This window comes from Mesocricetus auratus, unplaced genomic scaffold (assembly GCF_017639785.1).
Source record: "Mesocricetus auratus isolate SY011 unplaced genomic scaffold, BCM_Maur_2.0 Super-Scaffold_100021, whole genome shotgun sequence".
Classification (NCBI taxonomy): domain Eukaryota; kingdom Metazoa; phylum Chordata; class Mammalia; order Rodentia; family Cricetidae; genus Mesocricetus; species Mesocricetus auratus.
In genome coordinates, this window is record NW_024429202.1 from 13,796,821 (window position 1) to 13,868,909 (window position 72,089).

Here is a 72,089-nt window from a genome sequence, read left to right on the forward strand (position 1 = left end):
TCTTGAGGCTAGATCTTTTAAACTCCTCTCCACACTTGCCTCAAAGAGCTGAGATTTTTATTACCATGCGCCTAGAAATGAACACTCACATTTACAATTTTTTGGTTGTTGGCCTAGCCTTTAATGGCTGAGCTGTCTCTCCAGCCCTACAATTTTTTTTGTTAATAACTATTTGAAACTTTCCTAAGTGTCTCTTATAAAACACTCTTGGAAGTTTATTTTCTAAGGAAGAAGCTTGGAAACTACCCAGTAATTCTCATGATATAGGCAAGAAAACTGATACCCAGAAAGGTCAAAGGGCTTGCCCAAGGGAACATAACTTAAAAATGAGGAAGAGTCAGAAAGACAAAAAGAAAAGAAAAAAGAAATACTTTATGATGCTGAAAAATAAAACTCACCCCATTTATGACTAAGTGTTCCAAGGCATCTCACTCTGTGCACATTGTCCAGAAGTGGTTCTCTGTATTCCCATCTACAGCAGGAGGATGCTTCTCTGACAGCGGCTGAGGTAGCCATTGATTTGCCAGTATGGCAGAATGTCCTTAGGAGACATGTTGATTGCTATGTTCCGTTAGAGAAACAATAGTATTTGGTTTTCCCCTAGGTTCATGGCCTATTTAGTCTAGGGCTTGGACACCTGAGTAGTGTCAGGCATGGACTCGATCCATGGGATGTCTTTATCAAACCCCTTCCCTCAGGGGTCAGGGAACTATGCAGAAGAGGAGGCCGAAAGATTGGGGGAGCCAGCATGGTGGAAGACACCAAGGAGACTGTCCTTCAGACACAACAGGACTGACGCATGCATGAACTCACAGAAACTGGCTGCCAGCACAGATCCAAGACAGCTGGGTTCCCAGTGCTGAGAGGGGAGATGACCAGAAGCCCCAGTCCCTAACAAAGGGCCTGTCTCCTATTAACAACTGCAAAGGAAAACTTAGTCTTCTCCAACATAGTTTTGCTGGGTATATAAACTGCACTTGAAAGAAGACCCCCATGCCAGAAATAGATGACCAACATAAAATGAATTCAAAGATATTTCTGAAGAATTTTTTTGTTTTATGTTGCTTGATTTGGATATTTTTTTTTACCTCACTGGTCTTTTGCATCTATCTCATAGTTGTGTTTTTCTAGGCTTTGGGTGTATGTGGTTGGTTTTATTTGTTTGTTTTGTTTTATCCTGCTTTACTCTTCATAACTTGCCTATCTGTTTTCTAAGGAGAGAGGGAATGAGAAGACATGGAGTTGAAAGGACGAGGAGGTGGGAAGGGAAAACCTTGATCAGAGTATGTTGTATAAGAAGTATTTTCAATAAAAAAGGAAGTCACAATATAAACCCCCTTCTCTGTTTTTATCAAAATTCGTAAATGTGAATTTTAGAACATGCGTCCCATGTAACATTAATTTCTCCCAAATGTCTCTTGTACTTATGAAGCTTCAGCCTTGATGTTATTCATCGTATGTGTTTATTCATGCTTTAAAGGTTATGTTTCTGCTCTACATCTTTCCTAGTCTTTATTTGCAAATATTTTTCCTCGCAGATATGTATTGGTCTATTGGTTGCACTTCGAAACAAAATTGTTTAGTGTTCTTACCCTTAAAGACAGCTCCTTTTTAAAGCAATAATATGGAAAATATTCATGATGGTGGCAGCACCTGTCCCTCTGCATTAGTGATGTCAGAGGGGACACCTGCTCACATTTTACGTGAAATATCATTGGCACCATCCACCATAGCTCTGTGTCTGTTTGCATCACTTATCACAGCCTCCCATTTATATTCCTTAGGCCCCATATCTATAGTGACAGGCGCTTGAAAACTATTCTGCTGACCAGTTTGCAAACCCCACAGTCAAGCAGGATTTCCAAGCATCTAAAACGCGTAATAAAGTCACCATTGCTCCTCGAAGGTCCAAAGAAAGTGTGAGTCTTTAGTTGCACTTATTTTTAATCCTACAAATGATTTCTAGCAAATGTTTACTTAAGATTTCACACATGTGCTGGGCCTGGTGGCATATGCCCGGTAATTCCAGCTCTCAGAACGTTGGGGTAGTAAAATTTCAACTTCAAGGCAAGTATGTATTTTGTAACTAAAACCTGTCTTTTAAAAAAAAAGGTCACCAAAGAAGTACTGATTAAGTATTATGGTTAAAGTAAGAAATATTTTCTTTACAATGTTTGCCTCTATCTGTATGACTATAAAATATCAATTTGATAATTCCACCTAATTTGTATTTTATGTTTTATTTTATTGAGAAAGTGTCTCACTTTATAACCCTGGTTGGCCTGGTCTAACTGTGAGTAAAATTTAATTATTAGAAAAAAATTTGTAGAAATATTTCCTTCCCATTTTGCTTCCTCATATCCAAATCACAGAACTCAATGTTATATTAATGCCCTGTGGAACTCAGGGCAGGTGCTTGGATGGTGTTTTCTCTCACTTAACAGTAATTTTCAAAAAAATATGCAATAAAGACCATCCTGGCTTCACAATAGAATCATGATACAACAATAAGGAGTCATGTTATCACAGTAAAACAGCGCATCAGCCTGTCTTATTTAAGCTTCCATAAGCAATAAAGTTTGCGATGAGTAAAATGGCCTGTTGGGATTGGACAATGTTAACCCATGAAAAAAAAGCTTCTCTGTCTGTCTGTCTCTCTGTCTGTCTCTGTCTGTCTGTCTGTCTCTCTTTCTCCCTGTCTCTCTCTCTCTCCCACCCTAACTGTCCTGTATATAGACCAGGCTGGACTCAAACTCACAGATATCTGCCTGCCTCTGCCTCCTGAATGATGGGACTGATGCTGTGTTTTACCACCTGGATTTTTCTTTTTCCTTTCTTTTGTCTTCTTTCCCTTTCTTTCTTTCTTCCTTTCTTCCTTTCTTTCTTTCTTTCTTTCTGTCTTCCTGCCTACCTGCCTTCCTCTCCTCCTTTTTTGTTTTGTATTTTGTTACTTCTCCCATTTGTAAATAAAGGGAAAAATAACCCTTGAAAACTTAAATATTCAAAAGCACTCTCTTTCTGACTTCAGGAGAAGTTAAGCGCCATGAGGCAGTGAGGAGTGTGTTAAGGACGTGGTGGGAAGCCCAAAGTCAAAGCACCCATCTCCACTGTAAGAAACTGATAGGAACCTGTGCCTTGCTGAGACTAAGGTCCCTATTTTGAGACTAACAAGGAATTAAATTGTGTGCAAAGTTGTTTAGAGGTAAATTAAGTCATTGCTCATGAATAAGCATTAAGCATCCCCAAGTTCATAGCTTAATACATGGGCTTCCGGATGTTAAACATGTTTCATTCTGGAATGAGAGATGTCAGTGCTTAATCTTAGCACAATTGCCCTAGTGCTAAAGTGTTACATTTTCCTCTTTTATTGTTTTTGTATTTGGGGAAGATGAGAAAGAGAAGCCCAATAAGAAAAGAAATTTTAAAAAGTTCAGGAGGCATCCTGCAAATGAGTCAATGTAAGGAATGTGGGAGTTAAGGGAACTCAGATAAATAGCAATTAGATTTGTAGAAGAAAAAGAAGGAAGGAGGGTGCTAGAAATTGGTAGTGATTTAACATACAGTTTAAAGTCACAGGCCTATTCCCAAAACTGCCAGCAGAGGTCGCCATGCTAGGTGAGTTTGCTTTGCAGTCCTGTTTCTTAACGTTTATTGGACAACATTTCCTTTATCTATGACTGAAAGGGGGTGGGGTTAATAACACACATCTTGGCAGTAATAAACTGAACTAAATATTCGTAAAGGGGAAGGTGTGTCTATGCAAGCTGTCTCCAGAGCGCTCCTACCCAGCTGAGTATGTGTGCCCAGAAAAATAAATATATTGATGAAAATACCTATTTTACTCAGTTCCCCTTAGAAATTCAAATCCCTGCCTCACCTTTGCATCTGCGTTTGACTGAATTTGTGAAAGAGTCTTTCTTTGAGAAGACAAATAGGCGATGTCACGAAATTAATGGAATGTGGAAAAGAGAAAAGTCTCCATTTATGAATCTTTTTTCTCAGATTTAGTTTGAAATTTGTACATTTTGTAAATACTTACACTTCATAGAGTATTTCTAAAGTTAATGGATGTGCTAGCAGTTGAATTTTTCAAAGTGCTCTTAGAGATAACATGTTTTCAAGAACCAAGAAAGGGGAAGTTACAAAATAAATAAATAAATAAAATGAAGGACTATTCGGCGTTTGAGTCTCCAAAATTCCTACAGAGGGTGCTGTTGCCCGTTCAATGAAGGAGGGAATTCTCCCTAGGAGAGATTTGCCTGAAATAGCTGGATTTTTGTTGTTTTTTTTTACAAAAATGCTACATCGCAGAATTAACAAGGGTTTCTATTAACAGTATACATTTCTTCGGGTAGTTATCATGTCTGTATGTACGTGTGCAAATGTTTTAAGTTTGTTTTATTCTTAATAAAACCGGACTTATTTTAGTGTTCTGTTAAAAAAAAACCTTAAAAAGATATTTTTAACAAATATCAAGTACATTCCTACTTTCAAAAATACCTAATATTAGGATAAAATAAAACACAAATGAAAATTTGAAATCTACATAATGAAACTACAAAATATTCAGACTAGCACAGTATATTACCTATTTAAATAGTTTCATATGTAAAACTATGCCTTCAGTTTGATTTTGGCTTTATTAAACCTTTGAGTTTATTTCAGATTAGTCAATGTTATGTCCAAAATTGATTAAAAACATTAACATATTTAGAGAAAAACTAAGTTTTTCCAAATGCTTTTTGGTTTTGCTTGAAGTTATCTAAAATTAAGAACTAGCAGTTTTGATGATTTAAAGGGAGATGGGAATTATTTTTGTTATTAAGTTTGGTTCTTGAGAATTTTAATATCCAAATCTATAATACCTATCTTTCAAAGTATCAACCAAAGGCTGATTTTAGTTCCAGAGGGGGTGTGGGACCCACGTTAAGTCTTCCACACAATGACATCAAGAGGAATGATTTCCTGTCTCCTAACCAACTCTGGTGGAAAAAGGAGGACATGTCTGTTGACACTGGAAGACTAGCCTGGTTTTGTGGTTTAAGATGATAATTTTTTTTAAGGAGGAAGAGGGGGAGGAAAGAAGGGGAAGGGGAAGGAAGGGTTGAATAAAAGGGGAAGAGAGGAAGAGAAAGAAGGTGGAAGGGGGAAGAAACATGAGGGAGGGAACAAGGAAGAAGGGGAAAATAAATCCAACAGGGAATAGAGAAAGGACGCGTTTCTCAAGTTCTATCTGAAACACCCTTCGTTTCCTTCATGTGGCTTACGGTAAATTAATAACGATGATAACAACAGCAACAGCAATAATAGATTTGCAGAACTGCTCGTTGTGCAAGGTAGGAGTCCTCAGCTTGTCCCACGAAATCGCTGTCTTCCTAGGCTAAAAGGAGCCCTCTGCTTGCGGAGCCTCTGACCCTGCCGGAGCCCTGAAGTGCACAGGAGTCCTGGGTTTAAAGACAATGCCCTTTACAGATTCACTCACATCAGCTTTAATAACTTCCACCCCAAATTACCCCAACCCTCCTCATTCCCTTCTGTCATTTATTTTCTGCCCCAGGGGCCAAGATCTTCTTCAATGCCTCCCTCCTAGCTCCAGGGAACCTTCCGCACCCAGAAAGAGAGTAGGAAAACAGCAGAGGGGATGAGAAGGTGGGAACGAGGGAGAGCTAGTGAATATAGAAATTCTGGTGAAATTATTTTTAAAAAATGTGTCTTAGAGGACACCCATTTGAGGCTAGTTTTGCTTTATTATTGCTATTATTTATGTTTAATATAATAAACCAAACTACACACATCATATATTCATTTACCCCCAAACCAACCTGACCACACAAAATTAACTCTTGTACATTTCCCACCATCTCTTTAAAGAGTATAAAAGCTTAAACCTTGTTTAAGATTCCGCTGTCCATTTTTAAATCTATCAGGTTAAAATCACGAATTACAGACAACATAAACAAATGTAAAACATCCTGCATCTCTGTTAAAAGTCTCAAAATTAACATTGTGGGCTTTGTTGTTTCCAACATGTGAAGAAAAAAAAAAGCTTGATAAAATGGAGAATGCAGTCAAACAGAAAGACACATAGGATCTGCTGAAAATACAAAACCATTCCAAAGCAAGAAGCAACATAGACCCCAGGGTCCACAGGATACTCAAGTTACCAAATGTGTTTAGGCAAAATGAACAAAAATATCAGAAATCATTGTGGTAAATAGTTTTTGTTGCTCTACAATGATACTGTGGCTTTTAATATTTGTACAGCTATAATACGGAAAAATAGCTCTTAAAATCAAGGAATCTAGATTTTTTAAAAAATACTCTTCTGAACACAGAGGAATAGGAAATTTGTGTTTTAAGATCTCCAATAATGGTACCCTTAAAAAAAACTGTGTAGAAAATAAGGGGGCTGATGTCCCCAGTCTCTCGTTATCAATTGTTAAAAGACTTTAGTTGGTAGTTTCAATGATTCACCATTTTCAAATTAGAGATTTAAAAAAGAAAAACAACTATCTTCCCTTCAAATGCCATTCAGTCTGTGAATTCTGTGACCCAGGGGTGTTTATGTAGTTAAATGTAGATATCTGCGTGTAAATTCGTGTTTATGATTTTTATAATACATATATGTGCGTGTGTATGTGTGTATGTGTGTATGTGTGTGTGTGTATGTGTGTGTGCGCGCGCGTTGTATCTAAGTCCTGTGTGCAATAATGTTTTTCTGTCTGCTGAGGCTTACTTCTCCAGCCTATTGTTTGAGACAACAGATATAAGTTGCGATGGGAGAGGAGCGTCGGATTTGGTGTGTATCCCCCATTTCCAATTATAGATGGATCATTACAGACAGCGGAGTCCTGAGAAGCCAGACATCTGCTCCTCACATGAATGCACTCACCTCCTAGAGACCAGGCTGCCATCATGCTCTGGAAACTCGTGGAGAATGTCAAGTACGAAGACATCTATGAGGTGAGTGGACACCCCCAGATGCATTTTAGAGCTTTGTACATAGAAAACTGGAGCTTCTTGACACCCCAGTTGACAGATTTTTAAGCTATTTACTCGTAGATTTCCGGTCGGGTTTCTGAGGTTTCTTTAAGTTTTCCTAGGCTGGCTCTAGGAGACTTTGCTCTCCTGAAAGGGGATTTCAGAGGCTGGAACCTGGCAACTTTAATTTAGGAGCTATTTTTCTTTTCTTCTTTTCTTTCTCTACGGGCTCTCTCCTCCCCCCTTGTAGGCTCTGATGGGGAACGTGGAGCCACTGAATTTAGGCAGACAGGCAGAGAAAAACATTCTCCCCTCAGTTTGAGTTCGGGAGAGAATGGGATTTTCAAGCTTCAGTTCAACCCGGGCTTTGGATTTTTTTTTTACTTTTAATAAATTTTCTGAAATCGGTAACTAACGGATCCAGGTAGAGGGTAAACATCTACGGCGAGAGAAGGAAAAGAACGGGTGTGTGAACAGATCGAGTACAGTATGGGGAGAGGGCACGATTTCTTATGTTTTTGTTTGTGTGTGTGTGTGTTTTGCTTCTTTGCGGGTCAGCGGGTCCAAGCAAAAATAGCAACCGCCAGCGTGTGGGCATTTTTAACGAAGTCTGCCCACACTTCGTATGCCCGGCTACCGGTGCCCAGGAGAGCGCTTCTCTCTCGGGCTTCGACCTCCGCCTCCCCGGACTCCGCCGTTCGCTTCCGGAGTCCGCGTCGAGCGAGGTTGCGGCATTGCCGGGTGTCCCGGCCGCTCGCGGGCGGGCAGGCGAGGCGAGGAGGCCCGGGCCGGGGACTGAGGTGGGAGTCCGCACCAAAGTCCCAGAACTGGGGAGACCCCCTGTTGAGCTCAAGCGAAAACCGAAGCAAGGCTCAAAGGGGACGTCCAGAAAAGCTTCGAGATCCGAAAAAGGAAAGAAAGCGAAAGGGAGCTAGCAGCGAAGCGGGGCGGCAGAAGCGAGAGGGCACCAGGAAAAGTTGGAGAGCAGAGCAGAAGTCTGGGGCGGTGAGACCTGAGCCACGGGCACCGGCAGCACTGGGCTGGACCACAGGACCGAGGTGGGCAGCTCAGGTTCGCGATGGGTCGGGAAAGAAACCGGAGCCCTGAGCCGCCAGCCCTGTGGGAACCAGGGGCTACAGCTCGGCAGTGGCTCGCCTTGCCCTACTAAGGGGAGGCTGGAGGCAGCTTCTTCCCAAACCCGCTGGTCCGGTCCGCCCGAGTGACCACGACTCCTTGGGGCACCCGACAAGAGCGCCTCGAGCCAGTGCCCGGTGTGCCCCAGCCCCACCATTCCGAAGACCTCATTTGGAGGTAATGAGAAAATAAGAAAGGAGGAGAAAAGAGCTCAAAGGAAAGGAAGTTCAGAATAAAATAAGAGGAAAGGAGAGAGGGAGGAAGGGAGGAAGGGAGGGAGGGAAGGAGGGAGGGAGAGAGAGAGAGAGAGAGAGAGAGAGAGAGAGAGAGAGAGAGAGAGAGAGAGAGAGCTATTTCTCGGGGTGACTCCGGGTTTCGTCCCCATCTTTGTGGATGTGTACTGACTGTACTGCAGGACCGTGCCTGTCCTGCCTGGCGGGGTTTGTGAGGTTTGTTTCGCTCTGGCCTCCCTTCCTTTCCTAACAGGCGGGATTATGTTCAAGTCCAGGGCGATAAACTCTCCTAAAGAACACATCACCCATAGAAAACGGGACTCTGGAGGAGCTGGGGCTGCGGTGGAAATAGCTCTGGGTACACGTAGAGGGATTAAAGTAATCAGAGGGATGCTGGTTCTTTGCTTTATGAAAAATAAACGACTAAATGGGAAGGGGGGAAAGGGGAAGGAGTGGGGTAGAGTAAGAGTGGGAAGGAAGACACCAGAAAGGGGAGGAGAGGAGAGGGCGTGAGGGAGAGTAAAGGAGGGGTGAGAGAAGGACGAGATGAGGGGGTAGGAGAGGGGGGATAAGAGAGGAGACTGCGGGGGGTGGGGGAGAGTGAATTACTCCGGGCTGCCTAAATTTTCAGCTGAAAAGCCAGGAGAACTCGCACACAGCGTGGTGGAAGGAGCGAGTCTACTTCAGTCTGGGCTACGGTTGAAGTTTAACAGAAATGGCAGTTAAGCCAGTTGAACGGGTTCCTGAAACATCCCAAAAGATTTTCTGTTGCCCCTGGCTTTGCCTGAAAAGGATAGCTTTAGTGTACTTGAAGACCGAGTTCATCTATTTTAAACCTCAGTAAAAATGGCAGGCTGTAAGCACTAAAGAGGAAAAGGCAGCACTATGTTAAAAAACAAAACAGATAGATAGATAGATCTTCTGCATGCAAAAAAAAAAAGTCTGTATGTGTAGCGCCCAGTAAACAAGCAGGCCCACCCATTTATTTTTCTCTCCCCTCCAGAGGAACAGGCAGTGTCTCTCTAGTTTGGGTTTTAATCTGTACACCAAGCATTCCGGGCTACAACCTGCTCCCTGTTGGGAAAGTCTCCCTCCATGTGCAAGAACACCTACATTACCTGGGACCCCCCCCCAGCACTGCTCCCCCACACTGCCGAATCCACAGAGCAGAGGCTGCCTGGCGAGAGCGAGAGCGTCCCAGCTCAGTTAATTGAAGTTCTGCCTCTTTCCTGCTAAACTTTTCCCCCAGTCTGCCTCCGCCAGCCCCCTGGTCTGATTACATCTAGTAATTCTCCACTGAATGAACGTCATTTACAATAGTGGAGGAGCTCTGAGCTCGCTGCTGCTTCACGCTCCATTTGTCCTCCATTCTCCCTTTAAAGTACTCGTGTAATATTAATAGTCATGAATATCAATTATTATGAGGCGGTGTAGGCAAGCGGAGGGAGGAAGGGGCGCCCGAGCAGTCTGAGCCCAGCTTCGGGTGGAAGAGGACTGTTTCTGGGGCCCCAAAGAACCGGCAGAAGAAAAAGAGGCCAAAAAAAAAAAAAAAAAAAAAAGACGGTGAGAGACAGATGATCAGTGCTGCTTGTCTGTGACAGGCACCTCCAATCTTCTTGGAGGGGGATTTTTCTTTTTCTTTTTTTGATGGCTTGTGCTGGGAATATCTCAAGCTCGGCTCCTGTGTCCAGCTTGCTTCTCTGCTGGACTTTTTGATTTTTGAAAATTCATTGTTTGATTTTGAGCAGTAACCAGGCTTTTTTTTCCAGATGTTAGTCCACACCTATTCATCCATGGTGAGTTCGGATTCCCGTTGTACCAGAAGTGCATGCCTTCTCCTCTCTCGGTCTCTCCGTCTCTGCATCTCCCTGTGTGTCTCCCTCTGTCTCTCTGTCTTCCTTTGAGTGCCTTTGGCTTGGTAATTTAGCACCATAATTGGACGAGGCTGCAGCTGCTTCTCTCTGCATTGTGTGTTCCCTGTCTGAGCTCCCTGAGAGTCAGCTGGGAGGGGGTGAAGCTGAAGCAAAAAAACTTTTTTATTTGTCAATGCAGTTTGGAAATTTAGGAGGCTGTTTCTACAGAAAGAACCAGGGGGACTTTTGCCACTTGCAGTTTCCACAAAGGATGGGGAGAAACTTAGTGTCCTGCACTCCCTCCTTCTTTCATTTGACTTACACACCGGAGAGGAGGGGGAAAAAAGATGTGGGGGTTATCTCTTCACCTCCCAACTTCAGTTCCTTATTTTAACACCCTGAGTATAATAGCCTGTGATATGGAAAGCAAGCTCAGAAATAACTCCTGCAAACCACAACTCAATTTAACATGGGCTTAGGGTGTGATTGCAGAGGAGATCCGTTTCAATCAAACACTAAGTTATTTAATTCCTCTTGGGGAGGGAGGGGTGGCTGGAAGCTCGGATCAGGCAGATGCCTCCCTGCTCTGGGAATCTCCTTGCTTGTGTGAGCCCCGGGGCCAGCCAGCTACCTGCCAGTGAAGGCAGAAGTGGGTTTTCTTTTTCTTTCTTTCTTTTTTTTCTTTCAACCAGAGCAGTAGCAGCTATTAGAAAGGTTCGCTCCGTGTACTTTGGATCTCTTGAAGAGGTATGGGCAAGAAACACTTAAAAGAGCAAACACCACCCTTGAGTCCTACATTCTTAAATCAAAGCTTTGAGCTATCTCTATCCACACAGTTCCTTCTCCTCTCCCTTTTGCCTGCTTTGCACTCTCAAAATATGACTTTTAGGCCGGGTAGTGGGTGAGTTTCTTATTTCTGTTGTAGTTAAGTCCCCTGAAGCTTCCCGGGTGGGATTGCTGACATTTTACCATGTGGTCCTGAGTCAGCTTGGGGTCTGAGGTTTAGCCTCTTGCTTCTCTTATCGCCGGGAAAGTTGTACAGAAGCCGATCTCTCTCTCTCTCTCTCTCTCTCTCTCTCTCTCTCTCTCTCTCTCTCTCTCTCTCTCTCTCTCTCTCTCTCTCTCTCTCTCTCTCTCTCTCTCTGTCCATCCCTCCCTCCTTCTCCTGCTCTCCCTTCCACTCCCAGGACCGGCACGATGGCGTCCCAAGCCATAGCTCGAGACTCTCTCAACTGGGCTCTGTGTCCCAAGGACCCTACTCGAGTGCCCCGCCGTTGTCCCACACACCATCATCGGACTTCCAGCCACCCTACTTCCCGCCCCCCTATCAGCCGCTACCCTACCACCAGAGTCAAGACCCCTACTCTCACGTCAACGACCCCTATTCCCTGAACCCTCTGCATCAGCCCCAGCAGCACCCCTGGGGTCAACGACAGCGCCAAGAAGTAGGTTCAGAAGCCGGCTCTCTCCTGCCCCAGCCCAGGGCGGCCTTGCCCCAGCTCTCGGGCCTTGACCCGCGAAGGGACTACCACTCTGTGCGCCGGCCAGACGTGTTACTACATTCGGCACACCACGGCCTGGACGCCGGCATGGGCGACAGCCTTTCGTTGCACGGTCTTGGACATCCCGGCATGGAAGATGTGCAGGTAATTCCAAACAAACAAACAAAAACAGACATAAGAGATAATAAAAGAAGAATGCTGGGGGAGGGAGGGGTGGCCTGGTCTTCTGCGGGTGGGAGATTGTCATCTTGAGAACCGGACCGACCGGACAGGACAAGAGTGTGTGTTTGAGTGTGTGGCTTCAAAGTGGCAGTTTCTAGAGATCCATTTGTGAATGACAGGACAGCTGGAAATTAAATCTTGAAGGAGGAAATGTGTTCGTGAGAGTTTACAGTCATTGCCGTCAAGGCTAATGTTTTCATCTTGACTCAGCTACTGGACTTGTGGTTCTCTGTTGCTTTGTGTGAAGAAGTTGGCACCAGGATTATCCCATAGCGATCCTGTCCCGGTGGCTTGGTAGGCTAAATGCAGGCTGTGTAGACCAGAGCTCTAAGCTAGAAGATACAAGGGCCCCTGGAGACTCCAGGTGTTCTCCCCGTTTGCAAAGCTGTGCTAAGAATGACAAAGCACTCTGCAGGAGAGTCGTTAGCTGTTTGCTTAAGACTCTTTTGCTTTGAAATTCCAAATACTGCAGAGCCCTTTTCTCAAGCAGAATTCTAGAGCGGGTCACCTGACAATGGGATCAAACCCACAGAGTTGCCACTGGGTTCTGGAGTCCTTGAGGAGAGATAGCAGTTTGGAAATTTCATCATCGGAAGGCTACTTAATTGGCTGCAAAGCAGTGTCCCCCACCTTCTCCTTCAGCCCTCTCCTCCGATGGTTGCCGCCCCTCCCCAATGTCACCATCCTTCTGAAGAGGCATCACGTGTTTATTTCTTAAAACAAAAGGTTCAAAACGTAACCCCTACCCACCCAGTACCCCATCTGCAGCCTACACAATGGAGGCTTACTTGGACGGGAACACTTGGTTAAACTAAACAAAGAAACATCAAAGAAAAGATTCCTAAATACTGTCAGGGTGATTCTGAACAGTACTGCTTCACACAAGACCTCCCCCAATTTAAAGGGTCTCCAGAAAAGATAAATATTGTCACAGAGCATTTAATTGACACTTGTATCTCATTGACATAGTTGAATTTGTTGTGCATCGTTGTAGACTTATCTCTGAAGTGAAGAGAAACAAAATGGAAAAGAGAAAGTAGCCAAGCCCCAACCCCTTCCTCTTTACTTTGCTGTGAGTGTGTGTGTGTGTGTATGTGTGTGTGTGTATATATGTGTGTTGTATATTTAAAAACAGTCCAATTGTGGTGACAGCATGAAATGCCATCTCCATGCGGTCTGTGATGGTTCATTGTTTTAGAGGAACCTTGTTATTAAAAAGGAAGACATCACCTGACCTGCGGCTGGATTCATTCACAGTACCAGAAGTGATGGTTTTGTTGATTTTACTGAGCTGTGTCTGTCTAGAGGTATTGCTCATTTCAGGATACCATACAGGCAAAGAAACACTGAGTTGTTTTTTAATGCATTGGAGTAATATGCATGGGGGGAGTTTTTAAATTAACCTTTCTTAGTATGGTTCAAAGTACTGGATAATGAAGGTAGATCAACCACACACCTCCATTACCCTAGGGATGCTAACATCACCCTGCACATGCCATTACCATAACTGGGGATATAAACATCCTCTACCACCATTTCCACCCCCAATGGACTCAGGAATCTCTCGCTAAAACAGAGAACAAATTTCTTTGGCTTTAGAATGTTTTCTTTAAGTCAAAACTTTAAGGGGTTTTTGGATGTTTGGCAAAATGCAAAGGGAGTTGACAAAACAAGGAACCAGAAACCAGGCCAGGGAAGTGCTATTGGGCAAATAACAGTCAAAGGAACTGGATGGATTCAAAGTATTTAAGTGAACCCAGCATCAGCCTTAGCCTGTGGGGGGTAGAAAGTGCTCCCTGCTTCCCTTTCCTTCCTCCAGCTGATAGCCTGACAATGTGGGGAGGCCTGTGGGACCTTCTCCAGCAACCCTAAGTGAGAAGACTATGGGGATGTACAGTCGATGCCATCCTCAGCATGAATAGATCTTTGTGAGGCTGGTTCCTCTGTGATTCTGGTCCAGTGTGGTCCCAGGGACAGGCCTCCTGAGGTTAAAGCCAGGCTGAGATGGCATAGGGAAGGAAGGAGAAGGGGGTGTGCTTTGGATGCAGAAATGTAACTGCATCCCCCATAAGGGTCCACTGCCAAGTTCTGGTTGGGGGGGGCTAAAGTTATGGAAGTTATGGTGTCAGGTCTTCAGATACCAATCAACAGACCCAAGGGGGCAACTGCACTGAAAACAGAGTGGTTGTCAGAACTCTGACTCACTTATTCTATCTCAAGGGTCTGGTATATGACCATTCAGGACACTGAAAGCAAGGGGCCAGACAGAGTCAGAGGGTGCTACATAGACCCTATGGGTCCAGAATCGGGGGATTTCATGTGACCTAGAGGCACATTCACGAGGCCGCCGCCCTGTGAGAGAAAAGGAGAGCTAATTAACCAAATGCTTCTAATATTTTTTAAATGAAACTATAAAACCCTGTCAATTTCTATTTCAATTTACTCGCAGGGGCTATTAAACTAGCAGATCACTGTCTGGGTTCCGGGTATGCTACATTTCACCCATTGGGGAGGGGGGCAGTGTTAAAAACTCAGGGGGAAATGGCTACAGAAAAAGAGAACCGAAGGGACACCTAGTTGTGGATTTGGTTAGTTGCCGTGTAGGCATCTTGTTCTTCACAGCTTGGGTTTCTAACCTCTCATCACCTCTACCACCCATGAATATCAACAAATAAAGCTTTTAAGTGAACCCTACACACACACACACACACACACACACACACACACAACACTACACTCAAACACACCCCTGTGTCTTAAAGCAACCCCTGGTATCACTTTTAACTAAAGAAGTCTAGTAATTACGAGTCTGAGTTGTTTTTCTGCGCTTCCGCATGCAGTCCTAATTAAATCTTTACGATCCTCCCTGTGACGATTAAGCGCCAGCATGCTGCGTGAATATCCTGTACAAAAACCCAGCAGGCGGCCGTAATTAGATAGAAAATCAGACAAGAGCCTTCTCATTAACTACCACAACTACCCCACGTCGCTGATGAGGCGTAGATACATATTTGCGCACCAACCTAAGCGTGAGGTGTGGGGGCTCACGGGTCCAGGACCGTATGGGATGAGTTTCGCTCCCACAAACACAGGCGACTTTTTCTGTCCTGGCTGGACCCATAGCCATTGCCAACAGACAGATGAGTGTAGAAAAGAATGAAGGGAGTGTGACCATAGGCCTGTGTGTAGGACAGTGTCCCCTGAAAACTTATGAACAAGTTCCATGAAACATTTTTGAAGCACCTCTTCACTATCAAGGTGTGTGTGGTGGTCTACAACTTAGAAAACAGTTCGAGTGGAGAAGCACCCCACCCTCAGCTTTCTAAGAGCAGAAGAGTGTCTAGTAAAAATGAAAAGAAACAAACGAGTATACCCCCTGATGGTTAGAACATCTCATTTCTCAAACCACACTTGCTAGTTTGTGGTAGCTTTTTCTTTCTTTCTTTCTTTCTTTCTTTCTTTCTTTCTCTCTCTCTCTCTCTCTCTCTCTCTCTCTCTCTCTCTCTCTCTCTCTCTCTCTCTCTCTCTCTCTCTCTCTTTCTGTCTTTCTTTCTTTCCTTGTGATGGACATGCATTCTGTTCATGGAGGTATCCCGAATGGGTGGAAAGTGCTGGGGGAAACTCTTCATCCCCAAGACTTTCTTACACTTCTGTTTTAGAGTGGGTGACAAATTGATCTGAACTTAAATTCCGAGGGATTAAGGGAAGCAGTTGGAGGATTCAGAAAGACAGTGGGTATTTTCTTTGTGAGCTGGGAGGGTGGAAGGGAATCTGCTTCTTTAAACCCTGCAATGCACAGCAAGAAGGCTAGTTCCCATGTGTCCTGACAGCTAGGAACTAGCTCCACCAACTTTTCTCTCAGAAGTGCTGCCAATTCTGAGCTGAAACTTCCCCTCTCTATGATGAAACTGAAGATGGATATTTCTTGTTACCAAGGTGCTGGCTGGGAGGATCTAGTCCTTTGTGTGTGCAGCATTCTCTGTGTGCCTGTGTCTTTAGTTACTGCCTTCCTAACAGGTGTGCAACTGACTGGCCAGCATCACCAGCATGGCTGGAGGGGGTATATGGCCATTGTACAGGCTCCTGTAGGGACTGTCATCTTGCAGCAAGAAGCTCCTAGCTCACAGGAACATGTGTGGACTGCAGTGGGTGTGAGGTCTTAGAGGCTTTTGTATTGCTGTTTGCATTCCATTCCAAATTGCTCAGACTTTAATTAAAATCCCATAATGTAAACTATTATGTATTTGTAAAAATCGCTCTGGGGTTAAGTGCACTGGGATAGAAGAAAAAAAAAAGAAATTGCTCTTAACTGATTGATATTGGTGAAGAAATTTTTGGCTGTTGCCAACTTTCCACAATTCATATGGGCAAGTAATATAAAAGTTTATATGCCTCTGTAATATCTGTTTCAGATAATAACAAAGCTAATATCACATCAGACGTCTCTCATACGTTCTGTTTTCTCTTTCTCCTATTGGGAGAATTTACCATTCCAGTGAATTTCATTTCTATGTCAATTTGGAGATAATAAGGATAATAATAAAACCTCCCTTTGCGAATTAATATAAATGGAAATAATAGAAACTCCCATTTAGAATGACATGATTTATGTATGCAATTCTTTAATATCCAGTCAATTTGAATGGTGATGTTTTTATATTCACAGTCAGTTGAAGATGCCAATAACAGCGGCATGAACCTATTGGACCAGTCAGTCATTAAAAAAGGTATGGATTTTTCCTTCCAAAAGTAAGCAAAGATTTCAATGTCTTTATGATGAACTTTCAGTTTGGGGGAAGTCATGTTGTATCACACACACACACACACACACACACACACAAATGTTTGCTGTAATCAGTTCAGTGGCTATCAGGCTGGGTAAAAGGGCATGGTGGGAAAAGGGAAATGGGACCAAGCAGAATGGCAACTCTGTCAGAAGCCAGGATTGGAGAAACAGAGCTACACTGACAATTGCAATTTTTCTCATAATACATAAGGTAGCCATTCTGAACGTATCTCATATGACTGGGCCATCGTGATGCGTAGAAACAGCTGGGATGCACTGGTTTCCAAAACGGGAGAGTATTACTTCATTCATATCTGAGTTTGGCTGTGTTGAAGTCTGTCTCATGAAGATAGCTTTTCTTTCCCCTTGTTTTTGGTTTGATTTTTTTCCCCTTTGGTAATTGTGGTGCCAGTTCTCCTGTGTCTTCTGAGTTGTTTCTTTTTATTATTTTTTTAAATTGTGCCAAATGCTTTGCTAAATACACGCACCCTGAGAGGCTGAGACAGACTATGCATGCATCTAAATCTTCCTGCATATGCGCACATGATTTACTGTGACTGTGGGATCACCCCATACTGTTAAAGGGCATGTGATATTAACAAATGTTTGCAGTCTCTTGTACAGCTGTAAGCAAAATAATTAACTAATTAAACTAATTAAATGTAATTACAATAACTCATTTCAGGCGTATTGCAGCTGCTTAATTTTTTTCTCCTCTTCTCTGACAGTCACTAAGAGAATGTCTGGCGATTAGAATAGCTGCTTCAAGGCCTGAATGCCATTCACATACCACAAATTTAAGAGTTCGAATGTGTATGCAGGGCAGTCTTTAATTATCACCCGGATTAGTATTGGAAAGCACAGTTTTAACGACTATAGTCCTTTCTTATTGAGGCTAGAGGAAGACAGTCCTTATGTTTGGAATCAACAGTCCCTAGCTTCAGTCACTTGTGATTCACTCGAGCCACTTAACATTCACAAAAATAATTAAGAAAAAAAAGATAATTTAGAAAGCAATCCATCCAGCCTCAAATTGGGGGAGTAAGTAGTAGGCAGCTTGTGGAATAAGGATCCCAAAGGGGCTAAAAGTGGGTTGAATTTCCTCCTTTTAGAAAGTCACAGTTATCTAGCTTTGTGAGGTAGACAGGGAAAACAGTGGCTGAAGGGTCCCTTTCGTCTTTTTCCGAATGATCTTTTAAATAGGTTTAAAAATATTGCCTAGCATTTCTCCCTCCCTTCTTTAGCTAATGCCATCTTCAGCTGGTCTACCGGAGCGCATGCTCAGGCTGGCAGCCCTGCGGACAGCTCACTTTCACTGGTTCCTCCTGAGTCTTCTCCTTTGCTTAATTGCTGCTTGATTGGGGTGGGGTGAGGGAGGAGCTTTTCTGTTCCCTTTTGTCATTGTTGTTTTAATTCCCCCCTCCCTTTTGGTGGAAAAGCTAGAGCAGCTTAGTTCAGGGTTCTGTATCCTAGCAACATCATTTGGCTGGCAGAGGGACATGCCCAGCAGATGACCAATCAGAAATGTTATTAATAGTCAGGCCAATAAAAATATTTGGAACTTAGCTTGCCTGGCGAAATGGGCTCCGAGATTTACTTAGATGTGGGAAGCATCGGTTGCAGCATTTGAATATGTTTGCCAGAGAAGCATGATTATTTATGCACGAGGTTGCTTCCTGAGATACAGGATGGTGCTGACTAAAAAAGTTGCTTGTTCTGTTTGTCTGAGACTGCCACATGTTTCCCCCCAAAGCTTTTTAAAAAGCATGCTCGGCTTGCAACACTAAAGCAACACCCTACTCATGTTAATTGATTTGGGGTGAGTAGTTTAAATATGAATGTTAGGTCAGTTCTATTATTTGATACTTGAAATGTTTGCTTTATTACACCACGAGGAGATCCTAATATCACATTTTCATCTTTGAAAAGCCACGGGCAAGGGATGAACAAATGTTTGATTTATATTTTCTAACTCACCAGGAACCATTTAAAATAAAGTTATGGGTTCATTAGCTCCTTGCCAGCCCTCTTCCCTCCCATCTTTGCATCGTCTCGTCCCCATGAGGGATGCTTCTGTGAGATTAATTCTGGAGAGAGGTGAGAAAGTTTCCTGAACTGAATATTCTAAATTTCAGTAACTAGCAGGGGACTTGGTTGCTTAATTTGTTTTCTAATGGGCATTTAGACAGTTATTTAGAAAATTATACTTCGTTAATAAAAGGCCAGCAACTAGTCTACACTTACACATCTCTGCTCCTATGCTTATGCAGCCTAGCAACCTGGACATAAAAGATGTATTTGTCTTTCTTTGTGTCTTTCTGTCCAGTTGTGTCATGGCCACTCCTAAAATTTTCACTCATCTAATTTTTCTTCCCTGTTGACATCACCCCATACGTGACAGACTCCCCCTCTTGTTATGTTTGCGATGTCGGCTTAGCTGACATTTCTGAAGTAATTTAGTTAAGAGGAAATGAGTTGTTCCCAGTAGAGAGAGCAAACGAGTGGAGTGAAGGTAGCCAGCGTGATAAACGGCTCTTTCATTTGAAGATCTCCAGAGCTCGTTTACGGCTAATTTTCTGTATTGGCCCCCTTTGAGCTATTAATGCAATCGGCAGGGACCGTGGCCCCTCTCTTCTGAGCTGCCCCATTAGAGCTCCCATTAAGCTGCCTAGTCTCAACTCTATGGCAGGAGTTGGGGAGGGGGGAGTAATGAAAGGTGCTTTTTAAACTCTCCTAATCTAAACCGGCAGAGGGTGGTTAATACGATTTGAAGGGGGCTGGTCAATGAGCAATCAATAAAGTAATAATGAGAAGGATTCGCTACATTAACAGTCTAAAAATCCAACGAGACATTAAAAAATCATTCTTAACTCTCAGTTCCATTAAGATTAGGAATCTGGGTGCCTTGGGGGTGGGGGGAGTGCCCAACTAACATAGATGATGATCCTTGCCATCTTCCTATAGCCTAACTTAAAAGGCTTACCTAGGCACAAAGAAAGGGGGTTTGGAATCAGCGAGCAACATGCAATCTGTTTGACATATTAGACAGCAGAAAATATGTCAGAATTTCTTGGAAAGGTTATTGAGGCCGGAGTCCAAGGTTCAAATGCTGTGTCTGTGGGGCATTTTTATTGGTCTTAGGGATATCCTGTTTGGTTAGTTTCAGTTCAACCTCCAAGCTCTCCCATGTTTTCTCCGTTAGTTCTGGCCCCTTCCCCACTCAAACACTTTGGTGTGGGTTTTCTTGGAGAGGAGGGTTATAAAACTGCCAAATCTCAATTCTAACAGGTTCCTTTGAGATTCTTTCTTATTGCCTAAAAGGAATAGCACACCAAGATTCTGAGTCTGTCAGTGCCCGGTAGAAGTTGTGTGTTTCCTCTCAACAACTTCACCTTTCCAGAGGGGGGTGAGAGTAGGGAAAAAGAGAGGGGGAGAAGGAGGGAGGAGGGAGGCAGAGACAGACACACACATGAGAGAGAGAGAGAGAGAGAGAGAGAGAGAGAGAGAGAGAGAGAGAGAGAGAGAGAGAGAAGGAGTGGTCAGAAGCCATAGAAATTCAAAACTGGAAAGGTCAGACATTCTTTTCCATTGCCCCAAGTGTGGGGATCTGCAAGTGCATAGACTGGAGAAGATAAATGGCTTTCTCCAGTTAAGAAGACAAACTAAAGACATGATGAGACTCTATTCAAGTTTCAGGTTCTCAGATTCTGTCATTTAAGAATGCCAACTTTGGATATTAAGGGATATATATATATACATATATATATTCCTGTGTGTGTGTGTTTCATCTCATCACAATGTCAGTACTCATATATATTCCTGCTGAACAGGTGGAATAAAATTTAGACAAGAAGTAAACTTAAAAGCATGCAAATTTGAGAAATACCTTCCCTGATCATGAGAAGTGATTTTACTTCTAGGGTGCTGAATCTCTTGATTGCTTCCCAGTGTAGCTCTCATAGTTGTCATTTTCCTCCCTTCCTGGGGACTCATCTCTTTAATGTGTGAGGCAGGTACAGTTCTTCTCTTCTTCCTAATACGGGTCTTGTCAAATACAGTTTATCTGATTTGCAATTTCACCCTGAAGTTGCTTTTAAAAAGAGAAACGAAGTACTATCCCATTAATCTCTATATACTCAATATTTTCTCTAGTTTTCCTTACTTTAAAAATTCACTGCAAGGAAATATTAATCTACTTATGATTTTTTCTTTTCTATAATAATTCATATGTGTGTGTGTATCATATCTAGAAGTTAGTTTTATCATCCAATTAAGAACTGAACAGGGGGAAACCCTACTTTTTAATGTACACACAAAAAATTGTAAGCATGTGAAGAACCTTGCTATGCTTCATTTGCTTAGCATTTCCTGCTGTCGCTTTAAACCTATCTCAGACATCTCTGGGTCCATGAGCAGGAACAGTGTGCTCATAATTACTAACAAATCAACTAGGCCCTGTTACTTTCTGGGCATATTGATAAGCTGGAGGAAAGCAGAAGGGGAAAGATGAAGGGAATAAAATACCAGGTTAATCCGCTGAGTTAAGCAGGTGTGAGGACAAACAGGAAGATGAGATGACCAGGAAGCTATCAGGAAGGGAAGCCAGGAAGAAATACGTGTAGAGTCTGATCGAGGGGAATCCATGCTGGACCAAGGTAAAGGGTATGAGTTAGTCGTAGAACTTGAGGATAGAATGCAAGAACGTGATTTTGTTAGAAAATGGAAATACAGTTGAAAACACTTCTGTTCACCTTGTGAGCTTTTTTGTAAGTGGGAGAGGCAACCTTCCTAAGATGGAAGTGCACCACGTGTAAGCAGACACATGCATTTGTATATGTATATACAGAGAGGTAAAATCCAGGGGAGGGAGTCACTTACTCTCTAGAGGAAACAGCGCCTACCAGCTGAATCAGGCAATCCACAGCAGGACAGTTAAAGAACTTTATAATGTCTTTGCAAAGGCCCAAGTTTTCAAGAAATGCACCATCTGGGAAATAGGAAAACACTGTGTAAGAGATACTGGTCATTGTGTATAGCAGTAACTGTCAGTTTACAGGGGCTTGTTTTGTTATTAAAATAGTCTAAACAATGTTAAAGATAAGAGTGCTGCTGAGTTTCAAAGGTGATATGTTTAATGTTATTTATTGCTATAGTTCTCTTGTTAAAACTGCAAAGGGCTATCTATTTTTAGGGGAACTCTTTCCCAAACTGCTGTCATACCACTTCCCATCAGTATAAAACTGCATGTGATGACTGGAATATTTATCTATCAGGAATGCTAATAAAATAGGAGTCTAAAATAGACGTGGATTTTGCGCACAATAATTAAGTGGCAGGATGGCTTCATCCCAACCATCCATTTACAAAGAGACTTATGAACTCCAAGTGCTACTCATGTCTGAAGAAAACACTTTAATGTTTTGCTACTTTACTGTCAAATGGGAAGCAGTCCTTAGAGAAAATATGGGGAGGGGAGGGTGTCCAGAAAATAAAAATCCCCTTTGTACCTTGTCCCTAGCCTGTGACAGTGCAGAAAATGCTCTCTGTTTCCTAACACAATTCCTCCAACTAGACCAGATCTTGGGCATCAACAGCAGGTTCTAAAATCCCAATATTGTCGATTAAGAAGTGGTCAAAGAGAATACTAAAGTGTCTGAATCCACAGCCTTGCAGAAACTCTTTCCACAATGTTTTGGAAAACATCACATTAAATTAATAAACACCATGGAGTCTGAATGTTGAAATCTGTGGTGTAAAGAGTAAACTGAAAGAGAAACCCTGAATTCTCTGATCTGTCCTGTGGAAGAGAAGTTAGACACCTTTTCTCATAAAATTCTAGACTTCATGTGGCAGAGTGTGTCCTTTCCTTGCAGAGTTATAGGGTGAGATGTGGGCGTTATTAGAAAGGTATGTATGTATGTATGTATGTATGTATGTATGTATGTGTGTGTGAGTGTGTGTGTGTGTGAGTGTGTGTGTGTGTGTATGTGCGTATGTGCGTATGTGTGTATTCAATGAATTCTCCATGGAAGAAGTAGGTCAAATCAGGGCAAGTCCAAAGGGCATGACTTCCAGGACAGTGTTCACAGTTTCTCATTCTCCAGCCTTCCACCTAACTCAGCCCCCTCCTGACATGCAGATGACACCAAAACACAATTAAACAGAAACACAGGCTGGAGAGGCTGAATGCACCAGGATAGCAGTGGCAACCAGCTGTCAGCTCTTATTAACTTCCGCATAAAACATACCTTGAGTGCGGTTTGTTATCAATTACTTGCTGAAATGAAACAGCCGGGCAAGGCAAGACCGCCGCCGTTCATGTGAATTACAGTGATTGGTTGATTGATCAGGGCACCTGTTGTAAATCATAACTGTTCAAACAATCACGAGCTGGCGCTGTAATTTGTAAACAAAATTCATGTCGCTGCAGAATTACTCTCACTGGAGATGAGCATTTGGGTACATTTCTAAATGAATTCTGCTGCTGTTTTTATGTGTGTGTGGGAGGTTTCATTTCATTATAAGGCATAAAGCAGTTCTCTTCCCACTCCCCACCCCACCCCCACCATCTGTAGTGATGGCTACAAGTTGGGGTCCAGTCAAAGAGGAGGAATTTCTAGAAAGGTCATTGGCACTAACATTTTATCTCAGGATGGTGATATTAACCTTCACTCTCAAGTTCCTGATGAGACAGTGTTATCTTGGAGAGGACTGAGGAGGAAACTGAGATTAGGAGTCCAAGGTCACACTAGAAGCAGGTGGGGATCAAATAGGCTTTGACTAGATTCACAGGGTGATCTAAGATCCAAGGTCTAGGTTGAGTGTTTCCCTGATTTGTGTGGTGAGCAGGGCTGTGGCAAGCGACACTCATGTGTCCTCTTATGTGGGGTAAGTTTCCAGAGGAATGGTGACATTTGGGTCGGTTCACATCGCTGGAAAGGCATTGCAGCCTGGAACCACTGAGTAGCTGCCTCCCCCTACACTTTCCACTTGGTGGCTGCCCAGTGGCTTTCCCAGATGCCGCGTCCTATCAACCATCAGGAGGGCTGAAGCTCGGTCACCTTTATGGCAACATTTTCCTCCTCTCTCCATCTCTCCCTAGTTCCTGTCCCTCCCAAATCTGTGACTTCTCTAATGATGAATAAAGATGGCTTCTTGGGAGGAATGTCAGTCAACACCGGCGAGGTATTTTGCTCAGTCCCAGGCCGTTTATCTCTACTCAGTTCAACTTCAAAATACAAAGTGACTGTGGGAGAAGTTCAGAGACGGCTCTCGCCCCCTGAATGCCTCAATGCGTCTCTCCTTGGCGGCGTCCTCAGAAGGTAAAACAAACAAACAACAACAACAACAACAACAAAAATTACAACACACACACACACACACACACACAATTCAATTAGTGGAGGAGGGTGCTGTGGATACTGGGGGAGAAAGTCGAACGCAGTTGCCTAGCAACCGGTGCAGTTCTGTGTGATGCTGCAGGAAGGCTGTAGAAACTGCTAGCAGGGTGTCTAACACCAAGAGCAGAGTTCTCTAACCCAAGCCTCACCCATCCCAGACCTTATTGCGCATGCGTAACCCTCCTAGATAATTCAACATTGGAAACTTTTCACTTTCTTGCCTGCACAAGGCTCCCAATTTCGTGAACTGGCATTTGGAGCATTAGCCTCAGTTCAACCCAGAACTAGCCTCCCCACCACACAAGCTCATTTGAAACAGAAAAGGCAGTTACCATCATGCCTTCCATATACTATTTTCTAGTTTAAAAATGCAGATGGAGAGTAGCTAAGTTGGTCTCAGGATCAATGCACTCCTGTATTGTGCTTCCAATTTTGAAAAATCCTTTTCTACATTAGTGACCTTCCTCCAATGGCTTCACATCTCACAACACTAATAGAACTTTCTATTAGCAGTCATTTTCTGGAGCTATGCAGTTGCTCTCCAACATTACAACCCATGGACAGACTCCTAGTAAATGTGGAGAAAGAAATGGCTATTGTATTTTTTCTGCAACAGTGCTTGCAACACCTGGACCCTTGGCACTGTCCTTGTTAAGTGACAAAACTTTCTGTAGTTAACCCATTTTAGATGTTCACTATCCTTTTCTTCCTACAAGTGGCTGTGTGACAAGTACATGGCTTCATGCATGATAATTGCTATCCTTCTATTTTTACCCAGCCCTTACAGGATGGGGGGAACCTAGAGGGAAACTAAGGGTGTTGGTTTGACCCACAAATGTTCTTAGTTTGAATCCTCTTTCACTTTCCTTAATATTTGTTTTCAAGTAAGTCTTTTGAGCTTCAGAATCAGGATCTTATTAGTATTATTACTGATTTTGAGACAAGGTTTCTCTGTGTAGTTCTGGCAGTCCTAGAATTCACTTTCTAGACCAGGCTAGCCTGGAACTCAGAGATCTGCCTGTCTCTGCTTCCCAGGTGCTGGGATTAAAAATGTGCACAAGCACACTCCGGTTTCCAGAGAGGGGATGTTTTAATTCACTTCCTGAACATGAGTGTATAAAATTTATGAACTGTCATGGTGAATACAAAAAGTTTATCATATTAACATGCTGAAAAGTATTAGTATTGTTATCATGACAAAACAGCATTGATTACAAATGTCAACTTTCTCTGCCCTTCTCAAACTTCTCCATTATGTAGTTATTATTATTATTATTATTATCATTATTATTATTTGCTTCCTCCTTTAGAAGCCTATCTGTTTCTGGAAACTAGCCCTTTTCTTTTTCTCTCCTTTTTTTTTTTTTAAGCTAGCCTGGATTCTACTCTCCTCACTGGTTCTACGGCAAGGAGTGAGCCTGTACATGTACATGAACAATATTTACCTTTTCTGAACCCATTCCCCTATACTCTAATTATCCCATCTGGTATCATTCCCCCTCCGCCCCCCCACACGAGATTTTAAAAATAGGGCTTACTTTTTATGCTCTGTATGGCAGAAATTGAGCAAACCTCAGCAAACTCTCAGCCAATATCCGAAAGGAAAGGATGCAGGAGTGCTAACCTCAAGTTAAAACCTCTTTAAGCTCCAGTGAGCTCTAGATTGCTAAGTCTAAACTTTGTTTCAGGAACACTCTGAGGTTAATCAGAATGTTAATTCTTGCAATTGCAGAGCCAAATCGAAAAATGGGGGGAGATCCTTGAGAGAAAGGCTAGAAAAAATCGGTTTGAATTTACCCGCGGGCAGGCGCAAAGCAGCAAATGTCACCTTACTCACCTCCCTGGTGGAAGGTAAGCAAGACTCGTGGCCATTTCTCGAAGTAGCTGAGCTTAACTGTCGGCTGGAGGCTGACATTTTACATGCTTTATGATTAACTGGAAATCATTGTGATTGTTGTGCCCTCGTGAGTTGGATGTCAAGGGACTGCAGGAGAGAAGACCAGAGGTCTTTTTACTTAGAGGAAGCTAGCAGTTGCAGGCAAGCAAAAGAAAACAAGGTGTATAAGGGTTCCTATGCTCCAAACAGGGATCAGGCCCAATCTCCAAGTTAGAGGAGGGGTAACTTCCCTGGTCACAGCAGCTGAAGAATCCTCTGCTTGAACTCCCACATGATATCATCTCTGCAAACTGCAAAAGTGTTACTGGTAAAAAGTAGGTGCAGTTGATGAGGGTAAAGGCACTTGCTTCCAACCATGACCGCCTGATGGTGGGAGAGGTCCTTCCTGGTCTTCTTCCCATCCCTACACTCTTATCCCCCAATAAAGGTAATAATTAATAAGGCATAAAAAACATTTAGTGTTTCCTGAATCTTAATGGTTATTTTAAAACTCATGACTCTTCCAGAGTTCTGTCTCCTACCTTGTATGACTTGGTGGATTCTTGACACCTTAGTAAGTTCAGCAATGCTTAAGAGAAAACTGTAGAGGGCGTGGCACTATGAAATAGTGTGGAGAGAGAGAGAGAAAGACAAGTTGATTCTTTAAGGCAAACAAATGCATTGGTGGTGAATTAAATGGCCATAATTTTACTAAGAAACTTCTAATTTGCTTGTCAGTTTGGGTTTTCTGATGAAATCTTTGCCCTGTAATAATTAAGATCATCTATGTGGCGGAGAAGAAGAGTGTCTGCAGCTCAGTGTGAAGGCAGGGGCAATAGGAAACAAGACCAGGTGGTACATGTGGAAGATGGTGGAGACTTTTCTCTGGAATCTTCCTATGTCCCTTTTTATGTGCTCATTTCTCGTGCATGTTTTAGTAGATATGATATTATGACTCTTGTAGGGAATTGGCTCTTGCAGGACAACATCTTATGCTATCTAAATGACAGCCACAAAGAGACCAAAGAGTTGCTGGTCCTGCATTTTGCCATCGATAAAGCAAAAGTTTTGTTTTGTTTTTGGCTCAAACTCACCCACCAGAGGCCTTAAATCACCACATTTCCAAATCCCAATTGTTAGTGGTTGACTCTTCCTTGCCTGTGGATAGTTCATTTTGATTTTTAGGGAATCACTAATATCACAATCCTTAAAACAGTCAAGGTAATCTTAGCATGAGACAGAGATTTTGGTAGAGAAGGGAAGAAGCTGGAAACCACACCAAATTGGCAATATCTGGTGGGCAGTTTTTGGTATTATGAATCCTGGTATGCACCGTTCTTGAAGCCTTTCGTTAGTATAGTATCCCTGAAAGCAAGTCACATTCCCTCCAAATAGTGTATCTATGAGATAATTCAACATCCCTCTTTTCCGAGTCTGTGATCTTTTCTAAAACCCCAAGGCTGCGCTTTAAAAGGTAATGATGCTTAATTCAGAAGGGTTTTCTTCCTAAGCTCTGGAATGCCAAGTGGCTTGGTGTTTGCAGTTACATATTTGTGCAGTGAGACATCTTTAAGTAGGAGGATGATGACAGAAAGGTCTGAAAGAGAAAAACCTGAAAATAGGAAGAAAATTGTAGGGTGAATTGCACGGTGAATAATTATTTTGCTGATAGAAATACTCTTTTCATACACTACATGTTATATGTAGTTATCAATATTCAGCCACATATGTGGATTTGTTTATGTATATTAGTTATAAACACAAGACTGACTAATAGAATTGTAGGAAGATGGTGCCACTTCAATATTTTATTTCAAGCAGTAGTAACTGGTACTTTAAACAGAACAGAGGAGTCTAGCTAGCATATCCCACCATATGTCTAGATTCAATTGTAAGGTGGCTCTAGAATCTATGGTCACTTTCTCCTTAAGCCAAATTACAGGAGGCAGCCTTGGGAAGGAGCTGTGTCTGTCCAGAGCCTGGCTTTGGCAAAGACTAGTTGAGTAAGGTTTGTCCTGTTCTCTTTAATTACGAAGTTCATCTTTACTCCAGGTATCTGTCTCAGGTTTGGGTTTGTTCTGTATCTGGCCTCAGGTGTTCACTTCCTGGGCATTGATTCTCTGCTGCTCTCCTTGCAGGGGAAGCTGTTCACTTAGCTCGGGATTTTGGGTATATTTGCGAAACAGAGTTTCCTGCTAAAGCTGTGTCCGAGTACCTGAACAGACAACACACAGACCCCAGTGACCTGCACTCCAGAAAAAATATGCTGCTGGCCACCAAGTGAGTTCCCAAGACCCTGGGCCCTGATCCAGGACTCTCTTCCTGACATAACTCTACTTAGGAAACGATGGAGCACAGCGGTGCAGCCTCTCTGGTGTGGCTTCAAAGTGCCTTGTCAAATACAACAGTAGAGCAGGCCAAGAGAGGCCAGGAAGCTACCTAGCTTCTGAAGGGCGTGTGTGTGTGTGTGTGTGTGTGTGTGTGTGTGTGTGTGTGTGTGTGTGTGTGTGTTGACGATGTAGACTTGAGGGTTATGGGCTTTTCCAGTCCCCTTCTCGGTTTACAAAGAGAACACAGGCTTTTGACAGTTTTCCTCCACAGTTCTGGGGTGTCAGGCAGATTTCCCCCAAGCCTCTTCCCAGACCCCTAGGTGAGCATCTTCCTTGCCATCGGGAGATCTGCCATGTGTGTTCGCTCAGGGTGTCTATGTCACCCACGTGTGCCCATCTCTACCCACAGCTCTAATTACTCCATTTCCAACGTGGCTGTTTGTCATCTCCCATGGACTTGTAAAATTTACTACAACTCCAGAGGGGAAAACAGTAAATCTCTGGCTAAATTTAGGTCTAGAGCTCATTTGAACATTTACAGTGGGTTTTCTATTTATTTGATTTACTCCTGTCTTTGGCTTCAGTGTCATATTGTTGGTGTTTTATGACCAGCTCAGGCCTGCAGTGGGCGGCGCTGCGTGCACCAGCACGTTTCTCTGTCGCAGGCGCGGCCTAAACAGCAGCGCTCATTTATTTAGCGTTCCAGGACGCGGTTTGTTCCGTTGACAGCGTAATTTAAAGAAATATATGGAAGGCTGAAAAATCATTTGCTCAAATTTGTCCAGATGTTTTTGAGACGTGATTGGAATTTGATTGCCCCTTTCCGCAGGGTCAAAAAATATTAATGTCCCAGAAGTTTAATTGCTTACAGAGCCTGGTTTGGGCTGTGTAGATTTTAAATGCTTGACTTTTAAAACATTTGTTCTCTGCACTACAAAATCTCCTTTTTTTGGCACTTTGGAAAAGAGTACAAACTTCAGGAAAGACTTCAATCATTTTTCCCACTGACCAAAACCTGGCATCTGCCCTCCCTTTAGAAGGCTTTCTGCTAATGTACCGTCTAGCAATGCCATATATTTGTGGGCGAGTTATACTGCTAACCTCTTGCTTTGGGACTTGATAGTAAAAAGCAGTTGTATTTTATAAATGATACAGGGGACTTCAGGGCAAAACAAAACAAAAACAAAACCCCTAACATGTCTAAAGCAGGTAACAAGATCCACAAAACCTACTTGTTTCCTGAGGAAGCCTGAGGATTTTTAAGGCCACTACTTTATCTATCGCCTAGGGTATCAGAACCACCTTGCGAGCTTTCCTACTATGCTTGTATCTGGACCAGATGGAAGGGAGGCGAGTTAGAGACTGGAGTGTGCATGTGAACCTCACTAAGGCCAGCCCTACTGAGTGAGCACAGCCACTTGCTGTGGGGATATACGGATATATTATGAATGGGGACCTGAAGGGCAGGCAGAGTCTCTATCGCGGTGCTCTAGCCACGGGCCTTCAGTCTTTCTGTTGCTGTCAGTGGGTGGAAAAGTGATTCCCTATTAGGTTTATTACTAGCCCTGGGCAACATAGCACCCCAGGGAAGGGTGCCCCAAGGGTCTTTCAAACCCAGAAATCTGCCCTGTTTATCTGATAGTTAGCCAGGTGTGAGTTGCTACATGTCCTTCCTGGGCTGTCTAGGTCCAGTATGATATATAGGTTTACTTCTCTTGACATCCCACAGAACCACAGGCTGAGGGCAGGTGGTCAGGAGAAGCCTGCCAATTGTGGCCTCTGGGATGCTATGTCTCAGCTTGCCAGCAGACCCAAGCCATCTGACCTTCAGGGCTAAACCCCTCCCATCCATTTCCTATATTAAAAATTTCTCAAATAAGCTCAATCCATAGTTAGGCACAGAGGGTTCCTAAGGCTAGGAGATTCCTCTCAATTGTAGGTGCCTTGAGGAGGTAAAAACCTTCAACAAATAAAAATCTATCCTCCCTAGTGTTTTAACCATCTACCTTTAAGTTTTATTTAAACCATGCAGAAATCTTTTTATATTGACAACAATCCTGTTATACAGAGATGTTTAATAGCTTACATTTGCAAAAAGGGGAGAGAGCTTTTTTTTTTTTAAGAAGGGAAGAGATATCTCTCTTCAAAAAAATGCAGCAGGTAAACGGGTTTTGCTTTGCATGGGATCAGCATTCTCTCTTAGAATAAACAGGTTTTTGCCCTGGGCCATGCAAGGCTCCAGCAATCTGCTTCTGGTGCCAGGGACAGGGCTTGTGGCTGAAGGGTTTATATCTTTCAGGGTTTGTGTGTGTGTGTGTGTGTGTGTGTGTGTGTGTGTGTGAGAGAGAGAGAGAGAGAGAGAGAGAGAGAGAGAGACAGAGAGACAGAGAGACAGAGAGAGAGAGAGACAGAGACAGAGAGAGAGACAGAGACAGAGAGAGAGAGACAGAGAGAGAGAGACAGAGAGAGAGAGAGAGAGAGAGAGAGAGAGAGAGAGAGAGAGAGAGAGAGAGAGAGAGAGAGAGAGAGAGGAGAGAGAGAGAGAGGTTGGAAAGAAACAAGGGGAAATAATTAAAGTGGTGCCAGGTAACAGCTAAAAATTATTGACTATTCCAAATCAAAAGCCAACATAGCGAATTTCCTAAAGCAGAATACAGGTGGTCCAGGAAGGGAGAGGGAAAATGAAAAAGCGTGAGGGCGGAGGGGTACATTCCTCTCACTGGGTCCCTTCCCCCTTCCGGAGCCAACCGCTGGGCGAGGGAACGCTCCGGGGAAAGAAACCGCAGGATCCCCTAAGTTAGCCTGGAGCAGTCCGCAGACTCAGTGCCTCTGGGCTTGTGTGAGTTTGTTTGGGTTGCAAGGCCAGAGTGACCGGGACTCTGAGGGCGCTTTTCTCTTCCTCCTTCACCATCCGCAGGCAACTTTGTAAAGAATTTACGGATCTGCTGGCGCAGGACCGGACGCCGATCGGGAACAGCCGGCCCAGCCCCATTCTGGAGCCCGGCATCCAAAGCTGCCTCACGCACTTCAGTCTCATCACGCACGGCTTCGGCGCCCCGGCCATTTGCGCTGCGCTCACGGCCCTGCAGAACTATCTCACCGAGGCGCTCAAAGGCATGGACAAGATGTTCTTGAACAACACCACTAACAGGCACACGTCTGGGGAAGGCCCAGGTAGTAAAACTGGCGACAAGGAGGAGAAACACAGGAAATGAAAAAAAAAATTAAAAAGAAGGAAAATGTTTTAAATACAAAAGGAAAACAGAAAAAAAATTTAGCTTTAACATATTGGATTGGCTTTGGAAGAATTGTATTAGGTAGAATACACATACAATCAAAATTTTAAAATGAAAGCTAAATAAGTTAAAAAAATAACCTGAGGCAAACAACGGAGCAACAAACCGGCTCTCGGTGTCTATTTCAAGATACACATGGAGACAACCGTCCGGATTTTCCACTTCGGTTCTTTCGAGCTTAGTAGTACAGATAATAAAAGAAAACTATGAACCCCCTTTTGGAAAATAAACATGAGACTAAACATGAGAACACGCTAACTTATTGGAAGATAATTGGAGAAACGTTGGTGTCAATGCTCTGAGAGCTGGTTGACTGAGACGAACGAACTTTTACAATTTGATTTTTTTTTAAAAGGAAACTCTCGCAGTCCGCGCGCGATCCTTTTGCTCCTCACCCTTCTCACCGTTGCTTCCCATCCTCCCCTCCTCACACGGTTCCGGGGATCTGCTGGCTGATCACCAGTGTGGTTAGCTCTTTGGCCTTGCATTAGTCCCTTTGGTATCCAGACCTTGCCTTGTTCTCCCAACTCCCCGGTGCCCAACTCCCCCCGGTGTGTTTAATTAGGGAGGCGTGGAAGGGGAAGGAGGGGATGGGGGAAGAGGCTTTAGCTTTTGATCCGAGAGTCTAGTCTCCCGCGGCAGAGGAAACCCAGTCTGATAAGTTGATTCATCATGGTTCCTTTCAGAAAACGTTGCTAGTTCCCAGACTTGCCAGTACCTGTTCACAGAGAATATTACATTCGTTATACTTGTGTCACCTAGAAGTATAGTTGAGAAAGAAAGAAAACAAAACACGAATACTTTGATTAGCATGTAATGCCTTCGGAGGGGTATGTACCATTTCATTTTCTTCTGTTTCCCAAAGCTTTACCCGCATGGTTTATGAGCTTCTTCAAAGAAGACTCGGGCTTCCTACACAATCTATAAGGTACTGAGAAAAAAAAATCCGGTCCTTTTAAAGTCAAAGCCTGTGTGTCAGAATTCGGCAGGGTCACCTCTTTAAAGAAGCTCAAAGGGAATCATTTAGGAAGTGGCCAGTGTCTTGGGGGTGGAGGGGACAGCTTTGAATTTCTTGCTTACACACATCACCACGGAAATTCCCGCAGGGGTGGGGCACTGCACAATGCCTTTTAAGGGAGTAAGGCTTCCTGGGAACCTATATTTTAACAGCATTGTCTTCACTGAAAAATGAACTCCATTTTCTTGCTCTTTGGGGACCGTTGCTCCAATGCAGACAGAAGCAGCATTGCCAATGTTAATTGGGAAAGGCAGTCTACAAACCACCGTGAGCTTCATGAATGAAGCCGGTTCCCATCTCAGAACACACCTATTTTGGCACAAAAAATGGTTAGCTCCACCACCACCACCTCCACCAGCACCTCCATCACCACCACCAAGCAAAGTCAAAAGGGCTTGTCTTTCAGCTTTGAATTCCTGTCTGCATGTACTGGGGAATATTCCCAGTGGATGAGGTTCCATGTGTTTGATGCAACCCACTTCTCTCCCTCTAGCTTCTTACTCATACTCTTATCTTAGCCTTACCACGAGATAAGTCCTGCACCTTTAGCCAGAGCAGTGAGATCTGAGTATGTGCTTCCTGAGATAGATACACCCCTTTAGTGTGGGTACACTTGTTTCTTTTCAACAAGCTGGGCCGGATTTTTGCAAAGTCCATTGGGATACAATTTCAGGTGCCTTCTGTGGTTTACAGATAGCTAACTTCCATCACCCCAAATGATCTAGACCCTCAGTTTCCCCATCCTTCTCCAACACACCTTAAAGTAAGGGAAGGAGCTTAGTTTTAGGGACCCTGTGAGGGCTTTGCTCAGAGGGTTTTATTTGAGGGAAAGGAAAGTCACACCCTGGGTTTTAGGTCACTGGAGGTTGTAAGCAACAATTGAGATCAGGCAACAAACACCCCATCTCCCATCTCTAGCTGCCTGAGTCCCGTTGGTTTCAGCATAGAGCCCTAGACAAGCCAAATGGAGTCCAACGATGTGCACTATAGACTCGCATCTTTCCCCAGTTTAGAAGCCTGCCCCTTTTGTCCGAGGGCCTGAGGCCTGCATTAGTTGAATTCTGATTGCACAAGGCCAGCAGAAAACACACTGAAAAACATCGTCTCCTTTCCTTGCAGGGCAACGCGCCCCACGCGTGTGACATCGAGAGACGCGATGGATGCGCCTTGCTCTTACTGTGCAGGCCCTGGGAACATGTGGGCCACTGGAGCCCAGAGGTGTTGAGGACATAGATTCAGCAGCTGCTGGGGTCTGGAGCCACATGGGCTCTTCCTGCTCTTGGTCTCACCCTAAGGGCTAAGGCAACTTAGAAAATCCAGTTCCCGAGTAGGTAAAAGGGCCATGCTCCACTGGCTGCTGGGGAGAAGGGGTCCCAAAGCTCTGTAAAGTTCTTTTCCGGCTAGCCTGCACTCCTGGCCCTACTCTCACAGACATCGTGGCCTGGAAATGTTCACGGAATTTGAAACTTCCAAGTGTTCTTTTCTACCAGGAAGGAGACCTTTTCTCCCCTCACTCTCTTGAAGTATGGGCAAACTGTGGTACTTGGGTAGGTAGGCTCCCTTAGATGCCCTGCAGTCTGTATGAGCTAAGGTCCGTCTCCCCTCGCCTCCGCCTCTGGGAGTGAGTCGGTTCTGCCTTTTTTTTTTTTTTTTTTCTTTTTCACGTCGGACCTCCAACCCCTTGCTTTCCTTAACCAGGCCAGCTACGTTTATCTGATAATTGAGTTATTAAAAGATTTGGTTTCCTTGGGCTTATAAATCAATAAACAGTAGGATTAACACAAGAGTTTGCCTTTTAAGTCAAGGAAAATGGTTAAGGCCAGACCCTTTGAGTTCTGTTTTCAAACCAAACAGGTGATTTGCAGTCCCCTCCTCTTCCCCTGCACTCTCTAGACGTTTTATGCCCCTACTAAGCCCTGGGGTCCCAAACTAAAACAGCTCAAGACTGAAGAGTAAGCCTGTGGCAGTCGAGTTCCCTGGAGGGTCTTCTAGCCCCTCTTAGGAAATCCCGCCTTCTCCTACTTGCATTCTGGGTTTCATGGAGTTTGTTCCCAGGTGAGAAGGCCTTCTTTAGGGACCTTTAACTTCCACTGCAACTAGGAAGTAACTTTCTTCTCTCCGTTTCCCCGACTTACCTTGCATTTTCTTCTAGCTTTCTCCACCCCCCACCACCCCATATAAAGAGCCCAAGAGGCTTTCAAAGATCCGACTTTTGTTTTCATTGGCCAAAGAAATCACTTTCTCATAGGCTATTATTTCATATCCTGTGAAAACTTTGGTCGAATGGAAAAGCCCATTCACTTTTATCTACAAGTCCCTCACTTATCTACATACTTCTTCCAGTGGGTACAAGACCCACCCCTAGTTAGAGAATTGAGTCATCACACCTGATATCCTGTACTTGCAATACATTATCAAAAGGAAATGATGACCTTAAGCCACCCAACCAAGCCTCAAGAGCTCCGACAGACAGTGTTTCCCTTCTTTGATGGTGTGCATTAAATTATTGGTGAAAGGAAAGAGAAGTAGTGAAATTCGTTCATTTTCTTCAAGGGAAAAACAAAACAACAGAGTGAACACCATTCTTTAAATGTCACAATTGATTCCCCCTTTGAGTTGGTCTCTAATTCAATTCACTATCATTGTTTTTACTACCCAGTCAAGAAATACCAACTGCTTCTTCTTTAAGAGCACTCTGGAGGGTATCCGTGTTAAGTTTGTATATATTTATTTATGCTTAATTTAATGGGAATGTGTAAATATGATGAGCAAGTAGTTTGGGATTATTTATCTGTGAATCTATACCTCTGTGAATGGGTGGTTAAAAAAAAACCGCTTGACCCTAGGTAGAATCCTATCTGAATTTTTCTGTTCTTTATAGACAAGCTGTTATGGTATTGGGTAGAAATTGGTTTATTGTCCAGTGTTAATCTGATTTACATAAATAAAAAGATTGTTGTGTTTTTGTTGTGTTCTCATCTTCAGTTTCTTAAACATGGATATTGTTTCATTCTACAGACAGAAAAGAGATATAGTAAAAAGCTTTCTTCCTTTTGCCTCACCCCCACTGAAGTGCATACAGAGTTTTGTTACAACGGAAATACAATAAATTATGCTTATCAGGAAAATGAACACTTTTGTTTCCAGTAGGAGGTGCTTCTTTTGTTTTACTTTTCAATTTCTAAATGGATACTAGTCCCGATCATATTTGTAATAAAAGTTCATGTTAACTGCATCTTACTGTTTATTTTACCCTTAAAAGAAAAGGGGTGTTATATTTACTCCTTGGGTGTCTAAAAGATTCTGAGTCCAGATCGAAGATGCTACAGTGGGAAGTTGGATGGGCTGGGTATTCCCAGGTGGTGTTGGTACACACGGAAAAACTGGGTGCTAGCTCCTGCACTTGAAGACCTGGGCTCTGTGGGGGTTAAGTGGTCCATTTGAGGATAGAATCCCTTCCTCACTTCACCATTACAAGGGCTTCTGTAAATAAATGATGAAAAAGCTCCCTTAGCTTCTAAGAAGACTGGAGAGTTGTACGTGGGCTTAGGAGGCTTTCTTATCTTCTGTTCTGGGGCTGCCTGGAAGCAGCCAGCTTTTCTCATGTGGGTTAACAGACTTTGGCTTAGCCGCATAAGCTTCAGCAGCTAAACATCTCAATCTGTATTTGTCTCAAGCTGGGGGTATCTTCCTAGAGGTCAGGAAAGCAAAGTCATTCAAGATAATCCACAATTTGTACAAATCACTGCCTCTTTTGGGGGCACCACAGGCTTTATCTGTCCTATCCTACACCATCACTGTCTAACTTAACCACAAAAAGCAGAAACTGCAGCCAGCACATACACATAGAAATGAACTCAGGTTACATAAGAGTGTTCAGCACATAGTTGCTGTTTGAATAATGAATAGTACACCTTTTGTAAATTTTTCAGTTCCAAATTGATCTTGTCCATTTTGATTTTCCTATAGAGAAAAATAGAAGATATGGTACAATCTGTTTTATGTGAGTTTCTAGTTCTTGTAGTATTTATTAATTTAAAGAGGAGAGAATTTTCATGTGTAGACCTGTAATCAACAATTCAAAAAAAAAACAGTAAAAGGAGAAGGGAAGAAGTAAGGATGAAAACAAAACAAAACAGGAATGCCACAGGAAGTGTCATTTTGTGTGTGTGTGATCTATAGAGAAAGAAAACTTGTGAATGTCCTTGATTTCTTGGTCAGTTGTGTTAACACTGGATTTCTTTTTCACTTGCTTTACAGAGTGTGGGGCTGACTAGCACTGGGCTCATATAAAGAGAATTGTGGGAAAATTTCATACCCTATGACAAGTTTTCCTACAGCAGGTGAGCACCAGTCCTGGATAAACAACTAACCTATTATCCCACAGGTAAACTCATCATGACTCTCCCATCACCTTTTAGTCAATGACCTTCATCAGCAAAACTCCCAAAAGAGATGGAGGGAGGGAGAAAAGGGAGAGTTGGAAGCTGAAACCATCACTATGTTCCAACATGGTCCCAGACCATAGAGGAGGTAAGGAAAGAACTGTGGGGTAGAGCTCTTAAGACTTTGAACAAGTGATTCTTAAGGGGCCTCAGAAGTGGCAGGTCACTGCCTCTCCTCTCTGACAGAAGCTTACCAGGAAAACCACAGAACTTCCATTCCCACGGAGAAACCTACCACTGGCTTAAGATCTTGATTAAATTCAAACGCTTCTTCATTTGAAAACTGGTCCGGGGTCCCTCCTTGGGACCTCCAGACCAGTTGATGGCCCCGTGGGTCCTCTCCTTTCTAGAAAGCTCATACAGCAACCAGACCCCTAGCTGTCTTTTCGGGCAATGGTTGTCTGTCTTCTTGAAGACTCAGAAATTAAACGTGCAGTCCACAAGTCCATTAATTTTAGCTTCCCATTAATCTATTTATAACCGAGCCAGCAGAGCTCTATAAATACGGTCCTATAAAATTGAAGTCTTTCCTATAAATCTTCTAAGTTGTTTATTTACATGTATTTCCTGGTCCTTTAATGATGCCCCTGTAAACTCAGGGAAGACTCTAGCCAACCCCACCCAGGATGGCAGTGTGTACTGTGTTCCCCCCATGCATTCATCGCAGGATGGGAGGAGGGAAGAACAGGGAGGGTGAAATTCATTTTTCCTCCGCGACGTTGTTTCGTTGTTTCCTTGTTTCTATCCCAAACTCGTTCTCTCCGTATTCCCCATCACAAGCCTCAAGGTGATTTATATCGTCATAAACAGCATTCTTGCGACTGTATTTCCTCTCATAGCTTGGGGTGTGCTCTTTTTTTTTTCTTTTCTTTTTTTTTCCCCCATGTCCCTGGCAGCCACTACTTTAAAACCAGGCCTCATAAATAACCTGAAGGGCTCAGTCAAGATGAGATCCGTCAAATGTCTCTCGGAGTCTACTTTTCTAGTTTGGGTCTCTCTCTGCCTCTCCCCAAGGTCACAGGTTGGTGCAGGACCATTGGTTTTTACTCCCCGGGTTTCCTGCATGCTACTGAGAACTGCAATTTACAGACTGGGTACCGAAGAAGTGATGCGTCTCGGGAAGCGGCTGCAGGCGCGTGCACCGCGTGTGCGCGCCCCAGCCCGCGTGGAGCCAGCGCACTGGGTGCCCGCAGCCGGCATCCGAGAACGCTCCGAGATGTTGGTCAGGGTGTCAGGAACGCGCACGCGCGGACGCACACGCACGCGCACTCGCATGGACTCTGCAGCGCTCCAGGGCGGATCCCCAGCAGCCACAGCCAGGCTGGCTCGGTGCCTCTTGCCAGGGCTTCTCCTGTGTGCCCTGGGGATCAATAGGCGCTGGCGTTGTGGAACTGCTGCAGCGCGGGCCAGCACCTCTACTTGCTTTTTTTCCCCCTGCAAAGCTTCTTATGCACAGATTGGGGGAGCAGTTTTGTCACAGAACTTTAAAGCGTTTGACGCTGGACCCAGGCGATCACCTACTTGTTCCGAGACTATTGGCTCCTGGCTTATTCTCTCCGAAGGGCTACAGCCACAGTCTGGAGCCACTCTAGCGAGAGAGGCGTGGGGAGGTCGTGGGAGGGAACAGTCACACCTGCTGCCCAGAAAGGCCTCTGCATAAAAATGCTCTTTAAATTTTTAGAAAAGCCACATAATGGCTGATGGCCTTACCAAAGCGTGACCTACCCAGGCCCAGCAGTTAACGTCCCAGGCGTGCCTGCTCTCAGATGTATTAGCAAACACTTCAAGGATGTGGTTGTCAGCTGTCATTAGCCAAATCGTGCTCGCTAACCATTTGATTAAGGAGGAGGAAATAACCATGATGTACAATTGCAGAGCGGTGGTTGTGGTGGTGGGATGTCAGAATTTTTCCACTTGAGCAGACAAATGTCCCAAGTGATCTGGGCGACAACAAGCTGGCATGTGAGCAGTGGGGTACAGAGATGTGGGCACAGGATGTTCTTTGGGCCTAAAGAGAAAAATCGTACGACTTCCCCCAACTGGTCTACTACAGAGATTGGCTTGTGTGACCAAACCCTGCCAGCTTGGAGGTTCAGAACCCTGGAATCCGAGGCATTCCAACCTTCAGTTACCTCCTCAGTGCATTTTGAAAGGGTTGATGGCTCTTCAGGTGGGCATAAAGCAACCTGTAATCGAGTTCCTAAGGAAATGGAATATACAGCATTATTATACTTAAATGGAATTTAAAAATCTGCAAAATTGCTTCCCCTATCCCTTTTTTTTTTTTTTTTTTTTTGCAGGTAGAATTGTAATGTGTCTGGGAGCTGGGCTGGGAGTAGTGGAAGCCAAGCCATTGCAAAAACAAAACAAAACAAAAAACAAAACAAAACCCCAGACAAAAACCAACCAACCAAACAAACAAAAACCAAGCAATCATAAAACCAACCAAACTTCAGCTCTCCTTGAGCTGCTCCGCATCACACAAATACAGCAGAAACATGTTTGCCACTTAGTGACCAGCTTTGACTGGAGTGGATTGGGTGTAAATGTTATCCCTGATAAACGGTTGTGCCAGGTGACCAGATAAGAGACATGCCTTGGAGATCAGGCTGCTTTCGACTGCAGCTGCATGCTACATGTGAGTTCAGTCTTGAAACTGCAGATCCAGAGTAAACACAGAACAGACACAACAGAGCATTGTTTACCCAAGTCAACATTCTCTGTCCTGATAGCGCCATGTATTAAAGCTCTTGCTTTGGTTTTCTCCTTTAAAAGTTTTTCCTTCCTTCCTTCCTTCCTTCCTTCCTTCCTTCCTTCCTTCCTTCCTACCTTCCTTCCTTCCTCCCTTCCTTTTTTTTTTTTTGTTCTTTTTGAGCTTTTGAAAGTTTCTCTGTGTATCCCTGGCTGTCCTGGAACTCAGAGGGATCCCCCTGCCTCTGCCTACTTCATGTTTACATTTCTGGGTAGAATTCCTGTGGCTATGGGTTCCTAATGAGAGGGAACTTTGAGGGTCTGAAACAGAGACAAAGCTGTCTTTGCTGGTACTTTGTTTCATATACTTTCACTGTTTGTAGGGATGCAGGACAAGGAGCCACAAGCATGAGTCCATCTAACAAAATGGGCCCACTGGGTGAGTCATTTGCTTTTATGGTCTACCTAAATTTTTTTTCAGTGACAGTCAATGGGGCTACATGAGCCAAAGAAGGATCAAACTGATCAGGGTTCTTGTGACCTTTTACCCTTCCTCTAATTCTCAATACTGAACATCTGTGTTTTGTGGCCAATGTCTGAAAGTAATAAAGACAATTAGAGCATTTTATTTACTCTTGGAAGGGGGTTGGGTAGCTGGTGTGAAGGGTAAATCTCTGTGTGCATGGCACCACTTTGCAGGCAGAATCTAGAGGAGTATCATCCATTGAGCCTTCTTCACCTTCCCAGCCCCAGGAATGGAATGAAAGGGATTACATGCTAAAACTACAATCTGGACACCTTGTTCCTTTCCTTCTTTTTAATTAGTTGGTGGATGTATTTGTTTATTTTAAAAACTTTTGTCACCACTACACCAGGGAGAGAAGACAACACCAACCCCTTTCCTGGTTGGTTCTGAATTTACTCCTACTTGTGAGGTCTGCTCAATCAATGTCCAAAGACAGGCTCTCACTTTCCCAACAACTTTGTGATATACACGTCTCTTTCTTCTCTCTGAGGCCAAACCCAAGCCAAACCAATGCCAACTACCTGGACATTATATAAGTACCCACCACAGGCTAATCGATTTATTGAAATGTACTTAACTCTTCGGTATATGAAACTGAAAAGTCCACTAATCTTGAACCAATTTAGAAGGGTCAGAGATCTGAAAGAATAAGATATTCCAGAGATAAGCAATTAGAGAAATTTATGTCCAAAACAAATGTTGAGAGTGAAAAAGTCCTACTTTTTCTCAGTACACATTGTCCTCACAGCTCTCGGCTGTGGTCTTTTGATGATCCAAAGCCTGTTTCTTGTAAAGGGCACATGTCTGATCTTCATGGAGCCAAGCTGCCTCCTTAGGCAAGCATGCCACTGCTTAAAGGTTGAAAACTCCTGGGTGCAGCCGAAACAGAACATAATATCTCTGTGTCTGTATTTATAAAGCTCTAGATATGAGACATGATGACATGATACATCCTTCCTAAGGAAGGACATTTGGAAAAGCCAACTTTATTTGTAGAAGTGGGTGTGTCCAAGAAGCAGGCGTGGGGTGGGGAGTGGTACTTTTCAGCATTGAGTTTTCCTCTTACTTGGATACTGGGTAGCTGCTCAGCATGTCCCCACTCTAATGTGTGCAGAAAAACAAGAACTTGCAGTTGAATAGTTGAATGGTTCTACTTCTAATCACATATGTGCATAAGCACACAAAGAAGGCTGTTTCCACTCATCATTTCCTCTTGATGTTAAACATGTGTTGGGAATTTTGGATTTCTGACTTCTCCAGATCATATTTGTGAGTTTGTTCTTACATACACAGTTTAGAAGCCTACAAGGTGATAACTAGGTTATTCCTCCTCTTCCCTCCCCCATCCCTGTTAATAACTCTGTCCTTCCTTTCCTCTTCCCCACTGACTCCCCCTCCCCACATTCTGTCAAGCAATAGGCTGTAAAATAGTTATCCAGACCAGCAGCCAGGCAAGTGCCGTTTGAGAGTAATTTCTGCCCCAAGCATTTAGCCCAGGGCAAAGCAAGCGTGCTCTCTAACTGATCAACCTGGATATTTCATTATTCATTAATTTACTGTTTAACCAAATCCCACTCATTATCAGAGGCAACGCTTGGCAGAGCCCAGTGAACAGTAGCAGTTGGTGTCAGGCGTGGAGAATTGGCCCATTTGATCCTGGGCTGTTTTATTATTCAACACCACTGACTGAGAAAAAGGCCCATGAATAATAAAGAGCCAAAGCGTGTTTGAACTGAGAAGCATGACACAGCCTTACAAAACAGCAGTTAGAAAATTAAAGGCAAGGTGGCCCAGACTTTGCATTTTTTATCTTGGCTGTGGGCACAGACATTTATAGCCCTACATTGTTTTCAATTATTTTTTTTTAAAGTCCTTAAGACAGAGGCGTTTGTTTCAATGGCACCCTTTCAAAAACAGGCCATTGAAGAACTCAGGAGCAAACTTACACAGCAAGAAACAAACATGCCTCCAGATGGGAACTTGAAAACATAATTTCTAACCTTATAATCAGTCAGGTCCTTTGTGGCCCTTCTCAGCTATGGGGGAGAAGAGGATGATTTCTACTCTCTTTTGGGCCTGCCATCATCCATATCCTGGGCTGGTTTAATAAAATAATTCACCATGCCAATCAAAAGCTATATATTGCTTTTCAATTTCCTGAAAATTCTTTGGGGCCAAAGGTATCCGATCATACCAAGAACATAACAAGGACTTATGAAGACATAGATAATTGTTAAAATCTCGTTAACCTCAGAGAAGGGCTTATGGGAAAATACCTGGAAAAAGGCGGTAGTGTACAGCTGGGCAGTGGTGGGTTTTCTGAGTTTACTTAGGCAAGTGTGGTCCAGAATCCCTTTGGACTCTGGCTAACCTGTAGAAGTGTGGTTGAATATGCTTGCAAGGCACATTCATGTCGAATTTGAAATTATGTGGTCTTTAATACTCAACTTTTCTCGCTATTCACCTGGGTGTCTTTTTAAAGCCACTATAGAATCAAATCTAAGACAGCAATGTAAGCAATATCTTTTTATTTTGCCATCCACTGCCTAGGAACATGTTCTTTTTATATACATATAGCTTATCCAGGAAGAGGAACAATACACATGAGCTGCACGCATTTTCTTATTTTTCAGATGAGCTCTATCAGTGTAGGGGAAAGTTTCTGAGAACCAATATTGCCCAAGTCAAATATTGATAATCTTCCATGAGTCTGCATAATGTATCCAGGCTGAAGGGTAACACATAAAATGATTAACACAGAAAAGGCCCTGTTTAAAGGGGGAGGGTGGTCAGATCAAACTTCAAGTGCCTTTATTTGCTTTTTTTTTTGTGGTGATGATTAAAACTAGGACACAAGCATGAACTTCAGCACCTAGCCCCATTTGCAGTGAAGATAAATATTGATATTTGTAAACAAAGTTTGGAAATGCTAAGGAGATGCTAAATTATGATGTTCTCTTATTTACTTTGAATGCATCTGGAACTGCTGTTAACACATTGCCTTTAAGCTTCCCATGGAAAGAACTTATTTAATATTAACCAGTCTGACCACTTTTTTTTTTGAGAAATGGTTTCTCTGTGCTGTCCTGGAACATCCTTTGTAGACCAGGCTAGCCTCAAACTCAAGAGATCTGTCTGAGTGCTGGGATTGAAGGCATGTGCCAGCACTAACAGGTCAGCCTGACCTCTTAATTTTACATACATGTGGGAGAAGATGCACATTACTCCAGGCAGAAATGCAATTGGAGTTTGGTTCTATATTAGTTCCTTATGTCCTTGATGTGTAAATTACTGACAAAAAGGAATTAATTAAGGGAGGAAGGATTTGACTCTCAGTTACATCATTATGGGGACCTCATGGTGACAGGAACTCCAGCTAGCATTTACCTTGAACAGCATTTGCTTTACTTTCTTCATTTATCCAGTCAGGACCTCAGCCTACAACTAAGGTGATCTTCCCACATCAGTTAAGCTTGATCACCCAGTAGAGATGAGCCCAGATGCTCTCCTAGTAGTTGAGTTTACATCCTGTCAACTTGACATTCAGTGTTAACTATCACTGACTCTGAAGGGTGCCTTCCTCTACCTTAGACCTTTAGGCTTGGATTTCAGATAGAGGTGTCATTTTTTTACATATATTTCAGTACTTTTAAATGATGAAAGTTAAAAAATGCTGACCTTATAGATAAGTGTAGTAGGAGAAAAAGCAAGAGTATCAATACTACATTTGTGGCTGTTATGAAAAAGAAGATGAAAATTGTTTTCCAACATGGTTGGGATTGGATGAGTCAGGGTAATAGTATGAAAATGCTACTGTTGCCCTCTCTAATATAATAGGCTATTTAACTTATTTCTATTGTTTATTACAAATAAAAGGAAGGACATGACAACACTGTGAGTATTGTAGAAACTTGAGATAGGTAAAAGTAATGCCTTGATTCTTGGATCATATTAGCCCTAATGAAACTCCACACTCCTGGTCATGACTATGAGAATTCCTGAACTGCAGACAACTGGGTAATATCCTGTAGTTCTTCCAGTTGGGACTGCAAAACCCGAGTCTTCCTTTACTTCCAGACTGGCTTCAGATTGTGATGTGTATTCTTTCCTCCAAGTGCAGCAGTATGATCTAGACTCTTAAGACTCTCTAATGCCACTTTAGGTTCCGGGAATTTAGAACTTCAAAGGCTGGGAAAAGCCAGTTCTCACAGTATCTGGAGAAAGGACACTTGGTGTGGAAAAAAAGAACTCATTTTCAGGTCTCAGTGATTCGAAAGGGCAAGTAGACCCCAGATAAATATCGATTCATCTGATAATTTTTTCTAGCTTCTTTACCCCCTGGTGTCTTTTCTGCCTATAGTATCTGAACATTGTCTACACATTAGGATCCCCTGGGGAGACTTTTGAAAACCACTAGTGTTCAAGTCCTGTCCTGTGACTTATTTGATCTGAGCCCCAAATACTGCTTCAAAAAATTCCCAGGTGATTCTCCTTAACAACTAAGATAGCAAAAAATAACACTACATCCTGAGAGTATTTTATCCTATAATACCACATAACCCACTGTTTCTATAATTCTACACAAGTTTGTCTCTATGACTATTTCATATTATAAACTTTAATTATAAAAATTATGTCTTAATTTACATAAAAGATATAGATGAATTAGTTGTCATTTAATAGAGTTGGTCTGCCCCAAATTCTTGAAGTCACTAAAGTCTGGAATATATATATTACTAAACAAGTATTTTACTCTTGAGGGCAGGGATACTGTTCTGGGACTTGGAATCCCTCCCTCTCTACTTCCCTCCCTCCCTCCATTCCTTCCTTTTCTTGACAAGGTTTCTCTGTGTAGCCCTGGTGTCCTGGAACTAGCTCTGTAGACCATGCTAGCCTCTAACTACCCTCCTGTCTCTGCCTCTCTAGTGCTGTGATCAAAGGTGTGTGCTACCGCCTCCCACACAACAACACCGCCACCTGACTTGGTATTTGAAGTTCCAGTCAGGGCTAGCCAATAGTTCAACAAAAGGCATCAAAATAGAACTACTGCTGAGTGTCTCCAGCCTTTCTGCCACCATGAAAGATTATTACTACCTCCTGAGTTTTTAGGTTTAGTTTGGGCATTCTTGTGTCCCCTGTTTCCTAAACTTGGGACTTTCATGAATTTTGCTGTTGTTGCTGATATATGGCCTCACCATTATGTTGGCTGTTCTGGAATTGTCTGTGTAGACGAGACTGTCCAGAGGAGACTGTCCTCAAATTCACAGATATCTGCCTGCCTCTGCCTCCAGCTGGACTAAACCTCTTAAACTGTAAACCAGCCCTGGTTAAATGCTGTTATTAAAAGAATGTGCCACTGCCACTGATGTGAAATTTTTATTTAAATTTTACTTAGTGACTAAAAAAATAAAACCTCAAAAGCACTGAAATCTAAAATATTTCTAGCGTATGTTGTGGTTTTAATTTCTAGCTCTGTGCTCTAGATGGTAAATAGAATGAAAAAATACATATAATTTTCTTTAATTTCACTTACCCTAGTTTCCTAGGACACAGTTCATTCTTCAGTTAATAATGAATTTGAAATATGTACCTGAATATGCTTCATCAACATTTCCTTCTCAAGAATAATTATCAATCAAAGAGAAAATAATTACAATGTATTTGAATTTCACTTTCTGAAGCTCATTTATTAGCTTCAGATAACATAATCTGGTTTTATTTTGTTCAAATCTGACATGCCAGAAGAGTATAAATGTGTTCCCTCTTGATTTTATAGATGGGGAAATCTAAAAGTTGAGCCTGTTTCAACTTGTGAAGTAGTGGAAGAGCTGATTTTTTAAAAGAAATTTTAAGTTTCTATACTTACTATTATTATTATTTGTTGTTGTTTTCTTGTTTTTAAGACAGGGTTTCTCTGTGTAGCCCTTGGTGTCCTGGAACTCACTCTGTAAACCAGGTGGGCCTCAAACTCAGAGATCCACCTGCCTCTGTCTCCCTAGAACCAGTATCAAAGTTGTGTGCTACCACAATCTGCTGTGCTTATATTTTGGATGTAAATACATGTCTATTCATATCACTAACGTATGCATATATTGTTTTTTAAAGTCTTAAATACCAAAAACAGAATGGACTTGTTAACACATGGTAGCATGACATACATTTCATTATCTTATTAATCTGTATTATTCTTGCTTTGTGAAGAATTTAAACTGAAGAGTATTAGATAAAGATGCAACTTTTCCTTTTAAAGTACAAAATGTAAAGTGTATTTCAGTAGCTAAGGGCCTGTACTTGAGTTTCTTAAAGTGCCTATCCATGAAAATAGTTTGTAAGTATACCCTCAGATATATGTGCAGTGGGGTTCTTCTCGAGTGTGGGGGTATGAGGCGGGGAGTGCTTTCCATTGCATGTAATTTTCATTTACATTGGTGACTTTTATTAGCCAGTCTTCTCCACTGATACAGAGCAGCTGGATTTCAGCCATGTCTTTGGAAGATCAGAAGTTCAAGTCCGAGTCGCAATTAATGAACTTTTACTTTATTTGCAACTTAATAGGTCCTGTTTCATGTATCTGTCATTCCTTATGTATACAACCTTATTTGTCTATATTTTATGTGTTTACAAATATTCTATAGAGCTGTTGATGTATAAGCGTACATAAGATGTTTCGAATTATTCTATAGCTGTTTAACACAGATTTGCCTCAGTCCTTAGTCTGCAGCAGTGGAAGAGAAATTTTGTTTCCTTTGGTCTTTTTATTAGGGTGCCAAAAGGCATAAAAATATGAAGTCATTTTAGCAGCTCGGCTCTTTGAAACTGCCGAGCACACGTAGTGTGGGTGTTCGGTTTAATCACACTGAAGGACTTGCATGTAATGTCTCAATTCCAGATTCCCTCATTAGCGCAGCCAGTCTTGGAGTTCTCCCTGGTGAGATGGGTGAAGGTGACTTCAACACCCCTAAGAGGGATGGGTGGATATTGCCAGCACGAAAAAAAAAAAAAACCAAAACAGCGGGAGAGACCTCTGCCATATGAGGCTCTAATCCTAACTAACTGGCCAGTGTATGCGAAGCTTTGTATTTCTTGACCACAGGATCTTTCTGTGAAATGCACAGGGAGCAGGGATAGTCTCAGGATTAGCCAGCTGGCTATTTCTATATGCGTATTAAAATTTCTTGAAGAAATAGGGGGACCTTTAAATCCTATGAAAATAAGAAAAGTGTGTCAGCTTGGGAAATCACAAACTTCCCCCTTCTACAGACTATTCCTTGTAAAAAGGGAGGGTAAAATACTTCCACACTTCATTGTTTGGCAGTGGCAGCAGAGAAATGAGAAGATAGAAATGAGCGGTTAAAAACAGTGGTAGCAGAAGCAAGGAGAGAATCCAGATGTTTCCTTTGCAGGAAATTCTTTTCTCCTTGAAGTAACCATAGGTCAGGCATTTTATTTTTGGACAAAACACGATTTCGTTCCATCCCATGTGGAGCGTGGACACAGCCTCTCTTCCAGTAACTGCACATGGACCTCTTTGTATTCAACACCCACATGCCTTTCCCACAGCTTGCCCAGTCGATGCCTGCACAATAGTGCATTAGAGAGAGCCAAGCACAGGCGATGCATTTGGGCTCTTTGTTTAGGAAAGAAAAACAATCAACTTAACACCAGTCATTGAGATACAGCGGGCTGTCAGGAAGACCCAGAAGCAGCATGAGAACCGTCCTTTGTGTGACTAATGTTCATAGCTTCTAGTCAGAACTTCCAGACGTCATAATGCTCTGTTTTATAGTCCTTCAGACACATTCTTAATAACTAAAATCAAACTGTGTGCACATACATACACACATACACACATGATAATTAATTTATTATCTATGCTTCTTTCTTTGTCTTTAAAGGTGTCCTTGGGTCAACTAAGCCTTCAAGTTTTCAGAGGTGGGACTCCCAGAACATACACAGGGTGAGAAAATACAGCATCCTCTTAGTAATTTGAAATTTTTTTGTTCTAGTTGAGACAATCCTTTTCTTTGAATTGGAATTTTCATGACCCACAGTGCATGTGCATGAGCACACATGTTTGATTGGGCCTTAAGTGAACTTAGTGGAAAATCTTTTGTGGAAAAATGTAGGGAAAAGAATGTTTATGTTTGTTTTAACTCTCAACAGCTTAGGAGAATATCTTGATGTATCTACTTTTCTTTTTTAGTTTGTTAGTCAGTTAATTAATTAGTGTTTGTGTGTGTGAGAGAGAGAGAGAGACAGAGACAGAGAGAGAGAGAGAGAGAGAGAGATTTGTCACAGTGTTCACGTGGAGATCAGAGGATAACTTGAGGAGTGGACTCCCTCTCCACCATGTAGGTCACACTGATTGAATATACTCAGGTCATCAGGTGTGGTGGCAAGTACCTTTATCTGCTGAGTCATCTCACTGGCCTTCCTCACAAATTTTCTCCTAACTAAATGCCTCATAACCAATTCTTTGCATTATTATGAAGTGTATCGGATCAATTGAACAAAAAAAGTTAAGAAAAATCCAGTGACAACCAATTAAATAAGATTTTAAACTGGCTCTCTGAAGGGCCTTTAATTGCCAAGGGGCATTTTACCAGACCAAAGCCCTTGAAACTGTAATAGAAAATGCACTTACACATTTGACTGCAATGACCTGGGTGGGAAGCAGAAGGAATCAGTTAGATTGCTTTTTAAAGGTGTGTGTGTGTGTGTGTGTGTGTGTGTGTGTGTGTGTGTGTGTGTGTGTGGTGGATCTGGGTCAAAAGTGGTGGCTCAGGACAAAGAGATCTGAGTTATTACAAACACCTCTGCTTTTTAAAAATTATTTTTACTTTTTACTTTTGTTTTTGTTTGTTTGTCTTTTTTTTGAGACAGGGCCTCCCCATGTATCATTGGTTGACCTCAAATTTTTTGATGGAGACCAGACTGACCTCAAATTCCCTGAAATCTACCTGCCAAGCACTGGGATCAAAGGATTGTGCCATCATTCCCTGTAACTCTGCCTTTTTGCATTTAATCATCTAGCACATGATGACAGAGAACATATCAGATGATTGCTCAAAACATATGAATTGAAAGAACATAAGAAAGAACAGGGAAGGTAGGAAGAGAGCAGAAAGAATAAAAGAGCCCATGGGTTAAAGATCAAACATTTGAACAAAAGCATTAATAATACCTCTTTCTGATCAGAAACCTAATCAGTATTTGGGACACTAAAAGCATTGTATTTAGATGAAATGATTTGTTTAATAAGATCAAGAAGCAGGAGAAGTTTCTTTCTTTCTTCCTAAGCGTCCTCTTTACTTCTTTTTTTAAATACTTTTTTATTACTTTAATTTTAAATAGCTTGCTTCACATGTCAATCCCAGTTCCCTCTCCCTCCCCTCCTCCTGCACCCCTCCACCATCCCCCCAGCCTCCCACCCTATCCCCACTTCCTTCCACATAGGGGATATCTAGAGTCTGTCATTTCATTCAGGGCAGGGTCCAGGCACTCCCCTAAGAGTCCAGGCTGAGAGAGCATCCCTCTTCGTGTTATGGATACACGAAGTCCATTTGTATGCCAGGGATAAATACTGATCTACTGCCCAGGGCCCCATAGGTTGCCCAGGCCTCCTCACTGACTCTCACATTCAGGGGTCTGGATCAGTCCCATGCTGGCCTCCCAGCTGTCGGTCTAGGGTCCAAGAGCTCCCCCTTGTTCAGATCAGCTGTCTCTGTTGGTTTTGTCAGCCCATTCTTTGCCAATTTGCTCATCACTCCTCTCTCTCTGTCACTGGGTTCCATGGATTCAGTTCAGTGTTTAACTGTGGGTGTTTGCCTCTGCTTCCATCAGTCACTGGATGAAGGTTCTAGGATGGCATATAGAGTAGACGGCAAGTTCATTATCAGGAATGGGCATTCGAGGTGGTCTCTCCACTATTGCTTAGCTTGCCAGTTGGTGTCATCCTTTTAGATCACTAGAGGTCTCACTGGTGCCAGATCTGTCTTTTAACCTATGATTCCCTCTTCCCTCTATTCTACACCCTACTCAACCTTCCTGTTCCCCCATGACCTGCTCTCTCTTCCTCTTCTCCCCCTCTCTTCTTCCCAGCTCCCACTCCCCCCACCCCTTGCCGTGTTCCCAATCTGTTTAGAAGATCTTGCCTCATTCCTCTTTTCTGGGGTACCATGCATATCTCTCTTAGGTTCTTTCCTGTTTCTCAGACTCTCTGTCAGTGGAAGTGCAAACTGGCACTATCCTGATCCATGTCTAAAATCCATATATGAGGGAGTACATACCATGTTTGTCTTTTTGTGACTGGGTTACCTCACTCAGGATGGTCTCTTCTAGTGTCATCCATTTACCTGCGATTTTCAAGATTCCATTGTTTTTTCTGCTGAGTAGTACTCCATTATGTAAATGTACCACATTTTCTCTATCCACTCTTCAGCTGAGGGGCATCTAGGTTGCTTCCAGGTTCTGGCTATTACAAATAATGCTGCTATGAACAGAGTGGAGCAGATGTCCTTGTTGTATGAATTTGCATCTTTTGGATATATGCCTAAGAGTGGAATTGCTGGGTCTTGTGGTAGATTGATTGCGATTTTCCTGAGGAATCTCCATACTGATTTCCAAAGTGTGTGTACGAGTTAGCACTCCCACCAGCAGTGGAGGAGTGTTCCCCTCTCTCCACATCCTCTCCAGCATAAATTGTCTTTGGTGTTTTTGATTTTAGCCATTCTGACAGGAATAAAATGATATCCCAGTGTTGTTTTGATTTGCATTTCCCTGATGGCTAAGGATGTTGAGCACTTTATTAAGTGTCTCTCAGCCATTTTAGCCTCCTCTATTGAGAATTCTCTATTTAGTTCTGTACCCCACCTTTATTTGGATCCTTTGGTGTTCTGGAGACTTGCTTCTTGTGTTCTTTGTAAATTTTGGAGATCAGCCCTCTGTCAGATGTGGGGTTAGTGAATATCTTTTCCCATTCTGTGGACTGCCTTTTTGTCTTGTTGACTGTGTCCTTTGCCTTACAGAAGCTTCTAAGTTTCAGGAGGCCCCATTTGTTAATTGTCAATCTCAGTGTCTGTGCTACTGGTGTTATTATGTTCAGGAAGTGGTCTCCTGTACCAACTCGTTAGAGAGTATCTCTCACTTTCTCTTCTAAATGTTTCAGTGTGGTTGGATTTATGTTGAGGTCTTTGATTCTTTTGGACCTAAGTTTTGTGCAAGGCGATAGACATGGATCTATCTGCAGTCTTCTACATGCCAATGCCATTTGTTGAAGATGCTTTCTTTTTTCCATTGTATAGTTTTAGTTTCTTTGTCAAAAATCAAGTGTTCATAGGTGTGTGGGTTAAAATCAGGATTTTCATATCGGTTCCATTGGTCTACCTGTCTATTTTTGTGCCAATACCAAGATGTTTTCAGGACTATAGCTCTATAATAGAGCTTGAAGTCAGGTATGGTGATGCCTCCTGAAGTTCCTTTATTGTATAGGTTTGTTTTGGCTATCCTGGGCCTTTTGTTTTTCCATATAAAGTTGATTATTGTTCTTTCAAGGTCTGTGAAGAATTGTGCCAGAATTTTGATAGGGATTGCATTGAATCTGTAGACTACTTTTGGCAAGATTGCCATTTTTATTATGTTGATCCTACCAATCCAAGAGCATGGGAGATGTTTCCATTTTCTGGTGTCCTCCTTCTTTTCTAATTTACTTCTTGTAGCCAGACTTTCTGGGTGAGGCCACGGTTTTCAGTTCTCCATCACAAAGTAAACGCTTCAGAATACGGTTCCACAGGTAAAGCAGTGCAGTGAAAATGGTTTTCAGAAGCGACTAATCTGCACTACAGGTTAGTTGATTTGCCTACTGTGCATGAAACCTTCTTTGGTTTCAATCGTTGACATCGTAGAAAACCGCACATGCAGGTTATGTGTGCAGTCTCAGGACTCTGGAAGTTGAGGAGAAGAATCACAAGTTCAAGGTTATCCAAGGACACACAGTAAACTTTGAGGCCAGCCTGGGGGCATGAGACCCATCTCAAAACAAACAAAAACCCCAAACCAACCAGTCAACCGAGAAAAAGTTCAGTGTTCATTTGAATACAGGAGGAATATAATAATTAATCTTTGTTGGGACAGGAGAAATGGCTCAATTTTTAATATCACTTGTTATTCTTCCAGAGGACCTGAGTTCAATTCCCAGTACCTATGACTGGCAGGTCACAGCCACTTATAATTCCAGCTCCAAGTGATCCAACACGTTCTTCTAACCTCTTTGAGCACCTGCACTCTTGTGACATATATACACATACATACATACATGCATACATACATACACACACACATACTCACACAGAGACACAAATATACACATCAATATTGGACCAGGCTGGAGACACGGCTCAGCACTTGCTGCTTTTCCAGAGGGTCTGAGTTTGTTCCTAGCACCCACATGAGGGAATCTCAAAACATCTGGTAATTTCAGTCCTAGGGGATCTGATGCTCACTTCTGGCTTCTGTAGTCATCATCAGACATGTGGAACACACACACACACACACACACACACTTAAAAATAAATGTTAAAAAATAAAAATTTAAAGGACTGTTCTTTGTGCTTATAGCAATGATGTGAGCAAGTTACTGAACTGAATGGAGAACTCCACTAAAACTTATACCCACAGTTTGCTGATTTCACAGTTTGCTTCTGGTGGCTTCTCCATAATCACAGACAGACACAGAGGATGCTTATAGAGAGTAAGGAGTAAATGTGTTTATAAGGTAATGACTTTCCTAAAACAAAGTAAAATTCTGAAGCTGAGAATAAGACTCACAAGACTTAAAATTTGCTTATGAATATTTTTAGAACTCTGAGAAGATTATTCAATTAATTTGAACATAGTTAACAAACTCTACTACATAGTGAGCAATGGACTCTCCCAGTGTAAGTGCTATAGTAGGTGAAGATAGAGGCTCAGCCTGTAAAGCACTTACTGCAATATGAGCATGGGACGATTAGAGTATACCCTGCAAGTGAAAGCATGCTCGATGTGGTAGCCCACATGTAACCCCAGGTCCCGGAAAGGCCAAGGCAAAAGCCCCAGAGGAACTTGGCTAGCTCGACTAGACTAGCTGAGTGGGATAGTTTTGGGATCAAATGAAGTTCCTGCTTCAATGTATTATTTGGAGAGTGATCAAGGAAGCCATGTCACATCAACATTAGGCCTCCACACAGATGAATGCAGATGAACGTATACCTGGGCATACATGTGGACCTATACACATGGAAACATGCATGTTACCCCCCACACACAAAATCATGTGAAAACAGTGAAGATGATCCCAGAGTCAAACCAAGGAGTATTATGCTAGTCCTTGGGTGGGGAGGTTAGCCAGACATTTAAAAATAATGTATCATCTAAAGCTAGGTTGGTTCATTTTTTCTTTCTTTTTTCTTCTACTTCCTGTTACCCTCCTCCTTTTTCCCTTCTCCATCCTCTCCCATACCCCTTCCTTTTTTCATCTTTTGCACACTTTTAGTACATATGTATTTCCAACTACATAGGCTCTTATTTTTTTCTTCTCTAATTCAAGCCAACAAATCTAGTTTGATGACATCAGCGCAGCAGTGATGGCTGTTTCAGAAAGGGTGGTCCTGTTGCTGTCCTCAAATCAAGAAAACAAAGGCATTACATTCTAGGATCATGCATTTTTCGAATGTGTCAAAGAAGAAGAAAGCAAAAGCATAAATCTTCAAGAAGAAATCATTGACCAAGCAACCTGAAACAAGTTGAGTTTAAATCTAATTATGAGCTTGTTTTGACAATGTGGGAGTATATCCCCATTTATTCATTTGTGAAATGGTATTATCATGTTATACGTGTCTTCTAGGTTTGCATTGATGATAAATATAATTAATATATAAAAAATATTTGATAATAATATTATCAAATTAATAAATGCTAATTTACTAAAACCTGGATTTTTTTCACTCATTAAAATAGCACTTCTTGTGAAATTAAAACTAATAATAAGCCAGACATGGTAGTGAACACCTTTAATCCCCACTCAGGCAGAAGAGGAAGGTGGGTCTCTATGACTTCAAGGCCAGCCTGGTCAATATGCAGAGTTCCAGGCTAACTAGGACTACATAGTGAGACCCTGTCTGGAACAAAAAGCAAACAATCAAAATAACCCAGTTTTGTAATTTGTACATAAAAGAAGAGGAAGATAAATGAATCTGATTAAGTTTATACATGAAGGAAAATATAAGAAAACAAATGACCTTGATATGTTTACTGTTATTGTGGGAGTGGGTTGAAAGATGTGTGTTAATTGGTGGCTCTGAATGAGTTCTAATTTGATACAAAGGTTATTGAAGACATATCTGATGTCAGATGAGATCATCATGCTGGATAAAAATGAGCCCTAAACTTTAATGGTGGGAGCCTAGGGTTATGGTTCTGTGGTAAATTCAAACATGCTCTTAGCATATGTGAGGCCCTAGGAACAATCGTCAGCAACTCCTGCTCTCCAATCTTAAAAAGAGCAGACATGATAACACACAGAGATATGGAGAAGGGGTACAAAGCATGGGCAGGAAGCGGCTGGAAAGAGTATCTGTTGCTCTTCTGGAAGACCTGGATTTGCCTCCAAGCACCATCAGTAAGTCCAGTTGCAGGGGAGCCAATGCTGCCTTCTGACCTCCAGACCTCCATGTTTACCAGGCATGAATATAGTGTACTTAAACACACATATGCATTATAGAAGAAAAAAGAAGTGTCCAAGAGAGATAAAGTGGATATTTGAAAAAAAGACACATGCAGGATTTGAACTGAGGTGTCTTCAGTGGGACACACGTTGGAGATTCCTGCCAGTCAATACAAACAGCACAGTGATTGGAATCTCCCCTAGAACGCTCAGAAGGAATGGACCCCATCAATAGTCTAATTTTAGAGCTACGAGAGAATAACTTTTTGTTCTTTTAAGTTACCTGACTTGTGGCAATTTGTAACAGCAGCTCCTGGAAACCAACAGAGTCTGTGATAGAGGGAATGCATCTTCAGAATATTGTTTACCAAGGGTTGGCCTAGGCTCACCCGTGTCAGAACCAACAGGGTTTTCCAAGAAAAGCACAGTTTTCTAAGTCACATTCTAAGTAAATGTAGCTAAAACCTCTCAGTGTAGACTATGTGCGTCAGGCTTAGTCCAAGGTAGTTGACTGTAGAGTGATGTTCCAGATTCACTGTTCAAGTACCCAGGAAAAGGAATTCAGCTAGAACTCATTGCTGGACTTAATATCTACTACTTATTTGATTAAAACAATCTTATCTGTAGACGTAATTGATATCAACTCAGTTGCTAATAACGACAAGGAAACTTTCATGACAATGTCTTTACAGAGATATTATCCCTGGAATTATTAATAGGGTAATAACTACATTTATAAGGTTTTAAGTTTTTTTGTGTGTGTTTCCTTCCTTCCTTCTTTTGCAGTTATTTTAAAAGTAACTGCCTAATGAAGCATGTTTGATTTAGGTCAAGATTTCTTATTTTTCCCTTCATTCTCTAAGCCAGAACTTGGCTTTAGGTTTAAATCAGATATTCTTTCAGAGTCAATGAATTTATCATTCAAAAAATTACTTGCAAAAACTGGTCCCACCACAGGCTCCATCAGAAGGAAAATCATTACTTTAAGCCATTAATAAAATTGTTCTCTTGGAAAAATCCAGAGGCATATTAGCATTTTAATGCTCTGAGAAACTACTAGAATAAGAAGGATTAGCTATTTCTGTTTAATCAAGGAACTCTCTCTCTCTCTGAGTGGCCTGGAACTGCTACATAGACCAGACTGGCTTTCAACTCATAGTGACCTGTTTTCCACAGGTTTCTGAGCGCTAGGATCAGGGATTGAATGGGTACACCCTCACACCCAGTTAGAAGAGACGTGGTTAAAGGTGACAACTGGAGGCATACACACTGGCAGGATCTTAGACACTTTTCTAATCTAAGTGAGTCAGGAGAGTAATAATGGCTTATAACTAGTGGAAAAAATAAGAATAAACTAGTTATAAGAATAAACAACTCTGCACTCAAAAATTAGCCCACTAATGAATAAACACAAGAGCAAAGCTCTTCTTCTTAGCCTGCATACATACATACATACATACATACATACATAAATACATACATACACACATATATACATGAGGAATGGGAGAGTTTAGAAAAAACAGTTATAATGATTTCAACAGGAGTCATCAATGGAGTCTAAACTAATGAGTACAAATAGATGGAAGAGAGGTTATTTGCATCAGCTCAAGGCATGACTCCACTGATTGCATAATTGCAAAAGCAGGAATCTTATCAATGCAGAAACTCATATATCCCTTAAGTTTAATCACAAGGCATCATTGTATGAACTCAAATTTAGAAACATTATGGAGAATTTGTTTATGCTTTTCAAAAATATCAGTGCCATTTATAGAACCCAGATAAAGATTACCAAGGGTCTGATTCAGATTAATGACTAAACAGATTTGGGACTAAGTTCAATTTATGACCAACAGATTCGTTGGGGAAACTGGTAGATTTAAAACATGGCTGTCTTAGTTAAGATTACTATTGCTACGGTGAAACACCATGATCAAAACAACAAGGGAAGAAAGGGCTTATTTGACTTATTCTTCCAAATCACCATTACTTATCCACAGAACAGCACAGGAACTCAAACAGGGCAGAAATATGTAGGTAGGAGCTGATGCAGAGGCCATGGAGAGGTTCTGCTTACTGGTTTGTTTCCAAGGTTTGTTCATTCTGCTTTCTTATAGAACCGAGAGCAGCCAGCTTAAGGGTAGCTTCACCCACAATGGGCTGGGCCCTCACATGTCAGTCACTAATCAAGAAAATGCCCTTCAGGCTGTCCTATAGCCAGAAGTCATTTTCTCAATTGAACTTCCTTTCTATATGATGACTCTAGCTTGTCAAGTTGACATAAAAACTAACTAGGAAAATGGTGAATGTGTTCCAAATTTAGAAACATTATGTGTGGTGGCATCTGCCTTTAATCTCAACACTCTGGAAGCAGAGGCAGGCAGATATCTATAAGTTGGAGGATAGCCTAGTCTACAGAATGAGTTTCAGGACAGCCAGGGCTATACAGAACAAAAGTATATTTTGGGAATATTTAATGTGGCATTCTCTATTTATAAATTATTAAATGGGAATTGTAATTTGCTTTCTTGTAATCATGTTTAGACCTTTTCTATAATGGTAAGAAAAAATGGCTGGGTAACATATTTTGATACCCAATCCATATCTTAGGATGCTTGCTAATACCATGTAGGTTTATTGAATAGCTGAACGTTCTAGGGGAGAAGAACAACAGAGTTTTCTGGTTATGAAGTGTTTTAGTCTGTACAAAAGGTAACCATGATAGTGAGAAGCCACCCAAGCCTGTCAGCCTTGAAGCAAGGTTACCCAAAGAGACCTAAGACTTCAGGAGCTTGTCCCTGAAGCCCCCAAGTTAGGAAAAGCAATAAAAGACTGGGCCCAAATGAACCAATAATACATTTGGAATTTAAATATATTTATTTCTATAAAAGCACATGATAAAACTCTCATGGGAATTTAACTTTTTACACGTTACTCTCAGTTCCCTCTCTCTCCCCTCCCCCAGTTCCTGAATCCTCCCAACCCTCCACCCCACTCCATCACCTCTCTGCTCCCCAGGGAGGGTAAGGGCTTCTATGAGGGATTTTTCCAGAGTCGGTCATATCATTCAGGGTAGGGCCTAGGTCCTCCCCTATTTGTCCAAGCAGAGAGAGCATCCCTCCATGTGGAATGGGCTCTTTCATGGGGAAATTAAAAAAAAAAACAAGAACAAAAAACAAGAAAGAAGACAGTGGTAAAATTGCCCTTGTGTAAAGAATAGAGAAGTCTCTGCATAGGATTTCAGAGCAATCATTTTCTAAGAGGAGCAGATATAAGGTAAATCCCTCTAATTTTAATGCAGCTTGGTCCAAGAGAGCTATCTAACAGGGAAACACACAGGGGCTGGAAACACACAGGGGCTGAAAACGACACTTGGAGGAAAAGAAGTATATGCAGGCACGACTGAAGGTGGAGCCGGCATTTCAGTATCTGCTAGAAGTTCATTTTCAGAGTTCAGCCGACTAGAAGCAAATGGCACACTGTGGGATGGATGTGCACCTTGTATTGGAATGAGAGAAAACATTTCATCAAAGTGTGCAATTGGGAGGTGTGAAGGATGCAGGCGAAGTTATATGTTTGTGACTGCAGCCAAGATTGAGATCACCGATGAGGTACCCACGCAGAAGGCAAGCCTGCAGCTAGCACAGCTACAAGGAGAAAAGCAAACAGCCAACAAAACGATGCCACATATTGAGTGGGATGGAAATTAAGCTATTGCCTGCTTCAGAATTTATTGCAGCATGATTAATAAAAACCCACAGACATATATTGGGGTTAAAGCTGAAGACCAGAGAAGCAGATAGCTCTCACCTCTTCCTCAGACTGAAAGCGCAAACCTGTCTCCACGAATCTTCTGATTGCATCTCCCTATTGCCTTGCTTCTCAGACTCCTTTCAGACTGCAATGTGATCCTGTCTCCTCCCTCCTTAAGTTCCTCTCTGCCCAGCCATATCACTCCCTTCTCCACCTCCCTGGTGCTGGGATTAAAGGTGTGAACTAAGTTTGTCTTTTAGACTTATTCACTCTCATGTAGCCCAGAGATCCATCTGCCTCCGTCTCCTGAGTGCCACCACTGCCTGGCTTCTATGGCTGTGGCTAGTTTTGCACTCTGATCTTCAGGCAAGCTTTATTTGTTAGATCATAAACAATATATCACCACAATTTATAGCGGGTGGTGAGGTGGTGACCTACTGTTGCGATCTTTGGATGTTCACCTGGTTTTTCAGAGTCAACCTGAGATAATTAGAAATCACAACCAGTTCATCCTTTTGTGATCTCCATCTACTATTTTAGTTTCATTGGTGTTGATGGTTCATTTCTCCCCCCATTAGGAACTGTAGTTTGGTCTCAGACTTGAAGACACAGGAAAATTGCTCATGAGCATAACGGTGCTACTTCTTAGTATAATCATTTGTTAAGCAGAGGAGGCATACAGAGGCATTTGTAGCTTTTCTTTCCATACTACTGCTATTATATAATTTGCAAAGCAAGATAAGATGTATAATTTTTATATCACTTTTATCATGGATTTGTGTTTTTCTAGGATTTTACATGCTTAGAGAATTGAGTTCTGTATCGGCAGTCCCCCTTTTTTCCTCCGTGGGATGATTAATTTTACTAGGAAGACTGATTCTGAGGTAGGGACATGATAATTTCAAAGAAACAAATGGGTTGATTAACAAATGAGAATTTGTTTAGAATTTAATTAAAAATGCTATCAAGTCATATATTATTTATTATGCTTATATGATTCAAGAGTATAGGAAATATAATTATGATTGTACAAACATCAATTGGCTTGAAATTTACCATTTTATAAGATGAAGCAATAATGTTCAACATCCCTTTCCTATTTAAAGGTCTTTATATGGTGTTATAATTAAATTGTGCTTGATTTACTGCCTAAATCCTTTTAGTCTGATACACATAAAAGAAATATATCTGGTTTCTGTGATGGAAAATGAATCTATGAACTTGTAAACATAAAGGAAACCAAATACATAGCATTTGGTGTGTGGCAACCTGTCTATTACATGTTAAACAAACAAAACTGCTTGAAAATGAGCATATGGGCTGGCCATGGAGCTCAGCGCTGACGTGGTTACTTAGCATATTCAAGGCCCTGTACCACCACACATCAGGAGCAAAACAATAAGAACAATGAAATCTATAGGTGTGCTGCAAAAATCACGGCTGTAGATAAACTCTAAGAGACATTTGGGCCTATGCTATTTGTCAGATTAGACTAACATCTAGAGGAAGCAGCAGATGAGTATAGAAGGGTGCCTCTCTCAGGACTGGGAATCAGGTGCTTGTTTGTTCTGTTACTATTTGGTATCTACATCAGGCCCTGCCCACACTGGTGTCATCAAGCTTACATCAGCCCACATGGATCTCTTTAATTCCTTCATACTTGCACATGACTTTCATAGAATTCTTTGTGGCTCTGAATTCTTCATTAGAGTTTACATTTAAAATACAAAGCCCTTCCCTGCTGGTCTTTATGGCTTTACTTATTTGTTTTCTACTTTCTGCTATAGGAATTCACTCTAATTCTGGGAGTGTAGCTTGAACACCATTTTGCAATTGGTTACTGAATAGTTGCCTAGAAATAAATGTGTTGATTTTTACTGTAGCAAAAGAGAGGTTTTTTAACATTTTGAGGGGCTTAGAACATGAGAAACAGCACAAATTTCAGGCTGAATCCTGCTTAGAAAATGTCTCCTCTGCTACCCAAAAGGAACCTACTTTCTTGTTGTTCCCTGTGATGTACTGTCAACAAAACTCATGACATCAGAGGTCCTTGATCAAAAGCTGTTCACTGGGCATCCTGAGAGTCTAGTCCTTACTTAGCTGCTTCATGATCACTTAAATCTGTCAGACATACGTAATTCTCAGTGATCTCATTGGAAGCGACTGTGGCAAACATCATGAACTCAACATGCAGTCTTTCCAGGAATACACTGTTGTGAATACTGGGAAGTTTAGAATTGAGCTGTGGGTTAATAGTGATGAGGGTGCAGAGTCATAGGGTTGTTCTGGAATTCCATCATGATATCCGCATAGGTGGATAGCATAGTGGAGATGGAGATTAGCACTTCAAAAGGAACATGGACTTTTCCTGCCTCTAGACACAAATCCTGATCATCCTTCGTTCTCTGACTGCTAAAGGATGTGCAACTATCCATGACACCCTCCCCCACAAAGAATTAACTTTGCTACCTGGCAGTTTGCTCTATACCAGCAGCAGTAAGGACATGGCCACCCAGAGGAGCTTCACAAACATGGGGACAGGAACATAGGGAAGGAGTACCCCTACCTGTGCTACGAGCAGTTCCGTAAACATGGCAGCTGCCTCCAGAGTACTGGCATTCAAGGCAGGAACCACCACAGGTTTTTTTTTTTAATCAGGTCAGTTTACAAATCGCCATAGTGTTTACACATTATTCTGAAAATGAGATGTCATGTGACAGGGGTCCTGGGGTGCAGCTCTTGAAATGAATTCGATATGAAAAATTAAGGTGATGTGGGGGTCTTTATGCAAGTCAAAACCTATGCAGAATTGTAGATGAGACGAAGTTAGTGCTGCACGTTATGTTATTATGGACCGGGAATGTTTATATCAATCATTAGGGCTAGAGGATGAATTTATATAGGGGTAATTGATGAGACACATTAAAAAGAAAAGCCAATGTAGATAATAGATTAGGAGAGAATAATACCCCCGGTGTTTGGCCCCAGAGCAGAGCTCTGGGTCATGGTTGCTAGCAGGCAGGAAATTATTTTCAACAGTGTGTGTAAAAAATCCTGAGAGCCATTTCCTCTAGACACCCTTGAGCATCCTAAAGCCATTACAGGTGCTAAAGACACGTATGGATTTTAAAGGACCACTTACAGATTCCAGGAGAGAAGGCCTGTGTGGCCCATTTTACTGCAACACAGTAAAAATCTAGGGTCCTATTTATTCATTACCGATCTGGTGGGAGTGATGTATCTTAACTTCTGACAGGTCTTATATGCTTCTGTTATTTGTTGAGAAAGGTTTCTTTTCCCTCCTCCCATTAAATCTTCATCCCAGGAGTTGTGTTTATTTGGCACTAAGTTAAAAGGAAAGGATGTTGTTAAAAAAAAGGGGGGGGACTGCTCTACTGTTCGTATTAAACAGCGTCTCAGTACCTACTGCTTCTAAAAGTCAGTTGGTTCTGCCTCTGATGTCTGTCATCAAAGGTTAATTCAGGAACTATTTGAATGTGCAAACAGATAATTTTTTGTCTAAAAATATACACCTGAGTGAAATGGCTGGAATTTTGGGCAACATTATTTATTTTCTCTAGATTCTTTGTTACATAATTTCTACCATTTGACAATTTAATTTTATTATTATTTTTTTCCTGTGGTGGTTATAAAATACTTTCCGCTTCTTGTCCTAGAGGTATAAATGAATTTTACTAAAGAAAAAAATTCCTACCACTAATGAGTTCTGTCTATACCGATGTGTGCGAATAACCATTTCAAATAGGAGCAGATGATGGACGGTCTGAAGCATCAGAAGGCTGGATGGGTTTGTAAGAACAAATTTTGCATGTTTTCAAGCTACAATACAGAGAGCACACACAAAGCTAATGCAATCCAAAGACACAGTACCTAGCCCACTCTTTTTCTGGAGGGTGATAACTTAAATTCTAAACTTTGCCCCCAGCTTCCAGCAAGCAAACCCTCAAGGAGCTTGTAGGGGTTGTGGGTTCTTGCATCAGTTTCTTGTGAAGGGTTTGTCCACTTCCTTGTCACAGAACAACCCACAGGACACTCCTGGGAGTCAGCAGTTTGAACTTGGAGCCCACACAGAACATCTTTTCTAGAATGTTCTTGGAGGTGAGACCTCAGGTGCCCCCAGTTCCTCCAATCCTTTAAGGATGTAGAACAGCTCTGGTGCACAGATATTTTTTAGCTCAATGCCACTTCTGGATGGATTAAGAACACTGGAATATCCAGGAGCTGATGGAAGCAGAAACAAGCACCCACACCTAAACACTGAGCCACACTCATGGAATCCATTTGTGGAGAGGGAGGAGGGATGAGCAAAGGAGCCAAGACCGTGCTGGAGATAACCCACAGAAACAGTTGACCTGACCGCATAAAAACATGGAGACCCTAGTCATAAAGCTGGAGAATCAGCATTGGACTGAACCAAGCCCTCTGAATGTGGGTGCCAGCTAGGAGGCCTGGGCAGTCTATGGGACCTCTGACAGTGGAACCAGAATTTATCCCTAGATCACAAATGGACTTCGGGAGCCCATTTCTTTGGAGGGATACTATTACAGCTCAGATACATGAAAGAGGGCCTAGTCCCTCCCCAAATGATGTGATGGACTTTGATGGTCCCCCGTGGACACCCTCACTATCCTTGGGGAGTGCGTGGGGAGTGGGTTGGGGGCGTTGGTGGGGGACATGGGAGGATGGGAGGGAGAAGGAATGGGGGAATTAATATGTAAAATAAGGTTGTTTCTAAAATTAAAAAGTAATAGGCCAAAAAAAAAAAAAAAAAGAACACTGGAACATAGAGGAAGAACCGTGTTTGAGAGCATCTTGGAGGCTAGTGGGCTGTCTTCCCTGGTAGACATCCCTGGAACTGGTAGCAATGGGCACTCAAAATTGCAGGACAGCGCTGGGTAGATAACTGTTGTATAACTCTCTAGGTAAAAGGGCTGGTTTGGTGCTGAAGTTCGTGTGCATTTTACACGGATTTAGCTGGCAGCCTTTTAGTTTTATCTTCTTAATCAGCCTTTTCTTCTCAAGCTGTGGGTTGAGACCCTTTTGGGGTCTAACAACACTTTCACAGGGACCACATAAGGGCATTGGAAAACACAGATATTTATATTACGATATATAATAGTCACAAAATTACAGTTATGAAGTAACTAATTTTATGGTTGGGGGATCACCACAACATGAGAAACTGTATTAAAGGATTGCAGCATTAGGAAGGTTGACAGGCACTGTTCTAAACCGTCAGTGGCAGCACTGAATGCTATATCTTGTCTTATTTAGAAGCTTTCCTTTCCGCCTTCGTCTTAGTTTTGTTCATGGTCCATCTTTTATGAGCGTCCCATACAGTGATGCTCTGAGATTGACAGAAGGACTGCTGTCCTCCATCCTATTGCTTGAGCTCACCTCTCTTCCTCTCTTCTTTTTTTAAATTTCATATATGTAGGTCTGCATACCACACGTGTGTCCTGTGTCCGTAGAGACCAGATGAGAGTATCCGGTCCTCTGGGACTGGAGTTATAGAACACTGTGAGCCACCATGTGGGTTCTGAGAAATAAACCCATGCCCTTTGGAAGAGCAGCCGGTTCTCTTAATCACCGAGCCTTCTCTCCAGCCCAGGCTTGCCTCTTCTGATCTAGTCTCATGCTCACACATCTAAGAATAGCCAACTTTTCTTGAATCTAAAGTTTTCTTTTTAATCTCCCACCAGTGAAGCCCTTATAAAATTCCTCAGTAGAAGAGGAATACCGGTTACAGGTCAAAGACTGTACATGCAAGTGAGAATGGGAGGGCTCAAAGGTTAAGCACATGTGCTACTCTCGCAGAGGACCCGAGTTTGGTTCCCAGGATCCCTGTCCAGTGGTTGAGAACCACAGCAATGCCATCTCCAGGGTATCTGACAACTCTGGCCTCTGAGAGCACCTGCGTGCACAAACACAGAAATGTGTGTAGCTGACATAATAAAAAGTAAATAAGAAATACAGTGACCATGGGAGAGGTGAGAGAATGGTATGGAGAGCAAGATTGGGTAAAGAAAATGGAGAACTGTTAAATTTTCATTTGTAGTTTTACTTCCTTAATGTGAGATTTTTTTTTTTCAGTGCTGGGTAATTGAACCCAGAGCTCTGCGTATCCAAAGCAAGCACTGGACTACTAGACAAGTGTGAGAATTTTAAAAGAGAAAAGAGACTAGACCTAATGGTAATGATATAATCATTTACTTGTCAAGAAAACTGGGCCCCAATACGTATATTTAATGACTCTGGTTGTTCCACAGTTCGTGATTACAATGTGCAACTAAGCTGTACCAAAAAAACAAACCACTATGTTAAACTGTCTAAGCCGTGAAAATGATGAAATAGCATATTCAAAATTACACTTCTTCAGTGTGAGAAAAATCTTCCATCAGTGGTTCAGAGACTTGGGTTTGGTCTCAGTGCTCTCTCTTCTAAAAGCAGTCACGTGACCTTGGAGCTAGTTAGCTTCTCCACCTGCAGGGTAAAGGAGCTGGGCTGGACCAGGGTGAGTCTTAGTGGATTGTTATGCTGTACGAAGATATTTTAACGAATGACATTGTTCTTTATTAGTGTTCTTTTTGAATTGTTAATTTTAATTGTTTGGTACTCAGGTGACAGCCAGGGGCTTTGGTCAGTCAGCTTGCCAGTGAATAGATTATTGGGTGTTTGGCTGAAGATTTACAGATTTGCTAACTGGCAAGCTGTTCAGTTCTTCTGAGAAAGCGATTCCACAAGAAACATTTGGAATTGGGTTTGAAATACTTCTTCCTTATTTCTGCCTGGGGGATTTATGTAAAAGAATTAAAGAAAATGAGCTTGAAGGCAGAAGAGCCTGGTCAGATCTACCTCTAGGTCTTTATGAGCAGGAGGGAAGGTTATGGCCACTTCTCATTTTCTATGAGAATGTCAAAGCTTGGAGTGATAATAGAGTCTGGAATTGCTCTTTATAAATGCATATGAAATTATCAGTAGAATGGAAGGGCAATGCAGCAGGTGAGATCAGAGATATAAAAATAATTTTCCTATTATAAGGGAGTTTTCCTTCCCTAAATGACCCTTATATCCAATCTGGATGTCTATCAGGTAATATATTTCTTTGCAAACAACTTGATTCTGTATCATGGGTGTGATAAATTCTCCTCTAGCTGCAGTTTTTCCAAGTGGTGTGACACCTGAGCGAAGTTTCTGCTCTCAGTGTTGTAGGTGGTCATGCATAAGCCTTCCCTCCACACCACCACAGATGAGGTACACCATGAAATCCAACTTCCAAAAATCCAAAACAAAAAACTCAACTAGCAAAAATAAACTTTATAGCTCTCAAGTAACCACACAAGGAAACTCAAGAAACCCAGCCACAATGCCTCTGAGAAACTAGCATTTATCTTACCCTAAAAATGTAAATTGAATAATAATTTTGTAGACTTTAAAGCCTGAGCAGTTGCCTGAGGTCAATATTAAAGGCAGAGGAAGAAAAAAAGACTCTGTGCTTAAAATTCTGTTATAGAAACCGAAGACGCTGTCAGATTTCCAAGGCTTTCACTACGCAGAAAAAAAAAGACTGCTGGACACATGCATGATATATTATACATGCAGACGTTGTAGGAATTTATGGGTGGTGGTGGAGGGAGCAATTATGGTCTGTTGTTCAGAAAGAAAGGAAAGGGAAAGAGAGAATTGTACTTTAATGTCACAGATATTTCAAAGACAAGCTGATAACTTTTTTAGAATCAGAAGGAACTGAGAAGGAAAGAAGATGTGGAGCTGTCTCCAAAGATGCTCGCCCACAGCAGAGAAACCCTCCAGATGGCTCTCTGGAGAATGATCTTAAAGTCAGTAGGAATCATTGAAGACTTCACACTTAAATTCCCACTCCGCTCAGTCTCTGTGTAGAAATGTCACGTTTCTGTGTTCTCTCCTCTCCACTCCAATACCAGCTTTTGCTATTTATTCCTGTAGGGAGTCTCCTCATATTTGTACCAATTCCTTACTTTAAATGCTGGTAAGACTATTTCAGGGGATTTTATGTAATAAATTATATTCATAAGCAACATCTACCTCTCTAGATGCAGGTGTCAACATTGGAGCATACATGAATGCTTGCTGGAGAAAAGATGAGCAGCAACTTTAAAGAGAGAACTCCTCCTTTCTGTCATTTACTCATTACTGGGACTTGGAACTTTGTTAAAATACATGCTGCAGGTTGCCTATATATACATAAGCAGTATTAGATGGACTCTGTGTGTAATAAAGAAAAAAGAGGAGGACATGAAATTGAGTGGGGGATGTATGTGTATCTGGGAGAAGTTAAAGGGTGTGTATGTGTGTGTGTGTGCATGTGTGTGTGTGTGTGTGTGTATGATTAAGATACACTATGACACATGTATCAAATTCCTCCAAAACAGATAAATACAATTTAAAAGGTGAAACTTCAATTTTTCCACCTGGAAGATGGGTTCATAGTATTTATTTTATGGAAATGTTGAAAATGATCAAATGAGTGTGTCTCAATCAGTTAGTACCAAGCCTTGTAAATTACAGAACTCAAGCCAACATCAACTTAGCTAGCCCGGAATGCTCTAACCGATGCTCCCCCTAGTAAAACGTGCTCTCATAATAAAGTAAATATATTTTATGAATTATACCATTGAGCAATTGTTGAGTCAAACAGTATACTAGCAATGCAGATGGATTGATCCCTAAACTGTTACTCTTATCTTGGGGGCCAAGGCCTCTAGCACCTCCCACCCATTTTGTTTCTTATCAGCACCTGCTTCTTCTAGTTTTCTTGCCTCAGGACCTCAACTCTCTTCCTGAGTAGCCGTAAAACAGTTCCATTCCATTTGTTTTTGGCTTATAAATAACCATGGACTATTCTTTCCAGGTGTCCATCAGCTAGGCACTCAGGAGGACAACTTGGAATCCACTAATCCCACTAAGCAATTTCTTTCCCCTATTTCATTATCCCCATCCCATATTCTGCATTTTAATGCCCCATAATTAGAAATCTTATTAGTCTTTCAGACACTGGAAACAATAATAATGATAATACATGAAAGAAAATACAAGCTGTAATATCTGTAGAATTAAAGTGATGTTAATTTTCTTCATAGTTATGTATCTTGCTTCCTTTGTTTAAACATTGACTGCCGGTAGGCATTTGATTTGGTAAGAGGTGGGAGGGAACTACCTCATTGTGGTTCAGGTGCCTCGAAACTAATGTCATTTATTATAAACATATTTTTATCGTGGCCAGTAGACTGCCTCTAAAATCCCTGCAGACTGGGGAGCGTCCACATGAGTCTATTGCCCTGTAATGTGGGATTTTAGATTTGGCGTCAATGTGGTGTTGGAAGTGTAAGCATTGTAGCTCTGGACGATGAGTTTTAAAGTGATGATGACATTTAGTGAGCTTGGTCAGGTTTGGACCCTTGTGAAGAGATTTATGACTTTAGCCAACTGGCTAACAGACAAAATCTTGGAGATAGCTGTCCACAACATGCTTCTGGGTGAGTGTGTTGCACTTTGTGATTTGCCAGCGGATGCTTTCTTGGTGTGGGCCCTCTTGAAAGACTCAAGGGATTCATGTAGAATGTTAAACTTGGGAAAAGAGCCCAAAGAAATGAAGTGAAAGATTGAGAAGTATAAAACCCAGAAAGGATAGAAAATCATCACACACATCATAGAGGTGATACACAGTGCAGTCTAGAACAAGGAATGGATGGATGGTCTCATCCTTGAATTCCCAACTGTATTGACCAACAATTGGTCCTGACATATGCTCTCATAGCTTGTTATGTCCCGATAGAGCTGGCTATGTGCCTTTTGGTCGTCACCCTTCTTGAGTACAAGGTGTGGAAAGCAAGTAGAAGGAGTCATGGTACTTACAGCTGGGAAACATCTGGAGGAAACAAAATGTTCCCCACAGCTCAGGAAGTAAGTAAGTATCAAATACTGAATTGTTCTTTACATTCTAGGCAGTTGAAAGGTTTATTTTTGCCTCTTGTTTTTAAAGACCAGTCTAATGAAGGGGAAAACTTAAACCCTTTAGATTTTGTTCTTAGTTAGGGTCCACAGGCCTCAACTCCTTCAGCCCATCTTGCTATCTGGGCTAAACTATCTTGATGGCAGAGCTTGTGAAGAAGTTAAGATGGGCGTTGTCCTTGTGGGTGCTTCTGTCCCAGGGAGCTGGAGTTCAGGAGAAGGGCTTGATGTGAGAATGAAGGGGAGTTAATTTAAGGATACAGTATGGTACATCATTGGCTTAAAACCCTAGGCTGGCTAGGGCTTGATCGTGTTGGGACTTCTCATTCCTCCCTCCCTCCCTCCCTCTCTTCCTCCCTCCCTCCCTCTCTCCCTCCATCCCTTCCTTCCATTTTTTGTACCTTAAGAAGTTTGATGTATTTCCTTAGGTTATAGGGACAGAGGAGAGATTTTCACTCATGGTCTGTGCAGTTTCCAAGGCTTTCTGTTTCATAGACTGTTAGATTCAATTCTGTGACAAATTTCCTTTACAACAGTGGTTCTCAACCTGTGGGTCTTGACACCTTTTGGGGAGGGGGCTTGAACAACCTTTTCACTGGGGTTACATGTCAAATATCTTATATGTTAGATATTTACATTAAAATTTGTAACAGTGACAAATTACAGTTGTGGAGTAGCAATGAAAATACTTTTCTGGCTGGGGGGGGGTCACCACAACACGAGGAGCTGTATTAAAGAGTCACAGCATTAGGAAAATTGAGAACCATTGGTTTACAATAATTCTATGTCTATGAAAGACTCAGCAGTCAGGAGGCAACAAGGCAAGGAAGAGCAAGATTACCACACTTTCTTTTTCTTTCCTTCTTTTGATTTTACATTACTTTTTCCCAATTGAGCCATCTCCCAGCCCTTCATCATATTTTCTTACTTGTTAAGCATAATTTGTTGTCCAATGTACTCTATCATAAAAATACCACATTGCGTTGTCATTCCAGTGGGTGTTTATTATTAGACTTTTATCAGAATTTGAAGCAATAGCAGATTTGCTTACTACGGTAATTTTCAGACTAGCAGACATGAAATACATGGGTTCACATTTCCTGCAGGAAAACATTCCATACTATATGCACTGTGGTTGTGTTTGTTGAGTGTGGTGGTTTGAAAGAAAATAGCTTCCATAGGGACTGGTACTGTTAGGAGGTATGGCCTTGTTGAAGTAGCAGTAGCCTTGTTGGAAGAAGTGTGTCACTGTGAAGGTGGGCTTTGAGGTCTCCTATGTTCAAGCTGTTCCCAGTGTCCCAGTTCACATCCTCTTGCCTGCAGATCAAGATACAGAACTCTCAGCTCCTTATCTAGCACCATGTCTGCCTGCATGATGATAATGAACTAAATGTCTTAACTATAAGCCACTGTAACTAAATGTTTTCCCCTGTAAGAGTTGCCATGGTCATGGTGTCTCTTCAAAATCTTCAGATATTGAGCTAGAACCATTTGGTGAGTCAAATCCACTGGGACATAGGTGCTACTACAGGGAGATAAGATTAGATAAGACACTGTGTGTTGTGTGTAATTTTTCTATAGAGAAAATAAATGGGGCCACTAAATTATAACTATAATTATTATTATTATTACACACTGGATTTTAAAATTTTATGTGGTGATTATTTTGCTTTCATGTATACAAGTTCACCAGGTTTGTACCTGCAGAGGTTAGGGGAGGGTATTGGATCACCTAGAACTGGAGTTAGAGTTTGTTGGGAGTTACCATATAGGTGCTGCAAACTAAACCTGGTTCCTCTGCAAGAACAGCAACTGTTTTTTAACCACTGAGCCATCTCTCCAGGCCCTCAAATATATTATTTTGATTAATCATAATATTGATGGTTTTTGGAAATTGTCTACAAGTGTGTTTGGGGTTTCATCGTTTATGTTGTAGGCAGCCTTAATCATCTGTGGATGGCGTGTTTTGATGTTCGTGGGAAAGTTGTTTATCTCTCTCTACAACTGATTCAAGTTTGCCTGACCAAAATTACAAAGGAGCAACGTTTTTCTTAGTTTCTGTTTGGTTTTGGTTTTTCCTTCTCACATTGTCAGATGCCATGAAGATATTTTCTATTCAAAATGACCTTGTTATCCTCCATATTCACAGCAGAAGTGGATTCAGACCAGTACATCCGTGATTAGAAACTCCGTGTTTCATTCACCCTTTAAGCTACCAACCCCCTCATACATCCAGTAGCCTGCACTTGACATGGCTCTAAGCGTCGATCTTCTCAGGCATCCTTGCCTCCCTCTTATTTTTTTTTTTCTAATTTTTTGAAACGAGGTTCAAGTATAACTACTTTGCGAGGGAACACGTACACATCTGCCTTGCCTGGAGCATAGGAGACCCTTCCTTTCTGGTCCCATAATGCTCTGTGCAGATCTGTTATTCTTACCATGTTGCTCCATAGCTGTTGTTTTCATTACACAGTGATCATCTTGAGAGCAACAACTGTGTTTCATTCACATTTGTCAACTCAGCACCTAATAAATAGTAGTAGGCACTTGGTGTGTGTCTGGTAAATTGAATCTGAACTAAATTTAGTGTTTTCAGGAGCAAGAGTTTTGTCTCTAGCTTCTAATATAATGTAAGAAAAGGCTGTCACGTCGACTTGCCCTGGTGGAATATCAATATTTCCATCCCCTAACATTTTGTATTTGAGGCTTATAACTTTGTGAAAAGTTGAGCTTGACCTACCCAGTTCCATTTTGTTAAGCTGGTTTTACAAAGTTGTTGGGGGTGGGGAGAGTGAGGCTGCCAAGGAGTAGAAAATATGTTTCTGAATTTTAACGGACACGAGAAACCAATTTTCAAACTCGAAGCACATCTTTCGGTTTTAGGGACATGGCATGCCAAGTTTGAACCATTGCATAGCTGACTGGAAGCTTTACAGTTCTAAAAAATATGCATGTTGTGTGAACCGTGGGATGTACAAAACACTGTGACCTTGATTTCTGCCCTGTTATATCCAGTTCTTGATCTCTGCAATTTCTTCATACATGGGAGATTACCATATATATGTAATCATTTATATTTGAATGTTTGAATCCAGTGCTTAGGCAACCTATACAGTTCTAAATTTTAAAGACTGCATAAATACGTGCTCATGGATATTAGGGGAATTTTTCAATTCCCATTTCATACATAAACATGCCATGCATTCTAGAATCGTTGTAGGGGGAAAGTCACAAATCAAAGTCATTTATATCTAATGCCATTAGTGAGAAAACTTTAATATTAAAATGGCAAACATCAATTATGATGATCACTATGACAGCTTGGTAG

At 42.0% G+C, this 72,089-nt stretch overlaps 1 protein-coding gene across 2 annotated transcripts; it reads left to right on the forward strand.

The window, feature by feature from the left end:
• Positions 1-6,684: 6,684 nt before the first annotated feature.
• On the forward strand, positions 6,685-35,596 carry Tfap2b (transcription factor AP-2 beta). 2 transcript variants are annotated; one of them, XM_040729512.1, is made up of 9 exons: positions 6,685-6,963; positions 11,389-11,847; positions 16,592-16,652; positions 23,814-24,033; positions 25,844-25,962; positions 28,126-28,267; positions 31,235-31,491; positions 32,479-32,541; positions 33,751-35,596. In XM_040729512.1, exons 1-8 carry the CDS (start codon positions 6,883-6,885, stop codon positions 32,538-32,540), a joined length of 1,401 nt encoding a protein of 466 aa, XP_040585446.1. In that variant the 5' UTR covers positions 6,685-6,882; the 3' UTR covers position 32,541; positions 33,751-35,596. The 2 variants fall into 2 exon arrangements, with proteins under 2 accessions (XP_040585446.1, XP_040585447.1); XM_040729513.1 differs by lacking the exon at positions 6,685-6,963 and adding an exon at positions 9,013-10,144 and having other exon boundaries at positions 32,479-35,596.
• Positions 35,597-72,089: the final 36,493 nt, after the last annotated feature.

Coding starts and splice junctions, on each gene's coding strand:
- Tfap2b (XM_040729512.1), top strand. CDS start 6,883: ATGCACTCACCTCCTAGAGACCAGGCTGCCATCATGCTCTGGAAACTC. Junction 16,653..23,813: donor CCAGTCAGTCATTAAAAAAG/GTATGGATTTTT, acceptor ATCTCTCCCTAG/TTCCTGTCCCTCCCAAATCT. Junction 28,268..31,234: donor AATATGCTGCTGGCCACCAA/GTGAGTTCCCAA, acceptor CACCATCCGCAG/GCAACTTTGTAAAGAATTTA.